At 44.8% G+C, this 61795-nt stretch overlaps 5 protein-coding genes across 6 annotated transcripts in view; 1 reads left to right on the top strand and 4 right to left on the bottom strand.

Moving 5' to 3' along the window:
* Window positions 1-3451: 3451 nt before the first annotated feature.
* dhrs13b.2 (dehydrogenase/reductase (SDR family) member 13b.2) lies at window positions 3452-11632 on the bottom strand. The gene is made up of 8 exons (XM_083636447.1): window positions 11465-11632; window positions 11009-11182; window positions 8353-8628; window positions 7068-7397; window positions 6149-6496; window positions 5238-5333; window positions 4619-4638; window positions 3452-4061 (listed from the first exon to the last, which is right to left on the bottom strand). The coding sequence occupies exons 1-8, from the start codon at window positions 11508-11510 to the stop codon at window positions 4047-4049; spliced, it is 1305 nt and encodes a 434-aa protein (XP_083492573.1). The 5' UTR covers window positions 11511-11632; the 3' UTR covers window positions 3452-4046.
* A 592-nt stretch (window positions 11633-12224) lies between these two features.
* On the top strand, window positions 12225-27427 carry gemin4 (gem (nuclear organelle) associated protein 4). The gene is made up of 7 exons (XM_083637471.1): window positions 12225-12310; window positions 13674-15737; window positions 18134-18290; window positions 19842-20112; window positions 23675-23881; window positions 24196-24729; window positions 25405-27427. Exons 1-7 carry the CDS (start codon window positions 12301-12303, stop codon window positions 25624-25626), a joined length of 3465 nt encoding a protein of 1154 aa, XP_083493597.1. The 5' UTR covers window positions 12225-12300; the 3' UTR covers window positions 25627-27427.
* Window positions 27428-34244: 6817 nt separating this feature from the next.
* Window positions 34245-45112, bottom strand: LOC310776897 (TLC domain-containing protein 3A-like). Its single transcript, XM_083637100.1, has 5 exons — window positions 44966-45112; window positions 40580-40663; window positions 39713-39932; window positions 35137-35232; window positions 34245-34959 (listed from the first exon to the last, which is right to left on the bottom strand). Exons 1-5 carry the CDS (start codon window positions 45088-45090, stop codon window positions 34690-34692), a joined length of 795 nt encoding a protein of 264 aa, XP_083493226.1. The 5' UTR covers window positions 45091-45112; the 3' UTR covers window positions 34245-34689.
* A 1328-nt stretch (window positions 45113-46440) lies between these two features.
* LOC310776709 (GTPase IMAP family member 8-like) lies at window positions 46441-53152 on the bottom strand (the record flags this gene model as incomplete). Its single annotated transcript, XM_083636865.1, has 5 exons — window positions 46441-47003; window positions 47802-48140; window positions 49344-49584; window positions 52814-52962; window positions 53137-53152. The coding sequence occupies 5 exons, from the start codon at window positions 53150-53152 to the stop codon at window positions 46441-46443; spliced, it is 1308 nt and encodes a 435-aa protein (XP_083492991.1).
* A 4213-nt stretch (window positions 53153-57365) lies between these two features.
* The window catches only part of usp2a (ubiquitin specific peptidase 2a), a gene marked incomplete at its 5' end in the record, with an annotated part of 73362 nt that continues 68932 nt past the window's right edge, over window positions 57366-61795 (bottom strand). For both annotated transcript variants that reach the window (XM_083637338.1, XM_083637339.1), the window contains 3 exons: window positions 57366-59539; window positions 60999-61119; window positions 61306-61410. In XM_083637338.1, coding sequence (XP_083493464.1) covers window positions 59458-59539; window positions 60999-61119; window positions 61306-61410 — 308 coding nt within the window. In that variant the 3' untranslated portion in view covers window positions 57366-59457. The remainder of the gene's footprint in view (window positions 59540-60998; window positions 61120-61305; window positions 61411-61795) is intronic.

Below are 61795 nucleotides of genomic sequence, written 5' to 3'. Positions count from 1 at the left end.
GAAAACTATTCGAGCAAGACATGTCTTCGTGTTGTGCAGTGCGATGCCAGAATCGGAAAGCTATTGTAGCAGAGTATTCGGGTCCGCCTATTCACACTTGGTTAATAAAATAATAAACGATAGAGCCAGGCTGTAACGTTATAACAAGCTTCTCCCCACATATCCTGTTCTACGGCAACTCGAGGGAACATACACAGCCTCGCACACACGCAATAGAACACAACACAACACTGAACAGTCTGTTACACTATCAACAAAGCCAGGACTAAAGTTTTACTGAATCCCGTCAACTCATAGCCTACTGCTTTTAATGCTAACCGAGGAAAGAGGAAATCGTTAAAAATGCCCGACTTTGCAGTGCTCGCTCATTTCATATCAGGTAAGCTGTAGCTGTAGGCTGCTAGTAACAGCCACATCGCTCGGTTAGTTAACAACCAAGTAACATTAAATAATGTCATTATTGAGTTGAACTGATTGGAACGAGGACATCATTAAAAATGCCCGACTTGCTGCCTGAAGCTGTAGGCTGCTCAGCCACATCGCTCGGTTAGTTAACGACCAAGTAACGTTACATAATGTCATTATTGAGTTGTGTGCATGATCAACATAACAATATATCTTTGCAAGTTACAGAATAATTATCTACGTTATCCCCAGTTATAAAGGAATGCACGATATGTATTGCTGGCCACTACAGTAGGCTTGGCCAATTGACAGCGCCAGTGCGTATGGGTCTGTAAGACATATCCCATTAACCAACGTTAATTTCGATGCATAACATTGCTTATCACTAGGCGATAAGCTGTGGTAGTAAGCCGAGAACTGCATTTTAAAACTAAAATCTAACTGTGTGTCACAGATGGGCACAGAGCAGTCCTGACAGCGGGGCTTTTACACAGCTCTCTGTGTCTGTCAATGCTGGGCTCACGGCTTTTTGCCTACACGATGCGCGCGCAGCTCCAATGTTGACAGCTGTATAAGGGGTCTATAGCTCAGCATAAGTTGCTGCTGTGGAGGCTGCTGCACACGCTGTAACGTTGGTATGCAGTGAATTCTGCAGTTCCAACCTCGTAAATGTAATTTGACTGTAATATCCTTAATCTTCTACTCTGTCTTTCCATGAAATGAGATATGATGTCACTTCAGTCATGGACTGGAGGAGAGTGGGTTAAACACAACTGAGATGTTCTGCAACCCAATATTGTCTAATTTTAAATCTCCCATAGAGAGACACAAAATGTTGATCATGATACTGATGTACTGATATGTATTTGATCCTGTGCTGATCCTCGTCTCAGGCTGTAGGGGAGAACAGGGTCAAATGAACCACCTTTGACATTTTGTCTCATCCAGCTGTGCTCACTCTCTCTTCACTCCCACAGGCCTTTAGTCCTGTTCACCTGTTTGTTTTCTTTGAACATGTGTGATCAAACCTGGGCCACACACCACACCACACACACACGCGCGCGCGCGCACGCACACACACACACACATCTGGTATTGGTCTAGGTAAAGCTGTGTTTATGCCTAAATGGACTCAGGCCTGACTGACCATAGAGCTCTATGGACTCCATGTTAAAGTTCCTCTCCATCAGTCCACTTCAAAGCCCACGGCTGACATCTACAACCATCAGTGTGTTTTACAAGCCAGCTTTAGATTCCTCATGTCCCTGCTTCTAATGAGAGAGAGAGAGGGAGAGAGAAAGATGAGAGAGAGAGAGAGAGAGAGAGAAAGGAGCAGAGATTGAAAGCAGGGACTCTCTAGGGGTCGACTGGATGGTTTATAGACGGTTTTATCTTGACAACAAAAACATTCCAAATTGAACCCCAGCTCACTTCCTGTTGCAGTGTTTGCTATGGACAGAAAAGGGGGAAAAACATGAACGTGGAGGACTGACCATTCTGTGAAAAGCGTCTATAAGAGGCATTGATTTTTCTTGTGTGTTTGGATGAGTGAAAAGTTAACGGATGTTTTCTATATTGATGTGTCCCTTTCCTCCCCAGATGACATGGAAATTACATTACATTACATTACGTCATTTGGCAGACGCTTTTATCCAAAGCGACTTACAATAACACATTTTTTGTCAGCAATAGAGCAATCAACTATGGAGCACAGTCTATGACAACTACAACTTCTGAAGGAACAGTGGTACAGGTTTAGGTTAGTGGTACAAGGTTAGGTTTTATTTTTTTTATTTTTGATATGATACGTTGCAGAATAGAAGAACCAGACAGATATTCATTGAAATACTTTTAATATTCACTCATAAGGCATTTAGCACTGATGATGGAATAACATCTCAAAATCTATTCAAATGTATTCTCCAATGGGGCGTCCCGGTGGTTCACCTGGTAGAGTGCGTACCAAAAAGGCTCAGTCCTTTGTGCGGCTGAACCGGGTTCGAATCCGACGCGTGGTCCTTTGCCGCATGTCATCCCCTCTCTCTCCCCACCCTTCCTGCCTGCCTACTGTCCTGTCAAATAAAGACAACCCCCCCCCCCCCCCCAAAATCTATATATACAGTATATATATTTTTTCCGATGAGTCAATGTCATAAAACCTGTTCATGCAATAAATAATAAGTTCATGTTAATATAATCATATCAATAAGTGATATTTGATTATTGTTTTCTTTATGTTGACAGGTTTTGTTTTTACATTTCAACTCATTTAGAGGGAGACTGCGTTACATTTTGGCCAATGATTAAGGAACATTAATCTGAAGATTGCAACATTGATACATTTCAGGTACATTTTATTTCACATTGACCAATCATCACAACCAGGTAGGTACCAACCTACCAACCAGGTAGGTACCAACCTACCAACCAGGTAGGTACCAACATACCAAGCAGGTAGGTACCAACCTACCAAGCAGGTAGGTACCAACCTACCAAGCAGGTAGGTCGTCATTATCAGCTGCAACAAGGCAGCACAGTTTAATCCATCAACGTTTAGTGCAAAAATAGTCTTCAATATTATCACTCACTTCCTCCATCATGGGAATTGTCAGCATCAGATCAGAAATCAAAATGAAGCAATAGTCAAATAATGAGGGTTGTACAGAATAGATTGGACATTAAAATATTTGCTCGCTGACATTCGGAAAAAAAACAATCAGCATTAAATGTTTGCACTTTGCAGTATCCTTCTGTCAGTGTGTTATTATTGTTATTATATTGATCTAGCCAGTGAATGGTAATGACTGAATGAACAAACTACTGAAACTACTATAGCGCTTAATAGGGCTGTGAATCTTCACTGGCCTCACGATTCGATTCGATTACGATTCATCTGTCAACGATTCGATTCGATTCGATTAAACGATGCATCACGATGCATCGCGATGCATCTTAAATCGATGCATCACTTTTTCCGCAATACATGATTTATTTTTTCTCACTTTCTTTTTTCTCACTGTGTGGCTACTTTTAAAATAACAGTGCATTTGGAATTGCATTGTATTATGATCCATAATTAAAATAAACAACTGCATGTACTTACATTCTATTTTATTTGATTATAATTTTTTTTTTTTTTTTTTTAATAATCGATTTTTGATATTTGTTAATCGATGCAGAATCGTGCACGTCCGCATCGCGATGCATCTTATAATCGATTATTTTTGACACCCCTAGCGCTTAATGTACATGAATGGTTGATTGAGAAAACCAGAGATCAACCTTGTACAAGATTTGTACTGTGCAACTTTCACTGCAGTTATATTCATTAAACAAAGTTGATTTAACAAAAAAGACCCAGATTTATTCTGACTTGATTCAAACTGAGGATTTTTTTATTTTTCTAATTATTTTACGTCATGATGAAAACCTCAATAGCATAGTCAAATGTGAAAAAGCTATATTTGGTACAGCCCCCTGAGCACCCTAACCCTACAAATACTACATTCATTTGGACAGAAATCCACCTAGAAAATCAACCATTTAAAATATTCTAAAATAAGGATGAGTGAGGGAGGAGAGAAGAAGACAGTCTGGCTCAGATGCTCTTTCACTTGATCTGCTCGCTCTGACAAGGCCACTCAGTAAGGCTTCCTCTGCTCAGGACACACACACACACAAACACACACAAACACACACACTTTGGTTTACACTGATCGGCACCGTTTAAAAAAAAAAAATTATCAAGTTTTCTCATTTTCTCCCCAATTGTACTTTGCTAATTCGCCCTGCTGTCCTGGGCATTGCTCCACCCCCTCTGCCGATCTGGAGAGAGCCATAGAGTAGCACATGCTTCCTCTGATACATGTGCAGTCACCAGGCACTTCTTTTCACCTGACAGTGAGGAGTTCCACCGGCAGCACCTAGCGTGTGGGGGGATCACACTATTCCCCCCAGTTCCCCTCCCCGCCAAGCAGGCGCCCCGACCGACCAGAGGAGGCGCTAGTGCAGCAACCAGGGCTCATACCCTACCGGCTTCCGACCCACAATCACGGCCAATTATGCCTTATGACACCCAACCAAGCTGGAGGTAACACGGGGGCTCGAACCTGCAACCCTCATGTTGGTAGGCAGGGAATCTACCGCTGCTGCACTACCCAGATGCCCAAATAGTGAAGACACAGGGAACAAAAAAGTGTTCATGTCATCTCACCTTCATCCTTTCTTGTCGTGCTGAGGAGGAAAGAAAGCACAATTACTCTCTAATGTTTCACCAATGTGTCAATCTAATGATTTAATTCACTTGTATAACTGTCTACTACAGGCTCGACGCTACAGTGTATGTGGAGAGAGAAAAGCAGTGAGAGTAAACCCACAACAGTCAGTCTTATATGTTCTCTAACTGAGATTATTTATAGTGAATTAAATTCTAGCTAATAATCCAAACAAGTTCATTTCGTCTATTATTAACCATAAACTACCGGCCAGCAGGGGGCATGGTCATCCTACCTATCCAGGTGGGATGGCCAACCCTTCATAAAACCAGCCATACAGCACGTCACAACAACATCACGTGACGTCTCTGAGGAAGACTGCAGGAAGTAGCAGTCGAAACTGTCAGGTATGACAAAATATACACAGTCTTTCAATAAGAAAACTCTAATAGTTAAATTCTAGCTAATTTTTACTATTCCTCATTTTGTTGCAGACCCTCAGGACTCCCCTCAAGGACCCCTGGGTGTGCCTGGACGGCCGGACCTCACTTTAAGAACCCATGGTTCAACATGTTCACATAACTCTATACTATGTCCTTCTGTGTGTGAGATACTCACCTGAGTGCAGGTAGCACAGTATCCAGATGAGAAGTATGCCCACGAGAAGTATGCCCACAGTGAAGATGATGGTAAGGAACAGCCAGCTGCTTCGCTCTGATCACGCACGCACGCACACAAGCACACACACACACACACACACACACACACACACACACACACACACACACACACACACACACACACACACACACACACACACACACACACACACACACACACACACACACACACACACACACACACACACACACACACACACACACACACACACACACACACACACACACACACACACACACACACACACACACACACACACACACACACACACACACACACACACACACACACACACACACACACACACACACACACACACACACACACACAGGGGTGTTAGTTGTCAGCTATGTACCTGTACTGCCACTCTGTGGTAGCAAAGGGGACTGCAGGTCAATTTGGTTTAATTTTATGCAGTCCTGAATTCAGTTAATTCTTCAGTGGTATGAGACAAAAAGTATTCAGTTCTTAACTGCTACTGTAAACAAAGGTGGAGAAGAACTTATGATAAGGTTAACAGCTAGTAATGCACATAACCTGCATGTTTGGTACATTTGTTATGGACACTACTGTACCATTCAAAAGTTTTAGAACAGACCTATTTTGCCGTTGTGTTGATTTGTTGTGTTTTCCTATTTGTCATTGTGATTTGCAATTCACGGTCATTGTAACTGACAGTTGATGCAAGAGGTGACACCCCTCATTCATCTATTCTTATTTATATTAAATGTTTCTGTTGCCATATCCTATGTGCTGCTTCCCTTTAATAAACCATGGTGGTATCTCATGTGCAGGTGGTATCTCATGTGCAGGTGGTATCTCATGTGCAGGTGGTGACCTCCTCTCACCGTGGACGCTCAGGTTGAAGCTCTTGCGGACGGGCATGCGGAGGGAGCGGTGGGAGACGGAGCAGGTGAACTGGCTCCCCGAGTGGGCGAGCGAGGCCTGGAGGTAGAAGAAGGCCGACAGGGAGTAGGTGCCATCCTGGCTGTGCTTGTGGCTGGACAGCAGCAGATTCTCTAGCTTCTTGGGCATGGGCCCGCCCACCCTCCGGCCCGACAGCTGCGGGTTCTCCTGGTACCAGACGATGTCCACGTCCAGAGGGTAGTATCCCTCCGCCTCGCACACCACCTTCTGCTCCTCGCCCTCCTCCAGCGAGAGGGCGGGGCCCACGTTGAGGGAGACGCGGGGAGGCTCTGAGGAGTGGGGGGATTTTAGTCAAATATAACGTTGATATGCACGTATCTAGAACGTATCTAGAACAATGATATGCAACGTACAATGCCGACATTTTATTCTGACTCATGCTGCATTCATGTGCTGTTGGAATAATCTGAAAAATTAGATCCCGACCGGGAGAATTCACGTGAACGGAGGCTCAAGTCGGCGAAAATGTTGGTATATGAGTTGCCGACTTGACATCATATATGCACAAACCATAGAGGCAGAAACATGGCGGACGGAAATAGATGCTTTGTTGATGGCAAGAAACGTTTTATTTTGCTCAAACGTAATTTGGAATATGGTATTACCTTTAGTAGCTGTCCATGTAGAGTGGCCTGGATTAGTTAGAAAAGTGACCTATTGGCATTAATCCTGATTTGGTTTACACATTCTGATCATTCCGACACCACAAGCACATGATGAACGCATCGACGTCGGAAGAACCACTTGCCAGCTCGGAAAATAGGACCATCCGAGGAGCACCTGAATGCAACATTACTACCATTGACCATAACCCCCGAGCTCTCTGTGACCCTCTCTCACCTTGGATATTCAGAGTGATGTCTAGACTGCCGAGCAGCGGAGGCACCGACACAGAGCAGGCGTACGTCCCCTCGTTTGAGATCTTGACGAGGGGCAGGGTGAAGGAGGCGTCCCCCCCGGCCAGGCCCTTCAGCCTGACCCCGGTGCCCTGCGTCTGCCCCGACCGGCTGCTGTAGCTGAACAGCTTGGTCCTCTCCCCGCGATGCTGCCGGTACCACTCCACGTTGACGTTCGGCCCCCGGTGGTCGATGGCAAACTGGCAGTGGAGCTTCTGTTGGGACTGTAGGGTCGCTCGCACCCATGGAGAAATGGTTTGTAGAACCATGGTGGCTGGAAAAGCACATGATGACACAGAAGCACACAGATACAGTTTTAAAAGAGGGTTATAACGCTTTGCCAATACATGCATTGGGAGATGCAACAGCGATTTCCAAAGTTGAAAAAGTGACTTGTCCAATGATCGCTGAGGGGGACTAACGATTAGCCAATCAGCATCAATAAACAGCGCAAAGGATGGGACTAACCCTGAAAACACACCGCAAGCGTCTCCTGCACGTAAGCTGTGCGGCGCAGCCAGTTTTCATTAGGACACCATGTTAACAGATCTGTCAGTCCACACCAAATTGCGCGCAGCGCGCAGCTCCGTGGACGCTCAGGGCGCACAGGATAGCCTAGATTTCTATTTTTGTGCGCGGACCCTCTGCGTCCGTGAGCGAATCTGTCAAGCTGAACAGATCAAATCAGGGCAGACAGGAACTCCAAAACCGGACATTCGTCAAATAAAACTAATTTCAAAGTAAAATAATGTTTATTTACGTTGTTGATTGCCCCTTTGGAAGTGTGAAAAGAGAGAGAGAGCAGTTGGAGAGGGGGAGAGGGGAGAGGGCTTCAGGGGCTCGTTGCCTGCGGAGCAACAAGTAGAGAGCGAGGACTCGCCTTCTCTCTACAACAGCACGCACTGGGAAAACGGGAGGAGAACAGACATAATGCAATTGCATTTTATAACGAAGGTAGCCATTAACAGTTATCCCAAACATATTACTTTATATACCCATGATAACGAAGACAATAGATCTGGGGCAAAGTATATAGCGGACGAGCAGAGCGTGCAGAGAAAGAGAAGTAGCTGCGCTCTCTGACACTTCTGCGCGGAGGTGCGCTGCGAGGCGCATGCGTACCGGGGGCTCGAACCTGCGACCCTTGTGTTGGTATCGTGGAATCTACCGCTGCCCTCAATCAAGAATGCCTGGCCTCCACAAACCTGTGTCAGTGTGATCAGCGTTACCTGAGGTGGCGATCACGTCTCTGTCCCCGATGACGGGCCGGCTGAGGTAGTCCTCCTGCACGGGGGGCGGGTGTGCCGGGGTGTGCCTGAGGAAGCTTGTGAGGGTGAACAGGCCCTGGCTGTGTCTGAGCGTGCAGGTGAACCACAGGTCGTAGTCCTGGGCCCCGTGGCCCGGCCAGCGCACCTGGATGCCCCTCGTGCTGAACCACCGCAGCTCACACTCCAGCTGCTCTTCATCCACCCCCTCCACATACCCCCGCAGGTCCACCTTAGACACTGCAGGAGAGTAGAATAGAATAGAATAGAGAGAAAGTTGAGTAAATACAGTTGTTTGAAGGAGAAATGTATCAATGTAAACTAAAAATGCAGTAGATAAATAAATCCAAAGCAAATATTTAAATAAAAATACAAAATTTTATTTCCTAATCATTTGAATTGTGTGTTTTTTATGCAAATAACCACTAGATGACAATAGACCCCTTATACAGCTGTCAACACTGGAGCTGCGCACGCATCGTGTAGGCAAAAAGCCGTGAGCCCAGCATTGACAGACACAGAGAACTGTGTAAAACCCCACTATCAGGACTGCTGTGCCCATCTGTGACACACAGTTAGATTTTAGTTTTAAAATGCAGTTCTCGGCTTACTACCACAGCTTATCGCCTAGTGTTAAGCAATGTTATGCATCGAAATTAACGTTGGTTAATGGGATATGTCTTACAGACCCATACGCACTGGCGCTGTCAATTGGCCAAGCCTAGTGGCCAGCAATACATATCGTGCATTCCTTTATAACTGGGGATAGCGTAGATAATTATTCTGTAACTTGCAAAGATATATTGTTATGTTGATAATGACTCAATAATGACATTATGTAACGTTACTTGGTCGTTAACTAACCGAGCGATGTGGCTGAGCAGCCTACAGCTTCAGGCAGCTTACCTGATTATGAAATGAGCACTACAAAGTCGGGCATTTTTAATGATGTCCTCGTTCCAATCAGTTCAACTCAATAATGACATTATTTAACGTTACTTGGTTGTTAACTAACCGAGCGATGTGGCTGTTATTAGCAGCCTACAGCTACAGCTTACCTGATATGAAATGAGCGAGCACTGCAAAGTCGGGCATTTTTAACGATTTCCTCTTTCAGCTTGCAACCAAAGACACCTACGGTTAGCATTAAAAGCAGTATGAGTTGACGGGATTCGGTAAAACTTTAGTCCTTGCTTTGTTGATAGTGTAACAGACTGTTCAGTGTTGTGTTGTGTTCTATTGCGTGTGTGCGAGGCTGTGTATGTTCCCTCGAGTTGCCGTAGAACAGGATATGTGGGGAGAAGCTTGTTATAACGTTACAGCCTGGCTCTATCGTTTATTATTTTATTAACCAAGTGTGAATAGGCGGACCCGAATACTCTGCTACAATAGCTTTCCGATTCTGGCATCGCACTGCACAACACGAAGACATGTCTTGCTCGAATAGTTTTCCAGCCACTGGAAAACTACTTGCCAGGGCTGCGCGGAGTCTGTCTTTCTGCCTCCGTCTTGCGCATCGACGCTGCGTGATGTCAGTGTGACGTAGTCGTATAAGGGGTCTATAACAAAGTAAAAGGATAACATTTTGAATTTTGTACAGTTTACACTGACTTCAGGATGGGTGAAATTCTTTTTTCGTACGGTTTCCGGGACAGTGGTGAAAAAAGTGAGTCTGGAACCTTGAATAAGGCTCTCACATTGTGTTACCCAAGCTTTTAACCAGCGCTGTTGTACTTTTGCATTTCTTTTGGTGAAAGTAATGCAAAAGTAGTGTAATAAGTAACAAGTTACTCTAACTCTAACTTGCCCAACAAATAATAGAATAGAATAGAATAGAATAGAATAGATCAGAGTTTTCAAAGTAGGATGCGGGCCTCCCAAAGCAGTTTCAGGGGAGGCTCAGCGATTGGAAGTGAAAAAATATTAAATTAGTTATTACATTAGTTATCAAAAGGAGATCACATAGAATAGCTTAAATGTATGTGATTTGGTTAAAGATAGTTCAGAGATACCGTCATTTTGGGGGGAATTTTACCATTTTCCCCTACATTTCCAGAGTCAGAAACAAATTACGGTAAATCTTTATGTATTTGGTGTAGTCTGACGTATGTCAAACACTAACAGCAATATCAGGCTGTATAGGACGAATCAGCGTGATGTCACAGCCACCCAGAAATGCGGAACCCCGCAGTTAATAGTATGAGTTGTGCCAAACAAACGTTAATATCTTAAAAACTATACATCACATCGCTTATATTTTGACATTCTGAGTGAGAGCAGAAGTAGCTCAAGAGTTTGATGTATAATATATACATGGCGTGTTAAAGTTGTGTGAACTGTCGCAGTTTTTAAAATGTAAACAGAGTTAACTGGCTAGAGTCAGACACTCACGCCTCGCGCCACTTGTGCTCCATAGGGTTCCATTGCCGTTGCCACCCAGTGAAGCGGTTTGTTTACCAAAATGCTGCTCGGCTGATCCCTCGTATATGGGACAAAATGACATCATTATGAACATCCCATAGGCATCATGGAGCGAGGTTTGTCTGGGGGGGATCACACAGTCACAGACTTTGAAAAGCCCTGGAATAGATAGTTGTCAGTGTCTAGCTCAAAGCCATACCCATGAGCAGGAAGGTGGTGATGCGGGGGTTAACAGGAGGGTCTCCTCTGTGGCCAAACTGCAGCACAGCGTCTCTGTGGATGAACTGGGTCTCCATGTGGCCTTCCTGGTTCAAAAACACCCGCTCATCAAAGAACACACAGGGCAGCCAGGACGTCTGAGACAGACACACACCTGAGGGGGGAGGAAGAGAACAAACTAAACAAGGATACTGCGACAACACATTTTATATATCCCACCACAACCCCTTCAAACTTTGAGGGAGAGAGAGATCTTTATGTTATGTTTGGTTGTTTATGTTATGCTGTTTACATTGTTGATACACTTTGGAAATGTATGCATTGTGTCATGAAGCACTGAATTGAGAGAGAGGGGGAGGGGTCGAGAGAGTTCATAATAGTTATAAGCTAAATAAACTGTACTACAACACCAGAAAACAAGGAAGGAAGCGCCTACCTGCACACAGACACGAGTAGACGAGGGTCTTTAAGATTAAACACATGCTTATTCATTGGTAGAAACCCGTTCCTGCTGCTTGACGGCCATACAGAACAGCTTTCATGACAGCCTGGACAACTTTCACTTTCATTTCCTGAGGAACCAGACCGCGCAACCCGACGAGAACTTGTTGCTACAGCCAAAGAACTTAACGCTACATACGAGGGATTAGATAACACATTGTTGTTCCATTGCAACATCAACACAGAAATCCGCCATTTTGTCCTGGAGGAGACACTTCTGATTGGCTGTCATGTTTCTCTGCTGTTGTCCCATTGGCCAAGTGGGTGTTTTTTTCAGACCAAAATGGCGGCAGAGTTGTAAAAAAAAAAAAAGTAGCATATCTACATATCTACTCTTGCCTTCAACACTCTTTGCTCCAGCTAAGTTGCGTTCAAGTGCTGCTGGGAATGTTCGAGATATGAACATCAAACCTGGAAACAAGACTGTAACTTAACATTCTAAATGAACGATTTACATCGACAAAAATAATAACTAATAATCAGGTTAACTTGTTTTATCCAATCTGCAAAGTAATTACAATGCCTATGCCTTATTGCAACTGCAAGATGAAACACATTGACAATTAACTGATTATTTCATACGCCATGTGAAACGCGCAGTACTCGGGTTGTCCTGTTGTGGTGCTGCATTATGTCTCTGAACACTTTAGAGCAGCTTGTTCCTCGTGTCCTTTGACACGTTGATGCGGAAAAGAGGAAGCGCTCCAAACAAACGCCGGTGCGAAAAAAATGTTTATGTGAAATGTGAAAGCGTACCTTACATTGAATAAGATGAACAAAGGTAACGTAACGCCAACTTGACCTGCTTTTATGTATTGCATGGAGGTAACATCACGCTGAACACCATTCCATAATCTGTCAATTTAATGCTGGCTTCTTTAGTTCTAACGTTTTCCTCATGGCTTTTAATGGGAGTTTGAGTATTTCATGACATGTTTTGCGTCCCAGGTGCGCTGGATTTGCGTTGATCACTGACTAAACGCCGCCGTCTCCGTGTGACTGCATGTGTTGTTTGCTCGCCGCGTGCAAGCGGTGCACCATGACAGCGAGATCAAACACACCCTGCTGTAAATTCAGCACAGGCTGTGGAAAGACTGCTTCTAAACGGTTGTTTCACGCAGCAGTATCATTTTTGAGAGCTTTTTGAACAGCGTCTCCCACTCATTGACGAATCGAACACTGTGACGCTGACTGCTGTACGAGAATATCGGAGTACAGTAGCAGGGTCACGTCGGCAGCAAACACACGTTTCTCTGCCATCACACTGGGCATCAACACTAGCGGGAGACTTCTCCCATGCACTCCCGCAAATAAGTAATGTTATGCGCAGCAAGGTTCACAAACATAACATCTTACCGAGAGAGGGAACATCCATGGGTGCCATGGCACTAGTCCGATACCTCACGAGTCCGAAAAAAGAGGCATTGGACAGGGGATCATGTCTATGTTCCCCGGGTTCTATATTCCCCGTTTTTCACTAACCCTAAACCTAACCTCCCCCAGACCCTAACCCAAAACCTAACCTCTCCCACCCCCACGCCTAAACCTAACCTCCCCCAGACCCTAACCCAAAACCTAACCTCTCCCACCCCCACGAACCCAAAACCTAACCTCTCCCACCCCCACGCCTAAACCTAACCTCCCCCAGACCCTAACCCAAAACCATGAGGTGTCGGACTAGGGGGCAGTCCCGACCCCATCCATGATCGCTAACAGCTAGCTATGCTAATAGCTAGCCGTTCAGAGAAAAGCATGTAAACAGCCGTGTGATTAGTGAGAAAGTCAGTAAAATAAGGAGAGAGCTGCAGGTGATTATGCAGAACTAGTGCACGTTTAAGTGCACAGTGGGTAATGACCCGCTGTGATGAAGAATATAGCGAGATTAACAAGGTTGATATATCAGAGAAAACACTGTTGCAGCTGCTTGCAGCAGCACCTCCAGGCTACGCCTTCGTCCCTCCTCACCTCTCTCTCTTAAAAAAAAAATGCTATGTGTAGAATACTCAAAACTGGGAGCGGGAGGAGTTGTTCAACTCAGATTCTCACAATTGGACATACCGGTAGTTGGAATTGCATTCTGTTACTGCTGTGAAATTAACGTGATGTTGTGACTTGTTTTGACGTCTGTTCTCCTGTGCTGACAGATTGGGCAGTTCTTCAGGGTGGCTTCCTTCTAGCCAACAAGCTGTGCCTCCCTGGATCCCTCTCCAGCCTTCAGAAGGGTGACTGGACCAGGGTGGGCCACCCGATCTTGGAGGCCGTGGAAGAACTCTGCAGGCAGGAGGAGCTCAGTGGTCATCCTGACACGAAGACCCTCCACTGGAGAAAGAAATTAGTGTGCGTGCTGTGGAGCAAGTTGCTGTGCCAAGAGGCCGGAGAGGACAAGGAGACGGGCTGGAAGGAGAACCCTTTCTTCCCCATCCACAACAGCCTTCCCGAGGTCAGCCATGTTGTCCTGCTGGAGCTGGTGAAGTCAATGGCAGCTGCTGAGATCTTTGGCCGACTCCTCCTCTGTCTTCCCCACGCTCAGATCTGCAGCGAGCTGGGCAGGCTGGCCCAACACGTCAGCTGTAGTCCCACTTCAGAGGATGACGTCCGACTCTTTCTGGCGGTGTGGTGGGAACTTTGGAAAGGCGGAGCCGAGCAGATAGCAGAGAGAGGAGAAGATAGCCTGGAGAAGATGTTCGCCGACCAGTTCGCTCGCCTCTCCGCCCAGTCTGCCGGACTGTCCCCAAAGGCTGCGAAGAGGCTGAAGCTCGATACATCGGATGATCCGTCGTTGCCATCTGTGTCCTCATTGACCACTGATGTCCTGTCTGTTCTCCTTCATGCACTGAGCGACATAAGAGATCATATATCCACAACAGACCTCTGTCTTCAAGCCCTCTCTGTTGCCCTCGATGCCCTCTACACATCCTTCCTAATAGGCAAAGTGGACGTACTTCCTACTGAACAGAAGATGCACACCCTGTCTAAGGTTGTGAGCATCAGAGAGAGGAACGATGAGAAACTGAGTCCCAAACTCCTTCAGGAGGCCCAGAGAGACCTGCGTGCGTCTCACAGCCCAGCTCCATTTGAGCCCAGCACGATGACGCTCGCCCAAGCCTCGGAGATTGTAACAGAACTCGCACAGTTTTGGCAAAATAGCGGGCTGCTGAAGAAGTGTGATGGCACTAATCCAAGTTACTTTGCGTTTAAACTGGAGCAAAGTGTCCAGAGAGTCCTCAAAGCTCTAGAGGACATGGACGTGCCCGACACTGTGAGAGACATGGACGTGCCCGACACTGTGAGAGACATGGACGTGCCTGACACTGTGAGAGACATGGATGATCCGCAGTCTCCGAGCGACATGAAGAAGACACTTATTGGAGTGCTGGAGAAGCTGGCGTTCCCTTCCTTAGAGAGCAACCCTGAGGTGAATGCTAGAGTCACCATGGCCATCATTAACCATGGCCTGGAGGACTACCAGGAGTTTGCTGTGTTATTTGCCAGCGAGAAGAGCTGGGCGACCAGCGAGGAGCATCTGTTGGACTGCCTGGAAAGGAACCAAGCAGCCTTCCAGCAGCACGGAACGCTGATCAAACTAGCCTCCATGCTCACGAGTCAATTCCACAGCGACACCGCAGACGTCAGCCAGTGCAGGAAACTCATGGTAGACATTTTCTCTTCGCTTTCCTTAGAAGACCAGAACAAAGTGTTGGCCGCCACGCTGAGATTGTCCACTAGGGGGTTCTGCGGGCGCTCCGGCCCCTCCGCCATGACAGACAGGTTTGGACAGGAGCTCAACATGGCTTTCAACTGCATTATCCAGGGAGGCTGCGGAACCTTGGCACCCAACCTGGGCACGGCCGTCTCCTTGGTGGCCAGAGTGGCGTTTCAGAACCCCGAGGCCACCGTGAGGCGCTGCTGCCACTCGGCTGTTTTCAACAAGGGGGCATTCTCTCTTATGGCTACGATCCTGCAGCAGCTGCCTGGGCTCAGAGGGAGGGGACGAGAAGACGGCGGAGAGGAGAAGAGTCTACTCTGCAGTTGCCTACAGGAGACGATCAGGACCAAATCATTGTCGGCCAATGAAAAAGAGCAGTTCCTCAGGTTCCTGGGTCTACTGATGAGGCCAGAAATGGAGGTTGAGGGAGAAGAAAGGAGGCAAAGCTTTCTGTCACCCCAGGAGGTCGTGGTCGTCTTTGTCCTGCCTAACCTCTCCATGGGTGAGCATACCATCTTGTTCCTGCTTTAAAACCAGAGCCCGACCGATACTGGATTTTTTTGGGCTGATACCGATATTGATATTGGAGAGTAAAAAAAAAATCAAATATAGATATATCGGCCGATATTCTTATATTATATATAATATATATTATATGCACACATTGTATTACACTTTTGTTTTTGCAATGATCCCCCAAATATCAAACACTTGACAACGAGATGACTTGACAAACGTGACTTGAGATATGTAATGTAGGCAGGATATTTTACACTTTAACAATAAAATGTATTGTCCAAAATTACATCATTGCACTGAAACAGTAAACTTCACTGGGAATTTAATAATGATAAATAACTAGAAATACAAAAACATGAATAGAACAAATAACTTAACAAAAAGGATCAAATATACACAACATGCTGTCTATAGCTTAAAAACAAACAAAAAATAAAAAGTATCGGCCAACATATCGGCCGGTACTGATATATTGGTGATAGGCCAATACCGGCCCACCGATATATCTGTCGGGCTCTATTTAACACTGCAATGGTTTCTGCACAAAGTATGCTTTTGTAAAAGATTTTGTAAAATTGTTAAATGTTCATTTAGGATGTTTCTCCTGTCTAAAAAGTACATTTAGGCCTCCGATATGATGGAGCTTCCTCCTTGACCACAGTTAGTGAATGTTAAAGATATTAAAGATATATGATATCTGCACAAAACATTGGCTATCAGCTTCAGTCCAGAAGTATCAGGATTCAAGTACCTGGGAGTCAATATCCACCAGGACCTGACATGGGCCAACCACACCGCCACTGTTGTCAAAAAGGCCCGACAGCGACTACACGGACTCAGGCGCCTGAAGAAATTCGGGCTAAGGCTGGGTTCACACCGACGACCCAAGCCTTGCCTATGCCTTGCCTTTACCCACGCTTTTTAATAGGCGTCCGTTTTAGTCAACGAGGCTGTGTACACCGGCCGCCTGAGCGTGAACCCTGCGTGTACCCACGCCTTGCCTGTGCCTTGCCGATTTTATCGAATAGGCGTGAGTTCTATTTTGAAGCCGACAAGGCGCGTGCAGGCAGGCTTTTCTGTCAAGCCATGAAAGAAAAACGCGACAATATCCGTGGGAAATGGCAAATTCAACTGAATTTCAAAATAAAATGGAGTTACAACAGTGTTGAGCAGAGAGAGAGAGAGATTGACGGGTGGCTATCACGTGGGGCTTTCTCCCCGTCGGCAAACAAATCTTCATGAGAGAGAATAGCGACCGAAGAAGCAAGATGGACAATGTTGTTGTGCCAGCACATATTCTTGCAAGATTACCTCTCTAAAATTTCCGACTATAGTCAGACCTGGTTATACATATCCAGCATCAATAGAACATTAAATATATCAGATTTATTTTACCTAGAGGCTACCCATGACAATTCTGGACAACACGTGAAAAAATACAGTCGGGAGAGAGGAGAGGCGCTTGTGACTCGGCTCCAGGTTCGGCGTGCAAAAGGCGTGCGGTGTGATCGCAAAAGCGTGTAACAGGTTCACGCCCAGCTCGGCGTAGGCGTGGGTTGAGGCAAGGCAAGGCATAGATTGTCTGTGTGAACGAAGCGTAAGGCCAAAAATCCTCAGGGACTTCTACAGAGGCACCATTGAAAGCCTGCTGACTGGCTGCTTCACCACCTGGTACGGGAACTGCACCACCATGGACCGCAGGGCGCTAAGAAGGGTGAGGCGCGCGGCCCAGCACGTAACAGGATGTGAGCTGCCAGAACTGCAAGATCTGTACAACCAGCAGTGCCTCAGGAGGTCCCTGAAGATCATCAAAGACACAAACCACCCCCACAACAGTCTGTTCTCCCTGCTACCCTCAGGGAGGAGATACAGGGTCCCAAGAGCACGCACAAATCGCTTGAGGGACAGTTTCTTCTCACAGGCCACGAGACCCCTTAACATACACAAATAGTGTAGTAGCTGTACTGTACCGCACTGTAGATGCCACCATTATGTATGACTAATGTTCAATAGTATGTTTAATTAGGTATACGCTATTTGCACCTAACAGAATGTTATTATGTTTAATTATGTTTAAAGTATGTTCATGCCATTTGCACTATGGGCAGTGAATACGCCACTGTCTGTGGCGTGGCTTACTGCTCTATGGCCCGTTGCCTCTTGTTTTTTATTTATATATCTTCTATTTTTATTTTTTGCACTATGTTGTAACGGAGCCTACAGCACAAGAATTTCACACGTGATACTTGTACTACAGAGTGACAATAAAAATCTTGAATCTTGAATCTTGGATTGGTATCAGCCTGGGCTTGAGCCTTCAAAAACCCATATTGGACGAAGCCTAATTGAAAATTAAATGTCTTTCTCTTTCCCCTCCAGATCATGCTGCCATTGATATAGAGCTGAGCCTGCAGCTTCTCCACAGTGCCTTGTGTCTGGATCTCCAGGAAGCAGCCTGTTCTCCTCACTGGGTGCTGGGCTGCTCTCCCTTCCCTCTGCTCTACATCCTGGCCCAACTCCTCAACCAGGCTTCCAGGTGTTCTCTTTTGGACCATAACCATAACCTCAACTGTTTTCATTTTAGCCCTCGCAGGACTTTCAACGTCACAAGCCTACAAACTACACCAAATATGTTTTTGTACTGCTTTAAACTAGTCACTTACAGTTATTCCATTCTGTTATTTCTACATTGTAAATTAAACTTTCCAGGATTTCCCATATATTGATTATTCAATTCAACTTTATTAGCAGACTCAGGTCCATAGGGATACATACACGGGGTTAACATACAAGAGATACAACAGGCAATAAACATCATAAAAAAAAGTACAAAAAAATACATAACTTAACGCACAGGCAGAACATACAGGCATTTTAGCCAGTGGACCCTTAAACTTGATGTATAACGTGAACAGCTCACTGAGGGGCTTGAAAGAGCTACAATGATACCGTTTGTTGACACATCCAGCCTTTTCATAAACTTAAACATTAGATTTCTTAGGAGTGCTTTAAAAGTCCTCACTCCAGCAGTGACAAACATCTGGCTAGCACTGCCCCCTCTGGGTTGTTTAAGGAGTATTCTCATGGCATCATTATATATGCAACTTGCAATCTGTGCATGCTAGACTTTTTATAACATGACCACAGGTGGGCAGTATAAAGCGGTGTGCAATATGCCTTGAACAAGGACACTTAGATTAGATTAGATTTTGCCAACCTGCTCAGGTAAATTTACAGTTGCCCAAGTAAATTTTAGTTTTAGATTTATTCCAGGTGCTGTGATGCCCTGTTGTTCAAACCTGTCACATTAAAATATGTTACGCACTGAAAGCGTTAAGGAACCAAACTACAACAACCATAATATATTGCCTATGATTCTGCACAATGGTATTTGACAGACTTTGATTTGCCTTTGGTTGTATGCTCATTGCTCAAGAGTTAACCTATATAAATATCTGTAAGTTATATTTGTTTCACAAAACTAGCAATAGAGTACCGCATGGATGACGCATTTTTGTAGGCTTAACCAGAAATGGTCGCCATGTTGGTTCTTAGGGGGAAAAGGCTATGGGATTTTAGAATTGGTATTTCAGTTAAATGCATGAAATAAGGTCTGTGGTTAACAAACGTTTATGGGAGAGGTCATTTGTGTTCAGCAGGATCATCTTCACAAACGAGGAGACTTTTACAACTTTTGAAACGTTTTCTGAAAATCATGTTAAAAAAATACATTTACGCTCAAAAGTCATAAAAGTGTTCCATGTTTGTGAAGATTATCCTGCTAAACACAAATGACCTCCCGTCAACTTTTGTTAACCGTGCACAGACCTGATTTCATGCATTTAACCAAAATTGCCATTCTAAAAGCTCCTTTACTTTTCCCCTTACCAACTGAAGTGCTAATTCAGACTCATTCCTGCAGCACTCTATAATCAGATGGGACTGAAGTAAGATAACATGAGGTAGCTTAGTAAAATGTCATAAAAAATGCTGCCAAAATATAGCCTACTACGTGATGTATGTGTATAGTATATTCACATGCACGCAAACAACCCATTTCAAATTACATCCATCTAATCTCTGGTAGGTGTTGGGAGCAGCCACCAGAGGGCGCCATCTACCACTTATCCATGGACACCACTGAGCTGCTGGTGTCGGTGCTGAGCACACTGGGGCGGCTGGTGGGTGAGGAGGTGGCGTCTGCCCCCAGCCGCTGGTCCAGGGCTCTGTTCTGGCTCTACAACAAGATGGAGGATCTGGACTGGACCGTGCGCTTCCATCTCAGGCCCGTCTGGGGGGAGCACTTCAAAAACGAGGTGCCCTCATCTCTGCTGGCTGTGTGCGATCTCCCCGAGCAGGTGGGCATTTCACTTTGTAACTGTGTTCAAAGCTTTATTGGTTCCTTCAAAGGGCAATGACATTCCAAAAAGAGACACAATTCTGCCAGGGATAAATACATAACAGCTGATGTGTACAGACCACACAAACAAGTCTACCTGCAAAAATGCAAACATACCCGAGTGTCTACTCAGCACTAATGTTAAAGGTCCCATTCCGTGCAAAAGCTGTTTTTACTTGTAAATGCATATATACTGCTGTCAGCCCTCCCTGTAATGAGTGGTCACAAGCTCAGAACTGCCACAGTTGGATTTGCCCCTATCCAGCTTCCCCCTGCAGTCTCCTCCAAGCCACACCCCCAAACGCTTCGTTTGCCCAGAGGGGAATTGGGACGTCACGAGCTTCCTCACGCATACTGCGCGGGTCTCTCTCACACAAGCTACCTGCACCATTTTGTCTATAGCCACAAAATTAACACTTCTAGCTGGAGCGACGCCAACTGTACGTGATCCAGCAACTGCAGAGGTGCATTCGGTAAGTCTAGGCATTTTGAGATGTCCTCTTTAGCGTAGTAACCGTTAAGTTAACGATAACTCGCAACCTAGCGTGCTGGTCCACAGACGCTAATCTGATTGGCCGCTGGGAGCCTGTGGCGGGCTCTCCCTTAGCGGCCAATGGGAACTGTTAGTTCTGAATATATTATAGAAACAGGCCATTCTTGGGAAGCGACGAGATGAGGAAGTGAGAACTCCGTCACAACAAACGGGGTTGCTATATTTTCGACAAATTAATCCAGAATCATGTTTTATGGACCAGAGACACACGTTTTTAAGAGGTTACAGCTGCACGAATTGGGACCTTTAACATGATGCTCATCTAAAATACCACAGCAGAGATCAAACTAATGTCTAAGCACTGACCTGCTGCTCCTACCTCCATAAACCTATTCTTTACATGCCCACTTCAAGTTAATGATTTGTAGGAACACCTAGAGTCCACATCATCTATTCTTCATCTAGAATTGTGGACTATCCTATATGGGTGTAAATCGTATCTGTCTTATCCTCTCTGGTTGGTTATTTAATCATGGAGTGACAATGAAGTGATCTCTGTCTATCCCAGTTTTTGACCAAATTTGGCAAAATTATGCGTCTCAGCACTGCCTTCCCACTAGGGCTGGGCGATATGGCCTCTAAAGAATATCGCGATACACGATATATATCGTGATATTTTTGAAATCTCTCATAAATGCTCGATTTAACCCTTCACGGTTCATACACATTTTGACCAATGGATTTCCATGACTTTTCCATGACCAAACATTTTGTAAAGTCTCGTGTATACAAGAAAAAGTCAGTGAGTAAAAATATTCTATGTAATGTAATGTAACTACTAACAGATTACAATAATTGAAAAACTAACATGGTCATTTAGTACTAAAACAAGTTACTAGCCCCAACACTGACGACAACAAAGATCTTAGTAGGGCTGGGCAATATGGAACAAAAATCATATCTCAGTAATTTTAGGCTGAATTGCGAAATATGATCTATCTTGGTATTTTCTACAAAGTGGGCTAGATTTTCAATTGTAAATTGGGCTGGGCGATATGGACTCTTACAAAATATATTTACACAATGTGATTTTTGATTAAAAAAAATCATCAGTGAATAATGATATAATGAATAACGTTAAGTGGGTAAAGGCAAATAATAGAACAGCTAGAACAGTCTGTCTGGTAAGCTCATAAAATGACTTCACTTTACTGCAGCCTTTAAAACCAGGAAAAGACGAGTATGCAGTACCACAATATTACCATAACAAAATCTAAAACGAGATCTAGGTCTCATCTAGTCACAATATTGGCTCGTCCTCCACGCTGCCTTGACAGGGGCGGGTCATGCCTTCGCCTAGCCTTCGCCATCATGGGGGGAAAAATATCGCTTGACGGCGAGGCGTGATTTCTAACCCCACATAGGATAAGCAATAACCACGCCCTGTGGTGCCGGGATTGGCCAGCAGCAACACTGGAGGGCACGCAGCCCAGCGATTTCATGAACCAACTGAATAGCTCTTGAGAACGGACAGCGATTTCGAGAGCGGACATTGAAATGAATTATGGTCACCTACCTTCCTTAGCATAGCAATAATAATAATAAGCATAATAATTGTAATCTACACAATGTACACAATCTACAAAAACATGCAATAATATAAACGGTGTTGTGTTCACGTTCATAGCTCATATAATATAATGTATCATATCGTTAATTTCAAGCTCAATTCTTACCCAGAGAAAAGGTACAGCACTGAAAATGTAACAAGCAATAGTTTTTTAAACATCTTTATTTTTAAAAGATGAAAAACCCCAGGTGCTTTAGTCCCAAGCTTCAATGCTCCTGGCCAATCCCGGCGCCACAGGGCGTGGTTATTGCTTATCCTATGTGGGGTTAGAAATCACGTGACGGCGAGTGTCAAGGCAGCGGGCGAGTGTCTGTGACGTCGCGTAGCGCGGGCGAGTGTGTCTGACGCAGTTTGACGCGGTTTGACGTATGCATGTGATTCCCCCTCCCTTCCTGTTTGTCTGAGTGTGAGAGGGAGAGCTGACAAGAGGAAACGTGAAGCGAGTCATGCCGGCGGCTTAAGTTATAAACAATGCGTGACAATTATACTCGAATGTTCACAATATAGTCATTTACTACATCTCACGTGGCACAAGCTGTGATACATTGAGTATATTCGATATATCGCCCAGCCCTACTTACCACATTTTCAAAATGACACTGACTGATACACTGATTTACGTTTAAGCTGGAGATATACTTGCTTTTAACTAGATTCCTGTGTGTCTCCTCCGTCTGTTTGGAGCATCGGTCGTGCAGGTCCTACTGAAATTAACCCTACGTGTACGCTTCAAACGCACGCAGGATACGCGAGGCAGCCATCTGTCGTGTACCCGCTACTTCCTGGGTTTGAAGGGAGCCTCGGACCTTTTTCACATTATCTCCCCTCTCTTTCCTCCATCTGTTCTGTCTCTCTTCACTGTGACTGTCCAGTGAGACAGAAATGCCCTCAAAATATTGAGGTTCCAGTGCTTCCAATCCACCAACTCCACAGAGTTGAGTTGAGTTGTGGCTGCTCTGGTCTGGCATTGACATGCAACAGCGATTTCCTCGGTCAAAAGAATGTCCAATGAGCGCCAAGGCGGACTAATGATTAGCATCAACAGCGCAATGGGCACGACTAGATTAACTAACGTTAGATTGAAGTGGATATACTTGGTCTCTTGTGATTGGTTAGGGAAAATGGAATCCCCCTCGGGGGATTCCCCTCATTGAAATTGGTTAGACAGGGATCGAATCAGACTAGAAGATGGAGATGGAGTGTAACGAGTTGACATTCAGTCTGATATCAGGTTACTAAAAATAATCTTTCAAAAAGAAACAAGGTGACCTTCTGATTGGCCCAGAGGAGGGCTGCATCATTCATATGGGGGGGGGGGGGGGTGTTTGTCTTGACTTCTGTGCCAAGTAATGAACCTGTCGTTTTTGATCCTCTCTGCCCGCCTCCTGTCCTCTGTAGGAGTGGTCAGCTTTGGACCTGCCACAGTACGGCCAGGGAACGGGCCTTCTGGCCTGGATGGAGTGCTGTTCTATATCGGACTCACTCCAGTCCACCATGCTGTCCCGCCTCTCGCTGGACCGCCGCCGCCCAGAACACGTCAACATGTTCAGCAAAGGGCTGCTGGTGGCCCTCACCCAGACCCTGCCCTGGTGCTCCGTGTCCAAGGTTTTTATACTTTCACATTTTTCATTTGTTTTTATTTTGTTTTGACTTTTGCCATTTCACCAAAAAATATACAATACCTTTTATTAACTTATTTCAAGGACTTCACTACATATATTTCATAAGTCTGGAAAGACATGAACTGCAACCTGACTTGTTTGGCGGAGGCATACAACTGTGAGCCGGTTATTTCTAGTTTGTAAAGCCTCGTTTTTGTTTTTATTTCAGTTAACAGAAATGTTGTTGTTTTTTCCACACGTAGTCTTTGTTATTTCGTTCCTTTTCATAATGATATTATAACCTTGTCTGTGTCTCAGTGGTCCAGGCTGCTGAGAGTGCTGAGAGAGCTGCTGCTCTCAGGTCAGCTGCACGTGCCCTACTCCCTGGAGTATGTGGACTACCTACCCCTGCTGGACCTGAGGGCCTTCTCCTGCCAGCTCCGCCTGTCCGTCCTCCTGCTCCGCTCCCTCCAGCTGCTCTGCGGGGCCAGCTGCTCTCACTGGCTGCCCCCGGGCGGCTGGGCCCACATGGCCCGGCTGTACGCCCACGCCATGAGGGAGACGCTGGACTCGCTCAGAGCCAAGCTGCCTCTCCCTTCCTCCGCCATCGTCTCTACCAAAACACCCGCGTCCAGAGACTCCGACCTCCCCTCCACCTCGCCCAAACCTTCTGCAGTGTCCAAGGAGCCTCTGAAACACCCGAAACATGTGGAAGAAGTCTCTCCTCAGATTCCCAGCACCGCCACCGTCACATCTGTGGAGCCACAAAAAGACGAGGAGGTCCCGACAGTTCCCAGCAAGGAGGTTCTTTTTGTGCTCAGCCAGCTCTTCTGCCATGTTCAACATGTCCAGGTTTGAATGATTAATATCAGACAGCAGCAGTAACGAGCACACTTCAAAGTTGAAGTCAATCAAGGTGCAGGACCAAGGTAGAAACGTACAAAAGAGAAAAAAGGCCAGCACTCAAAAAGGTCCTTTAGGCGTTTTTAATACTTAGCTTGTACAGCAGCACAACGTACGCGTTTCAGCAGGTAGCCTTCATCAGCATTGTGCCGAGTCAGGCGGAAATGGTGTATAAATACAGTCAATCCGGAACTACATTCAATAATACAATCAATTACCAGGTAAGCGTACACAGATAAGGACATCAACAAAGTTTGACTGTATTTATACGATATTTCCGCCTGACTCGGCACAATGCTGATGAAGGCTACCTGCTGAAACGCGTACGTTACGTTGTGCTGCTGTACAAGCTAAGTATTAAAAACGCCTAAAGGACCTTTTTGAGTGCTCGCCTTTTTTCTCTTTTGAATGATTAATATGCAGAATGATCAACATGCAGTACTAAGTAGAATTAAAAAAGATCTGGTTTATAGTAATAAAATAGAATCTTGGTTTGCCAAACCCTAGTGTTCATTTAAATCATGAATGTGATGAACAACAATGGAATAGGCTCTCTTGGTTGACACATATTCCTCAGAATGGATTTGAGTCTCAGCAGGTTTCTTTGCCTTGTTCTCCATGCAGGTGATGATGCCGGGGGGTCAGCGTGAGCCTCTGTTCCTGTCCTGTCTGGAGATCCTCAGCCTGTACCAGGCGGTCACAGCTGCCTTCCCGGACAGCAGCACCCAGCTGGAGATGGACAACAGCCGCCACTTCTTCTCCACCATCACAGACAACCTGGACAACCCAGAGATGAAGGCTGTGCTGCAGCAGAAGATCGCCCAGCTCGTCTCCTCAGCGGCTTGACTGACCTCAGATTCCTCGTCTGTGTCATTCAGTGGAGATTTGAGGTTCAGGGATTCTACTTTTCTTAGTTTGGGATGTGCTAAAAAAACATCTTAATCATGTGACCCCACATTCTGTTTAAAAACGTCTTAATCATGTGACCCCACATTCTGTTTAAAAACATCTTAATCATGTGACCCCACATTCTGTTTAAAAACATCTTAATCATGTGACCCCACATTCTGTTTAAAAACATCTTAATCATGTGATCCCACATTCTGTTTAAAAACATCTTAATCATGTGACCCCACATTCTGTTTAAAAACATCTTAATCACGTGACCCCACATTCTGTTTAAAAACATCTTAATCATGTGACCCCACATTCTGTTTAAAAACATCTTAATCATGTGACCCCACATTCTGTTTAAAAACATCTTAATCACGTGACCCCACATTCTGTTTAAAAACATCTTAATCATGTGACCCCACATTCTGTTTAAAAACATCTTAATCATGTGACCCCACATTCTGTTTAAAAACATCTTAATCATGTGACCCCTCAGTCTGGACATCTGGACATCATTTCCTGAAATTACAATGTAAACGGGCCAATCAGGGACTGCGTCGTGGTTGATGACGTGATCGGGTCAATCAGGCTGGCAAAACGGTAATGGCGTCTCCCAAAGCAACGAGCAGAAACATTAACATTAGTAGAGTAAACAGCCGTAAGTGCAGTTTTTGCAGAAATAGACTCAATAACAACAATTAAACAAGAACAAGAGTCTGCACCAGTGCAGTTTTTCACCGTTATTCCGAGTGGATTTGGTGACGCTGATTGGCTGAAAGAGTTGTCTGTCAAGGCAAGTACTCCCGCCCACTGAAATCACTCTGAGCGGCTGGAAGTCCAGCCTGATGCATAGAGCGAAACAGGATGTGAGGTCATGTTATCATGATGGTTTTAACCAGGCTAGTGTGGCCCAGGTCATCTACTGCTTCAAATGTCCATTGTGACAATGTGCATCGAGTTGTACATTCTATTAATTGTCATTAATTGATTTATGTGTTTATGATGCATCTTTGTACCGCTGTTTAAAATCAGCTGATGGTGATATACGTGTTGCATGACTTGTCTACGCTTTGTCCAGACTCCAAAATCAATGTCATTGACATTTTTGTCAATAGTGTTTCTCATCCTACTTTCTGTCTGTAGACTTTGAGTACGTTTCCATCCTACCGTAGCAAGAACTCTAAATCAACCAATTAAATATGCTGCAGTCACTGTTCATTTCAAACAGTAAAATATGACTTGATTTTTTCAATTGTTGGCCTGACTGCCGGTTAGGTTAGGATTAGTCTCTTAGAACAGACGAGTTGGCTTCCGCAATTTTCAAATGCTTCCGCCATACCGTCTGTACTTCGTGGGGGAGAATCATGCACCAACCGGAATGGGAAGCAGAAAGGCGGGTCTTCCGCTCATTAGTCCAATCAGAATCCAATATGCCGCATTCGCGTGTCGTGATTGGTCTGATTCCGTAGAACTTCCTTCCAGTCTGAAGGTTTTTTTCAAAAACTTCCTTGTGCATGTTCTGGGGGTGGAACGTACAGACTGTATATAGCGGCATTCGCCGGATGTAGATGATACAGTCTGTTTTAAGAGACTAGGTTAGGATAGGCTGTAGCTTAGCTATTTGGTTCAGCTTCAGGTTAGAATAGTTGGTGTCCGGGCAGTGTAGCGGTAGATTCCCTGCCTACCAACACGAGGGTCGTAGGTTCGCATCCACATGTTACCTCTGGCTTGGTCGGGCATCCATACTTGGCTGTGCCTGAGGGTGGGAAGCCGGATTGCTTATTTGGCTTTTTTTTTACACATTCTTGTATACAGAAAATAATGAAAGAGTAAAAATACACATTTTATTAAAAAAAAAGTATTGTTTATAAAAAGTATTGTTTGCCATTTTGTAACCACATTTAGAGGTTAATTCATATGAATGTTTGCAACAATTTGGTGCAACACCCCCCCCCCCCTTCCCATCAACTGGCTTAGGGTATGGTTGTGGTTAAGAAAACCCTCATCTTAACCACATCTTTTTTTACTTGCTGCATATGCTGTGTGTTTGAGCTGGGCTGTAGTCCAGTGGTGAAAGACAATGCCTTCCAAGCCAAAGGTTTGTGGTTTGAATCCCGGTAAGGACAAATAGACTTTTCCAGTCTTTCATTGGGAAAGCTGTGACAAAATTGCCAAGAGATCCATTGTAAGCTAGCTAGGCTCTATAGTCTAGAGGTTAAGGTGTCCGCTTTGTATGCAGAGCAGTGCAGGTTTGATTCCGGGAGAGGTAGACTGGTGAGGCGAGGTGTAGGGAGGTAGGCTAGAGAGAGGTAGGGAGGAGATGGGGTAGGAAGGACAGACAGGAAGGAGGCAGGCCGGCTAGAGAGAGGAGGTAGGAAGGCTGGGAGGTAGATCAGAGAGGGAGGCCAGACAGGGAAACAGAAGGAGGGAGGTCAGACAGAGGGTAGGGAGGACAGAAGGGGGGAGGCAGGAGAGGGAGGTCAGACAGGGGGGAGACAGAGGGTAGGGAGGACAGAAGGGGGGAGGGAGGAAACAGAGAGGGGGGAGGTCAGATGAGGAGGCAGGAGAGGGGGGAGGTCAGACAGGGACGAGACAGAGGTTAGGGAGGACAGAAGGGGGAGGCAGGAGAGAAGTAGGGAGGAGATGGGGTAGGAAGGACAGACAGGAAGGAGGCAGGCCGGCTAGAGAGAGGAGGTAGGAAGGCTGGGAGGTAGATCAGAGAGGGAGGCCAGACAGGGAAACAGAAGGGGGGAGGACAGGGAGGAGGCAGGAGAGGGAGGGCAGACAAGGTGAGGAGGTCAGATAGGGAGGACGGAAGGGGGGAGGTCAGACAGGGAGGAGACAGAGGGTAGGGAGGACGGAAGGGGGGGAGGCAGGAGACAGAGAGGGAGGAGGACAGAAGGGGGGAGGTCAGATGAGGAGGCAGGAGAGGGAGGTCAGACAGGGGGGAGACAGAGGGTAGAGGGGGGAGGACAGATGAGGACAGAGGTTAAAGGGGAGGGAGGTCAGACAGGGAGGAGACAGAGGGTGGGAGGACAGGCAAGAGCCAGAAGGGGGAGACAAAGGGAATGTCAGGAGGGAGGACAGACATGAACGACTCCACTAGCCTACCTCTCTGAGAGGTATGTCTAACCTCTGTCTCTCCTTCTACTGCCTCATCAGCCTCCATCTCCCCCCGCCTATGTCTCACCCCATCTGACCACCCTTCTCTCACCTCCCCACCTGTCTGACCTCCCTCCCCCCCTTGTGTCCTCCCTACCCTCTGTCTCCTCCCTTCTGTCTGACCTCCCCCCTTCTGTCCTCCCTGTCTGACCTCCCTTCTGTCCTCCCCCCCCTCTGTCTCCTCCCTGTCTGACCTCCCTACCCTCTGTCTCCACCCTGTCTGACCTGCCTCCTCATCTGACCTCCCCCCTCTCTGTCTCCTGCCTCCCCCCCTTCCATCCTCCCTACCCTCTGTCTCCTCCCTGTCTGACCTCCCTCTCTGACCTCCCCCCTTCCGTCCTCCCTACCCTCTGTCTCCTCCCTGTCTGACCTCCTCACCCTGTCTGCCCTCCCTCCTGCCTCCTGCCTCCTCCCTGTCCTCCCCCCTTCTGTTTCCCTGTCTGGCCTCCCTCTCTGATCTACCTCCCAGCCTTCCTACCTCCTCTCTCTAGCCGGCCTGCCTCCTTCCTGTCTGTCTGTCCTTCCTACCCCATCTCCTCCCTGTCCTCCCTACTTCTCTCTAGCCTACCTCTACCCAGAATCAAACCTGCACTGCTCTGCATACAAAGCGGACACCTTAACCTCTAGACTATAGAGCCTAGCTAGCTTACAATGGATCTCTTGGCAATTTTGTCACAGCTTTCCCAATGAAAGACTGGAAAAGTCTATTTGTCCTTACCGGGATTCAAACCACAAACCTTTGGCTTGGAAGGCATTGTCTTTCACCACTGGACTACAGCCCAGCTCAAACACACAGCACATGCAGCAAGTAAAAAAGGATGTGGTTAAGATGAGGGTTTTCTTAACCACAACCATACCCTAACCCTGGTGTCTCTTATTTCACCTTACATGAGTTTGCATCCCTGGCTGATTGTGGTGCTTGGGCTCATGGCTTAATGGATAAGGTGCTCGCCTACCAATCTGACGACTGGGGTTTGATTCTCTGGTTTTTTTTACTCAATATTTTATTTTCAATTTTTATAGAACAATAATACACAAACAAGACAAATAAACAGGCTGAGACACAGGAAAGAAGAAAGGAAAACGGTAACACTTTATAATAAGGTACACAAATAATGTAGTTACTAGTAAACTAATCATTAACTAATAGTTGAGTAGTTAATGAATAATTGGTTATTAGTCAATCACTAGTTAATCATAGTTAATGAGTAGGCAGTCATTAGTTAATGATTAGTATCTAAGTTTCTGAGTAGAGTAGTTAATACTTAAAGGAACACTCCGCCCATTTTCAACCAGCTTTGTATCATTAGAACATCAGTAGTATATCAGAAAACTGTAAACTGTTTTGAAGTCTGTCATTTAATTTGACAGTTATTGAGTGTTAAAGTGTGGACCAGTGACATCACTGGTCCACACTAACTCAAATTCATAACTCATTACCTCAAATCAATTCTCAATAACTGTCAAACTAGATGAATGATGAATAGTTTGACAGTTATTGAGAGTTGATTTGAGTTAATTAGTTATTAATTTGAGTTAGTGTGGACCAGTGATGTCACTGGTCCACACTTTAACACTCAATAACTGTCAAATTAAATGACAAACTTCAAAACCGTTTACAGTTTTCTGATATACTGCTGATGTTCTAATAATACAAAGCTGGTTGAAAATGGGCGGAGTGTTCCTTTAATGATTACTAAATGTCAGCTCGTGAATATAGCAGTTAATCATTAGTTAGCTACTGATTAGTCGGTCAGTTCCATGAGTAGAGTAGCTAATCGTTCATTAATGATTGATACATGTCAGTTCATTAATATATTAGTTAATCATTAGTTCATGATTAGTTGTTAGTTCCTTAGTAGAGTAATTACTCATTAGTTAATGTAGTCAATGCTCAGTTTGTGAGTATACAGTAGTTCATTGTTAGTTAATCATTATTAAACAGCAGGGGGACATTATGGTCTGTATGTGCTCGCTTAGCACGTCATCAACGCCCACATTATATTATATTTGTGGTGTTCAGCTGCACACAGCAGCTGTGAAGTCACTGGGACAGACCGGCTGGGCGGAGCGGCAGGTGGAGAGATGGGCAGATGAGGGAGGGATGCCTGATGGATCTATAAGGGGAGAAATTCAATATAAACAGTTTGTTTGAACCCACAGCATATTACTAAACAGAAGGGAGTCACTACCTATTGAATATTGGTCATGCAACTAATTCCTAACATTTGATTAAAAAACTGCTGTGTAAATGATCCAAAATGCCCCCTAAACATATTTCACAAGGGCACACAAAAAAAGCCCTTAAAAGTTTATTTTTCCTACCCTGCTCCACAACATAACATTATGTGTGTATCAGTCAGACATGAACTACAACATTTTCTATACTTTGCCAGACATTTTTTTTTATTCCCAAAATATTCAAGACCTGTAAATTATTAAATTAATTTTTAATACATTTCCAGACTTTCCACACCTGTGTAGGTGCCCTGTGAACACAGGCCAAGAACAAATAATGTAGCTGAAGAATAATTTGCTGGTAGATTATCATGATATAATTTTACGATTCATTAATGCTGTCAAGTAAAAAAGAAATTGTTTCATATCAATATTAATTTCAGCTGAATTATTCTTTCCCAAGGACAGGAAAAATGTGTAAGAAAACAAGAGCTTCAACATAATATTGCCTGTGTACTTGCACACAGTGTATTGCCTTCTTACCGACTCTGGTAGACTGGACATGTCTATCACAGCGATGTCCACCAGGTTCTTGGCTGCAGGGTGAACCACATCCAACAGTTTCAGGATGGTCGCTCCATCGTTGGAGATAGTGGCCTTACCTGGAAAACACACACACACACACACACACACACACACACACACACACACACACACACACACACACACACACACACACACAGAGAGAGTTCCTCCCTGTGTCACTCGTCCTCTGGGTCTGATCTTTGCAAAATAAGGGAGAGCAGGAATCTGCTTTGCTGATCAGATAGCAGATCAGAGAGCAGACAGCAGAGGTGCCCAAATTCTTCCCTATGAAGGACCAACATTAATCTGGGTGGATGGCCATGGGGCTAAAATAAATGTTGATGTTATGTGAAATTACATTAAATTACCGTATATGATTTTATAGACACTTTACATTCAAAATCTAAAATAGGTCTTAGATTAAGCAGTAAACGCACATCTGAACAGACGTCTGTCTACCTTATCCTGAATCCCCAACCCTGTAGTGCAGAGCCACAGCACCGTCCTTTGGTGAGTCAGCCCATTGAGATATATGGAAGGTTTTCCCCCACCGTCTAGTCCAGTGGTTCCCAACCTTTTTTGTCTTATGTACCCCTTGAGCTGTTTTGCCAGGCCAATAGTACCCCCTCACTCATGCATGTTGATGATGCTCCTAAATGTGTTCGATAACTTTTAGTGTAATATGCAGATGTACAAGTAAATCCATACAAAATAGATTTTTCACTGAACTGCCAGTGTGTGGGCATGGCCTCCTTTTTCCTTTTGTCACCAGACTCCCCTAAACCTGAATCTGGAGCAACAGCAACTGGATGTTTTTTAGCCATTTATCAGTAAAGTAACAGTTGACACCTGTCGGGGGGAACTAGTTGTGGCGTGCACGTGCCATTTTCACAATGGGCTTATGTTTTCCATCATTTTGGAAATAATTTGTAATCCCAAATCTTTCCAAGTACCCCCTGCAAGCTGCTCAAGTACCCCTGGTTGGGAATCACTCGTATCTCGTATCTATACTAGACTGTATCTATACTATCGACCCCACCTCATACATGATATTCATCCAAAAGCAGGGCTGTGCTTTACAAGGAGGAAAAATAACAATATGAGGAAATGTATGTATGAGGGAATACAAAGAAACACAAACCATAAAAAAGAAGAATAGAATAGAAATCAGATGAGAAACAAAAAAAATTCAAATATTGTAGGCCTACTCACCAAGCTGGCCTCCCCTCATTGTACCCAGGCCAGGCCAGTGTACGGTACACACCATTAGCCACTGACATCTTGATGGAGGACAGACCAGCTGCAAATAAGGCGAGTCACAACACTCACCTTTAAGAACAGGGTTTCCACGCTTCTGTGTGTTTTGTAGAGTCGTGCCACGCCCTCTTCATTGGCCACTGAAAGGACATTCTGAAGGCCCTTTGCTACAGACAGAGGAGAGGGAGTAAGTCAGACAGAACAACCCCCTGGCCTGATACTATATGACCATTTGATGTATAGTTTGTATATGTATAGTTTGATGTATAGTTACCAGAGGAGAAAGCTCATCCGAATGGAGGCACTGTGTCACCCAGGTTCCAGGAGATGTGCTCGTCCTGCCGGGCACAGTGGTACCCCCTCCAGCAGAGAGGTCAGAGAGTATCTGGAGCAGCAGAGAGGTCAGAGAGTATCTGGAGCAGCAGAGAGGTCAGAGAGTATCTGGAGCAGCAGAGAGGTCAGAGAGTATCTGGAGCAGCAGAGAGGTCAGAGAGTATCTGGAGCAGCAGCGAGGTCAGAGAGTATCTGGAGCAGCAGAGAGGTCAGAGAGTATCTGGGGCAGCAGAGAGGTCAGAGAGTATCTGGAGCAGGGATCTGAGGTCAAAGGGAGCAGAAGATGAATTCATGCTCATCTAATGTTGGATAAGCAGCAGCTGTGGGGGATTCATCACCGCACAGCATAGCTATAAGCATGCATTCATCCCCATGTTTCTGAGATGACAGGTGGCTCTCTAGGTTAGATAATGGTTAGATAGCAAGCTACAATCTGCAATGCTGTACACATGCATTTGGGTTTGCAGAGCTGAGCTGCTGTATCCTAATTACCTCACTAAAAGTTATGAGCAAAATACAGCGAGTGTTTCATTCACTGACACACACACACGTCGCTTACACTGGTATTGTCGAATACTGTCATCTGTTCGGGAGATGTTCTGGAGTCGGCCGCTAGGCGGCGCTGTGGAGATAGTTGGAGAGTGGTGTGAGGAGAGAACGAGGTTGTGGTGAAAAAGATAGCCGGAAGGGAACTGTGGGAATAGCGTGATCCTCCCATGTGCTACGTCCTGCCAGTGAAGCTCCCCGCTGTCAGGTGAAAAGAAGCGGCTGGCTACTGAGCATGTGTCGGAGGAAGCATGGTGCTAGTCTCGGCTCTCCCCAGATCAGTAGAGGGTGGAGCAGCAACCGGGGAAGCCATTAGGGCAGCATGGGGATAAATTGGCCAAGTATAATTGGGTAGAAAATGGGGGGAATGAAAGAAGAAAAATGGTGTCTGTGTGCTGTTCTGTCAAGATCTGATCAGGACTAAATGAAGATAGTTGATTGTATGCAAATCTGTATAAGGTAAATTCACCGTTTTATTTTACTAAGTTTATCCACACACAAAGCCGGGCCACCCGCTTGCCCTGCACACCTCCAGTAATCAATAATCCAAACATGGTTTGATGGTTTCAGGAGCATAGAATATCAGAGCATAGTGATTATATAATTGAATATTATTTGGATTATCAGAAGTAGCAATGTTTAGTTTATTCATTAAAAAAAAAACTAGTAGCCTATAGCAGCAGCATTATGCTGTAGCAAACACACGTTTCACATTTTGGCTTCATTGTAACAGCCGACAAACACTGACTGATCCCTGAGAAGAAACATTCACTTTACAATATAACTATAACTACACAACCGACTCGGATAAAAGGCCACACTTCAAAATCCACATGATTATTCAAACGTGTTGAACATGCTTTGCACCACAAAGCTAAACAGACTTCCACAGTTGTAGATGAGGTGCTCTCCAGAAAATCCATACAGACTGTTCATTCTGCATTTGGCCCATGCTTACAGACCCTTCCCTGTCTTGTGTCTCAGGTAGAGTCTGTGAGCTTTCCTCAGCAGCAGCGTAAACCAGTAGATCTGAGGAGCCATGATGGCCAGGTTGCCCACATTGCAGCAGAGGGGCAGATGGAGAGGCACTGTGTGCAGGGGGAGGCCATACTGGCGTCCGTACATCCAGTACATGAAGGGGAAGATCAGGACGCGACAAGTGAAGAAAGTCACAAGAACAAGCAGGCCGTTGATCCTGTGCAGCCTGCTGCGGTCGTGGCCCAGCTGGGCAGCAGATAGCAGGGAGAGAGAAGAGAAGGAGAGAGGAACATAGCAAGCAACACACCAGATTATAACACAACCAACAGTTGAAACACTTAAGTAGTTATTCCATGCTGCAAAAACCGCTATCAATACCAATGTAGAGCCGTCCTGGCTGCATCTGTGCCAGTGCTGCTTTACCTGGATGAGAATCTTTCCTAAGGAGATGAAGGGAGTGCTGCACTCTGCGAGGAACAGGCAGCCGATGAAGAAGTCACCTAGTCCTCTCCTGAGGAACTGGAAGTCAGACACACTGCAGTCAGTCAGGGTCAAACAAAATCTGTAGTGAAGACTTTGAAGGAATTTAGTAAAAGGTGTGTGTGTGTGTGTGTGTGTGTGTGTGTGTGTGTGTGTGTGTATGTATACACACGCACACACACATATATATACACATACTTATATATAACGTATTTTCATTGTACTTATATGACCCATATATATATATATATATATATATATATATATATATATATATATATGTATGTATGTATATATATAATATATATACACATATACATATATATATATATATATATATATATATATACACACAAGCCAGACAGTTGTTGCATTGCATTACGCGTGCCAACACCTGTTTAGAGCGGGCGGCCGCGGTACGTGCGGAGACTGAAATCTCTGCAAACACTGGGATATATGCAACGTCTTGGCTGCACGCGGTTACAGATGGCATGGATGTGCAAGTAAGTCAATTAAGGTCAAGTTATCCGGGTCTTCTAGTAAATTCAGCGTGCAAATGGTCCACCAAGCAGCGCTATTTTTTCATATTAATGTTTCATGCTGTATAGCCTGCGATTTTTCCTAATAAAAAACGCCAACCTTAAACTCCCACATATTTTAACTGAATTTGGCCCATACATCCACGGATGACAGCGAGCTCATTTTTAAAGCTAGAGTGATGATCTTTATTCCATGTGAAAGTAAAAGAAATAAGGAATCGATTGGGACCAAGCATGTCAACCTAGCATAAATAACGCTTCAAAGTTGATGAATTTGGCATAACTTTCCCCTCCATGCAATGGAATGTACTGTAACTAAATGAGTATGTTGGTAGTTGAGTTGATGACAGTAGCTGATAGTCACTCCCCCTGTCTTTACCACAGCTAATGTCAGCAGTACAGTAGTCGAGTGGTTTTGATTGATTTATTCATCAAACCTTTTACTGACAAACTAACTGTAGCTTACTTTATTTTGAGATGCATTGCTCAGAAATTATTCCCACTTCAACTCTGTTTCTCCTGGGCCTAATGGCACAAATAACTGACAAGAATCTTGCAATAAATATACAGTGACTACACTACACCCACACACTATTTACTCTAATGAGAAAAGGAACAATTATTGATGGTTCAAACTGAATAATGGCATCACAACAGTCTAATCCTAATGCTAAATTAAAATGAGATATTTCTCTAAATCGGTCTTCAAACTGCAAAAGGGTGAAAAAAATGCCCAAATTCGAGATTTCAACCGCGAGTCACATTTAACTTTTTTGTTATTCAAACTGAACCCAAACCATAATCCTAACCAAGATGTTTTACTTGCATAAACATGACCACGTGTATATATATATATATAGATATACTGGTATATATATATCCCATGTCAATGATACCAGCGAATAATTTGGGCTTAAAATTCACTTTGCAAACTAGGGGGGAATTCCCCCCTTTTCAGATAGGGGTGCGATAATACTGTAATTTCACATTTTTGTATTTAAAGAAGGAAGTAGTTTGCACACCTCTGAGTCTAAATTACTATGGCTTTTGTCATGTTTTTTCTGCAGGCTTTTGGTTCTATGAAAGCCTTTATTTTTTGTATTGAGCGATACACTCTACTAAAACACTCATATCATATGTGACCTGCTCTGACCAAATCAGTCACATGTACAGTAGCACTGACCCGTTTGTGTAGAAATGTGATTTTATGATTTTTTTATTGATTTTGGCTGTTTTGGGGTTTCACCTGATTTTAGCAGAATAAAGCCTTGGCTTTCATTCTCTGTAAAGATTATTGTGAAATTCAAACGTTAAATATAGTTTAGAAGCTCATAAATGTAGAGTTACTAGCAGAACTAGCCTACTTTGTCAATATTTGAGGTAGTTTTTCTCAAAAACATAGTTTGGAAACAGTCACAACATAAAGCGGTGTATCTCACTCAATCTTTGGAGGACAAAGATCATTTTGATATCAGCAGAAAGCCTACATTTCAATACCACTTTCCAACAGTGTATACAACTCAAAATGTGTTTTCGGTCAATGTGACTCATTTTGATAGAGCAGGTCACATATTATATCAGAAGTGTTTTGTTTTGTGTTCACAATAGTGATGTCAGTTAGATTTGGTTAGGTCAGAGCTATGGAATATTAAATCATTCATCTTTGCTCACTACATCTGCCTTTCTTACTGTCATTACTGGCAACTAAACCTGTTTGAATTTTGCATTGGGGAGAGTTCTATTGAAGTGACTATAAACCATCTCTGTGTCGTTTCACTTTTTATTGAAAATGCTTCCACCAGATTTTCATGGCTACTTTATGAGAAACGCCATTTGAAATTTTGAGTGGCAACAACGTGACATCACTGGCACTCGGCATAAGGAGGATTAACGTTATTATTAACGTCATTATCGATATCAGATTCTTCATCGTCAATAACGTAACGCTAAACATCACTGACACCGACATTACTCTGTGTTACGTTGACGTTACAGCTAGAAGTGCCTTGTTGTTTAGTCTCTTAAAACAGACTGTTTCATCTACATCCGGCAAATGCAGCTATACAGTCTGTACGTTACACCCCCAGAACATGCACAAGGAAGTTGGGAAAAAAAACCTTCAGACTGGAAGGAAGTTCTACGGAATCCGACCAATCACGACACGCGAATGCGGCATATTGGATTCTGATTGGACTAATGAGCGGAAGACCCGCCTTTCTGCCGGCATATTGGACTCTGATTGGACTAATGAGCGGAAGACCCGCCTTTCTGCTTCCCATTCCGGTTGGTGCATGATTCTCCCCCACGAAGTACAGACGGTATGGCGGAAGCATTTGAAAATTGCTGAAGCCAACTCGTCTGTTCTAAGAGACTACTTGTTGTTCGACTTGTCCCGCTTGTTTTTTCTGAGCGGGTCCCCCTTCTGACGACGTAGTTTTCCTTTTTAGCCAGCGATCTATCATGTTTGCAAGCAGCTGTCTGTATCCACCGAGAAATCAGCAGAGGAGCGTTGATGTCGAGAGAGGACTGAGGGACAGAGCGAGCATGCTAATGTTTGTTGTTAACTGGCCACGGAAGTGAAATTTGGTCCGCCCGCGTAACCCGTCCGGCCAGTGATTTGAATGCATTAAGCACCGTTCCGCACAAACATTAACCTCGCATCACCAGGCTCTTCTCGGCGAGAAAGAGCCTGGCCTCCGTTCACAAGTGATTTTGTCACCCTGCCTGTTTCCGGCCTAGACACCGCCCTAGACAGGAAGCAACAGCGGAAATAGCTCGTTCACTTGACAATCAGACACAAGGAATAAGAAAATAAAACGGCAAACAACAAAACAAAATATGGACGTACCGAACAAAGCTTTTGAATAAGTTCTTGTAGAAACATTGCGGATTCACAATATCACATATTTTAAGCCAATACAGAAGCTTTAGTTTTCAAACAAATGGCCAGTTGATGGAATAGTTATAACGCTAGTTGTCTGTCCGCTGTTATCGATAATGGAGGATCGAGTACAACAGTTGAAGCATCTCTGCTGCCTGTGCTGGGAAAGACATGGACATTGATCATAAGATTTCACATGGCGAGTACTCCATTGTCTTTGGCTCTCCAGAAACCTTCCTTGGCAGTGACTAGAAATGTGCTAACGCTACTATACAACTTGTGTTGTTGTTCTTTTCAGGCTCTAGCTAACGTAACCTCGCCGCGTCAAGCTAACGGCAACAAAGACGTTTTTTGGTGCACTTATTTCCGGTGTTGTTTCCTGTTTCCTTGGTTTACGCCCCCATGACAAAAAGTGGGGTGGAAGGTGCCCAGACTACACAAACATAGATCGGTCTGCGCAAACCATTGCGGGATTACTCCCTTTATAAATTGAGAATATGCGGGAATTCGGGAAAATTTTAAGCCCTGATAGAGAGCTTCATCACATCATGCAACAACAATCAGCTGAAGCTCAATATCAGCTCAACCAGGAGGCCACGCCCCCTGTCCTGGCTGTCATCCCAGGGAGAGGAAGAGAGTGGACTCATACAAGTATCTTGGGGTCCAAATCAATATAATGAATGTGGTTATTAGTTCAAATTAAAGGATTTTGGTGTCTGCAAAAGTAACTGACAGCACTGACACCATTTTTGTAGAATGACCCAATATGGTTTTCTCAGCTACAGTGATAAGCAAAACATAATGTCACAGTGAAGCTTTTTGATAAAAATGTCATCACTTCATGATTTTATCCTATTAGACATTTGTGTGACATTTTGGCATAATTAGCATATGAGTTATTGTGTTATGGCCAAAAATGTCTTGTGAGGTCACACGTCACAGTGACCACCAAATTGTAATCAGTTCAGCATTGAGTCCGAGTGGACATTTGTGCCAAATTTGAAGAAACTCCCCCAAGCGGTTCCTGAGATATTGTGTTAAAGAGAATGAGACGGACAGACGACAACCTGAAAGTTAAACAGAGGTTCCTCCTACTTACCAGGACAATGGGCATGAAAATGAGCAGCAGTCCCAGGTGATGGAGGACCAACAGCCAGTCTTTGAGGAGGAAGGCCTTCACCGTCCGCAGGGAGTGCTCTGCATCTTCACCGCTGTGACCTTTGACCCTCTGAGTGTGGTAGTGGGTCAGGTACATCGCGTAGATGTCATAAAGCATGTACGAGCCCCCGAAGAAAATACACTCATTCACCAGCCAGTGGCTGTGTTTGTGATTGACAGACAAATCATAGAATAAGTACATTTATTTATCATATTTGACATAAAGCAAGACTAGGCAAGCCTAGTTAAGCCAGAACGGGCCAGCCAAGAAACACCTCAGGGGCTCAACAGTCACGTATGCGTGTTTCAACAATCAGTCAGTCAGTATTTTACCCTGAGACGTTTCTTGGCCGGCCAGTTCCGACACTTCTGGGTCAGGCAAAAATTGAATATAAAAGCTTTTGTACTGCGTGTTCTTCACTGATTCATACCAGAGGTGTCAAATCATTGAACCTACGATAAAGTCCTTGTAATTATATATAATTTGCCACAAAACCTGCTGCCGATTTGAAACATTTCATGCAGTCTTAAATTAGCTCTTCACAGCAGCATAGAGGGTCTATAACTAAGCATTTGAACATGGTGCCATGTGTTCCGAGTGTAGGTTATCCTGCAATTTGAGTGCATCTGTACAACATGGCACAGCACACATTACAGGGAACACTGAGATTCTTAAAATAAAATAAAAAAGCTTTGTGACAATCTGTTGGTCTTTGCTCTTCATAATGCTAAAAAGCAGAGTGTTCGAGGTGCCAAAGCTTCTACATCTGGTTGACACAGGTGTTATGTGACCCATGCTTCTCTTTACCTGTCAGTCATCACATCCTTGCAGGAGGTCACAATCACTACTCCTGCTGTAGCTGCCAAGGACGCGTGGATCGAGGAAACCAACCTGAGGAAGCAAAGGTTTAGCAAGAAACGCCAAACTCAATTTAAAAAATCATAACAATTTAATGCTAACGTTGCTTTGCTTATTAGCAACCGTTATAACTCATGAAATATTACTTCGTAGGGTTAGTACCCTAACCCTAACCCTGTTATCCAGTGAGCAGCAGAAATGTCTCTACAATTTAAACGTGAATAAAATGTCAAGTAAACTTTTAGAACTGCTCACTAACATTAGCGCACCCCTCTGTGTAACGGCGTTAGACTATATGGGGAGTTGACTGTGTGGAAGTACTGGTTTGCCCTGCTGGTCTCAGTCACTGTGCTGCACAGTGTTCACCTCCATCTTTAACACATCCCTGTGCCAAAGTAAAGTCCCACAGTGCTTCAAAGCATCCACCGTCATCCCTGTGCCAAAGTCCTCCTGTCTGAATGACTTTAGAGGTCGACCGATATTGCTTTTTCAATGGCCGATGCCGATGCCGATCTTTAGAGAGCAGGGCGGCCGATGGCCGATATATAATGCCGATTATTATTATTTTTTTCATTCGATAAAATACGATTAAAATAAACTCCTCAAAAAATGTTTGGAAACGTTATTTTGCTCGATTATTTCTCCCCTTTAATAATACCAATTGGTATTGTGTTTTATATAGTTGGAAAGCCTGATTAGTCACCTTTACAACGGGGTACAACTTGTAAGGATTGTGCATTCGTGGAATGAGAAACACACAGCTAAACGTGTGGGTAGCGCCCCCAAAAAATGTGCAATATTCTTCTGTTGGTATTTTTTTTTTAAGAAATCTAGTAGCCTAGATTTCCATTATCCATTCATGCACATTGAAAATCGAATATAACATTATACTGTAGGCCTACATCTAATATAAGATGTTATCTTAGCCAGTACAGTAACATGTTTTTGATTATTCTTTTTATTAAATAGAAAAATACATTGGGTTATGCGGTATAGATTTCAGTAGTGACTGGTAGGCTATAGCGAGAGAGCAGTATGTCAGAGAACTCATTCATGCACTGTTCTATACATTAACAATAATAATAATAATAATAATGTAAATAATAATGGGGGCGGCTTTAGCTCAGGAGGTAGAGCGGGTCGGCCAATGACGCAAGGGTTGGCGGTTCGATCCCCGCTCCCTCCCAGCTGCTGTCGCTGTGTCCTTGGGCAAGACACTTAACCCTCCTTGCTCCTGATGGTGTGTAGGCACCCTGCGTGGCAGCCTGCCGCCATCGGTGTATGAATGGGTGAATGTAGACTATCTACTCATTGTAAAGCGCTTTGGATAAAAGCGCTATATAAATGCAGACCATTTTACCATTTTTTTAACTGTTTAGATTTGCTGTCATTTGATGGGAGAAGTGTGTTTGCAGAAGATGGTGGTGACTGAGGAAACGTAACGTTACAGTAGGCTCATGGGTGCATGAGAAGACTCACATTCAGTGGCGGACTGCATAATCGGGCACGTCGGGCAAATGCCCGGTGGCCTGGCCTGCCAATTTTTTTTTTTTTTTTTTTTTTTGCAGGCCGATGCCGATTAATTAAAAATGCCAATAATCGGCCCCAATTAATCGGCCGGCCGATTAATCGGTCGACCTCTACTTTACACCTGTAGTTGCACTCACTTCAGTAGCCATGAAGGCCTTTGAGCATCTGGTTCTGACATACTGCATCTCAACTGCATCTCAAATCCCACACTGCACCCATCAAGGACCCTTTCCAGTTTGCATACAGTACAAACCAGTCTGTTGAAGACGCCATCGACCTAGCACTTCACTATACTCTACTACACCATCTGGATTCATCTAATACATATGTATGTATTCTGTTTATTGACTTTAGTTCAGCCTTCAACACCATTCACCACTCAAACTCTACAATAAACTATTAGGAATGAACATACACCCACTTTCTGTTAAACAGAGAACAAAAAGTTAAAGTCGGTCAAAATATATCCAGCCCTGTTTCTTAACACAGGGGCCCCTCTGTTTCTTAACACAGGGGCCCCTCAAGGGTGCCTGTACACCAACGAGCTCTCATCCCACTGCAGCTCAGTCAAGGTGTTCAAATATGCAGACGACGCCATAATAATTGGCCTCATCTCAAACAATAAGGAATCTCATTACCGTCAAACAGTGGACAACGCAGTCACATGGTGTGCAGACAACAACCTTCAACTGAATACAGCAAAAAACCATGGAAATAATCATTGACTTCAGACGCAAACAAAATCTCAAATCCCCGGTCTATATCAACTCCCAGCCAATAACTTCAACGGACTCCTTCAAGTTCCTAGGCACCCATATCTGCAATAACCTAAAATGGCACACCAATACAGACCAGATCATCAAAAAAGGACATCAGAGATTGTACTTCCATTAAATGAATTGTACTACAATTAAAAAAGTTCAGAGTAAACAAACGCCTTCTGGTCCGTTTTTACACAGCCATCATCGAAAGCATCATCACCTCTACAATCACAGTCTGGTATGGAAACACGGACAGTCGCTCACAGAGGAAATTACAACGCATCGTGTCTAAGGCCTCCAAGATCACCAGTTCTGCCCTCCCCTCAATCGAATCCATTTACCACCAGCGTGTTTCAAAACGGGCAAAAAAGATAATCTCTGACCTCTCCCATCCTGCTAACCAGCTCTTCCAGACCCTCCCCTCTGGGAGGCGTCTCAGGTCACTTCCGACCCTCCCCTCTGGGAGGCGTCTCAGGTCACTTGCCACAAAATCCACCTGTTTTAAAAACAGCTTCTTTCCCACAGCAATAAAGAACACTCAACTCCCTTCGTTAACCACAAGAACTTACTGCACTGTGTGTGGCTCTGTGTGTGTCTCGTCAGCAGTGTTGGTTAAGTTACTTTCAAAATGTAATATAATACATATTACTAGTTACTTTGAAAGTATTACGTTACTTTACAATATTACTTTCTGTGTAGAGTAACTCGTTACTTATTACACTACTTTTGCATTACTTTGACCAAAACAACAGCAGCAGCAGAATGACATCGCCAAAAAACTATTTCAACCGTCCTGAAAAGTCAGTGTAAACAATCCAAAATTCTAAATGTTATTATTTTCCTTTGTTATTGTCGCCTATACGAGGGATCAGCCGAGCAGCATTTTGGTAAACAAACCGCGTCACTAGGCGGCAACGGCAATGGAACCCTATGGAACCCAAGTGGCGCGAGGCGTGAGTGTCTGACTCTAGCCAGTTAACTCTGTTTACATTTTAAAAACTGCACCAGTTCACACAACTTTAACACGACATGCATATATTATACATCAAACTCTTGAGCTACTTCTGCTCTCACTCAGAATGTCAAAATATAAGCGATGTGATGTTAACGTTTGTTTGGCACAACTCATACTATTAACTTGCGGGGGTTCCGCATTTTTGGGTGGCAAGTGACATCATGCTGATTCATCCTATTGATAGTATACGACTAATCAGCGTGATGTCACTTGCCACCCAGTGACACACGGTTTGTTTACCAAAATGCTGCTCGGCTGATCCTCGTATTCTGTTACATCACCACATGGCCATCTTGGTAGGAAAATAGCAGGTGATTGTAATCAATTAACAGGTGATTACAATCAAGTGACACAACCAGCCAATGAGCTGTGTGTATTGTAGCGCCATATTGGTAGGAAAATGCTTGTGACGCCATGGGAATACTATGAATAGTGGTTATTTGCATAAAAACACAGTTTGATTAGGAAATGATTGCATCTTTTTTAAATATGTGCTTTGATTTAATCAAATGTAACTCAATTTGTAACTTGAGTTACTTGACAAAGTAACTGGTATATTAGTACTGAAATCCTATAAGTAATAAGTTATATTACTGAGTTACTGTTAAAAGTAATATATTACATGTTACTTTTGTAATGAGTTAGGCTACCCCCAACACTGCTCGTCAATGGTTTTGTTAAATGGTTGTCGTTTGCTGTAGCCTAATTGCACTCTTATTGGTTTTGTCTGGTTGCACTTTATTATGACGCACATGTGTTGTAACTATGATGCAGTGTCTATTTTTACATCCTGTATGTACCCAAAACAAATACCGCAGGTCCTGGTCGTGTGGCAATTAAAGTTCTATTCTAGGTGGATGATGATGCACCATGAATATCATCCACCAAACAGGTACTTCATGCCGAATTTACGAGCGTCTCCTTTAGAGAAACGTCTTAAGTCGTGTTGTTGGAGGTGAGAAGCAAAGCGACATTAAACTACCACATTCTTTCAATGGAGTTCAGCGTATCGTGTTGGGGGGCTGTTACCTCTCACTAACAGCAACCACGTCCGCATCAGTCCAGTGTGTCAGCGTGGATTTCAGCACTTTCCTGAAGCTGTAGAAAAGTCCAGGAAAAAACACAGCTCCACAAAACAAGGAAGTAAACATCATCAGCAGGCGATGTCTTCCTCCTCCTACTGAAGCCGATGTCACGGCCGAGGGGATTTAAATATACCACAAATAAATAAATAGCCCAAGTCATAAAAGACCCGGTGGACCTAAATAAAATGCAACACCGCGCACGTCAACATACTTATTGGAGCGTCACTGGACTTCCCTGTTATAGTGTCAAACGTCATTTAGAGGGCTGTCATTGGTTGGGAAGGCATGCGCTTTGAACCCACGCGCATTCAATAGCCTTTTATCAGCTTAATATTAGAGGTTATAAAAGATAACGATAACAGAGAAAGATAGAAATAGATAGATATAAAGACAGCATACACTGTATAATAAAAATGCAACATGGATAGGAAGGCCTACTAACAGAAAAATGCACAGAATAAAATCATTTCTATGATATAAATAATTAATGAGCCTCTGTAGAACATCTTTCACATACTACTTTATACTCCCCCGAGTCCCCCCCACTTATCCCATTCTGCATAGCCTACCTTTTTGCACATATATTCCCCCCCCCCCCCCCCCCCCCCCATTTTTTCACAAACCTCATTATGTTCTACCACTGCTGTTTTGCACACATTAATAATTATTTGTTTCCCCCATACACATTCATCCATTTGTAATTGCTGGTTGCATTTATTTTCTTGAAATATAGACCACCATATTTATTACACAATAAACTAAAATTTTAGTAAACAGTGATGTCTCCACACATCCTACTAGCCTACTACTAATTGGAGAGGTGTTTGTCTGTCCGTAGTTGCAAGTCACACCATTGCTTCGATCGCCTCCAAAATTTGCCTTAACACTTTTTTTGGGGTCTGGCATGAAACTGCAGTGCCCAATTTCGGACACGCATGTAGTCATAGCGCCACCTACTCGCAACACAAGAGAACTGTTCATCCGATCGATTTCAAACTTGGGGAGTGCGCTGCCAAGAACCCAATGGAGTGCAGTGCCAAATTCTGTGCAATTCAAACACGTGCATAGTCATAGGACCACCGACTGGCAACACACATAAAAAAGTATCTCAAGAACCGTTTATCCGATGGACTTCAAACTTGGTGGATGCACTGCTGGGGACGAAAGAAAGTGCAGTGTTGAATTTTGTGCAATTCAACCAATCAGAACATGGCTTTCACTATCTTCTGAGCCATTTGTCCGATCTACTTCAAACTTGGGGGGTGCGCTGCTAGGGACCCAACAGAGTGGAATGCCGAATTTCGGCATGAGTTTGGTCACACCCAAAAAAAAGTGTGCCCATGGTGCATCATGTCTAGAGTCTCCGACCTAGAAATGTCACAGGCGCGTGCTGAGACGCGTGCTGATTTCTAATCATTCTTATAGTCGCTCCACCATCTCCAGCAGTCGAGACACTTGAGTCTGGCCTGTGTTTGTGTCACGAGTGTCAAACACATGATGCCGGTGGCCACATCTCTGCATCACCCACTGCAGAGGCTCCCCCTTCTCCTCAACGTGCTTCTCAACCGTGGCTGCTCCCAGCTCCTGGATGTAGGTGAACAGCAGCACAGTGCTGCTCCACACTCTGGGCCCCAACACGCCCAGGTACTCCTCCACTGCTCTCCTGTCCTTCTCCCTGAAGGAGCCCACTGGCACAGCCAGCAGGAACGTGACTTTGCTTCCCGGGGAACAGAAGGACAGGCTTCGGCCCATCTCCAGCCTGACTCTCTCAGGGTCGGCCAGCCCGAACAGACTCCACCCCGGGGTGTCCACCACGGTGAGAGAGCGCCCTGCCGCTGTCCCGTGGCCCGCAGTGCACCTCACCGTCTTTTCGCCGCTCCGAAACTCCCCTCTGCCCAGGATGACGTTACCCGCCCAGCTCTTCCCAGACTTCCTCCTTCCCAGCAGAATAAGGGCAAGGCCGGGCTTCTGAGCAGCTGGGCCTGCATGGTGAGAAGCCTACAATTACACACATTTTACACACAATTACACACATTTTACACACAATTACACACATTTTAGAGACTTTACAAATCATTTTTCCAGTTGTGGGCTTGTTGATTATGGGCCATTACTAGGAAACTGTAACAATATATCTAACGTACGGTTTTAGAACACTAATAGGTTGGGCTTGATCACTTCAGTAGCAAGGACCACACCATCAATTGCGTGCAAATAAGTGTGTTTATTTAACAAATATGAATGACGAAGAGGGAACAGCGATGAATGTAGGATGGAGAGATGTAGGCGAATCATCTGCGGTGTGGGGAAGGTTTTGGTGACGGATCTGCTCTTGCTCCCGGGCATGGCTGCAGACCCCCAGGGGGCGCTGTAGACAGGTGAGAAGGAGAGAGATTTAAAGAAAGGGGAGGGAGGGTGGGGCATGTAAACAAGAGAGAGCAAACGGGTATGCTGGGCAGGTGGGCATTTAAAGGGAACAATGTGACGGGTGATTGAGGTGTGGTCCTGCTCCTGAAACTTGCTACATAAGCTTCAAATTGCAATATTCCATGACTCACTATATTTTCTGCAGTATCAAATATAATAGCATTGTGATATTCTACATTTCGGATATCACCCAAGCCTAATCACTCACCCACCACACTCTTAAAACAATTCTATATAGCACCAGAAAATGGTTCTTCAAGCTTGTACCATACAAGAACCCTACAAGAACCCTCATCCTTTCAACATCTGATGTCGCTTCAATCATCTTTACAGCTCCATGTGTAAGAACCTACCTGTGGGCAGGTACAATGGTCCTGAAGCCGTCTGTTGCCTCTGCCTCCGCATCCCATCATGCATCACTGCCATTTCTACTTCCTGTTGTCGTTGGCACCGCCTCTTCTCCTCCTCCATCTTCACGTCCTGTCTCAGCAGGGTGTAGATCCTCTGGATGTCCTCTGGTTGCGTCATGCTGTCATCCTCCATCTTCTGGATCTTCTTGAACAGCTCCATCACCTGGGTGTCTGAGGCTCCGTTCCGGCTGCTCACCACCTGGTACCTGTTGCCACATCGCTCCAGCAGCCACTGCAGAGTCCTCCCCTGCCGTCTTATATGCTCCTGGATGGGCAGGCCGCCTGCAGCAGGTTGGAGGTTTGGTTATAGCCTACAAGGCAGAATAATGACCTGCAGCTTTTCTGGCTGTGTAAAGCCCATGGCACACCAATCAAACATGCCAACAACAATGTTGGCATGTTTGATTGGTGTGCCATGGGCTTTACACAGAAAAACAAGGACTGAACATGTTGAATCTGACCAAACATCTCCAAACAAGGACAGACAGGAAGCCATGGCCCAACAAACAAACATCTGTGTTTGTTCATGTTTGTTGTAGAATGTTTGATTGGTGTACCCTGGGCTTTACATTAGACTGAAGCCCAGAGACAAAGGCAAAGGGTTGAGCGAGTAAGCTAATATTATGAAGCCTATGGGCTCTGCTACTAACTAGCTTATGGTATACAATCCAGCTATACTACAATCCAGCTATGCTACAATCCAGCTATGCTACAATCCAGCTATGCTACATTCCAGCTATGCTACATTCCAGCTATACTACAATCCAGCTATGCTACAATCCAGCTATGCTACAATCCAGCTATACTACAATCCAGCTATGCTACAATCCAGCTATACTGTTATCTACTCTCTCATTTATATTTTTCCTTCATATTTTGTTGTCCCGCACACAAATGCTGTACACTAGTCTCCTTTTGTCAACAGATACTGTATGTCACATTGTTTAACCTGTAATTGTAATTGGCCCTTGAGCTAAATATTGTAATTATGTAAGTGTGGCACATGTGGTGCAGCCCGTACCGCAAAGGCTCAGTCCTTCGCGCAGCCTCCCCGGGTTCGAATCCGACCCGTAGTCCTTTGCCGCATGTCATCCCATTTCTCTCTCATCACATCTCCTGTCTGCCTACTACTGTCCTATCAAATAAAGGCAAAATGCCCCCCCAATTTTTTTTTTTTTGTATCATTCCTCCCAAGTTTTCTGAAAATACAGTCTGAGATAATGCACATAATGACAGATAACCCTAACCCATGTGCAATATGCAAACCATAAAAAGGACAAAGAAATGAATGAACAACAAACAAGCAAATTAATGATGTAGCGCCAATCGGGGTAATTTTGAAAATACTGGAACGCATGAAGCATCATTCCTCCATGTTTCATTTAACCCCAAGTTCATCATGAGGGGCAACTAAGTTTGTGTTTTCAAATGTGTCATGTCAGAGGAAACACATCACTCAGACAGAAGCAAAGGAACATCAGTCACCTAACATATCTCCATGGGTGAAGATGACCATGGCTCGCTGCCAGATGGGGATGTTGAGCAGCCGGAGTTGGGCCTCCATGGCCCGCCACTCCGCCTGGCGGAAGGTGGCGATGGTGGGCAGCACCAGTAGGATGACATGGGGCTCTGGGTGGCAGAGAGCCAGCGCTCTGGAGAGCTCCTGGGACACTTCGTCTGGACTGGTGGATTGGGACGACCACCCTGGGGTGTCCACTACTGTCACCTGGTGGATAAAATGTAGCCACTGGTCACAAGACGCAAATGCGGATCAGATCAGGAACCGTCTCACACAATTTCTCCAACATTTGCCTTGAGAGGGAAACAGAGATTTTCCTGACAGGCATGTAGAGGTGTCACATCTTACACATCGTACACATAAATGAGCAAACCTAGGTATGTATGTATCTCTGTTTCAGTTTCCTCTGACACCGTCGGCCTGATACCTAGGTATGTATCTCTTTCAGTTTCCTCTGACACCGTCAGCCTGATACCTAGGTATGTATGTATCTCTTTCAGTTTCCTCTGACACCGTCGGCCTGACACCTAGGTACAGCGTTCGTATCTGGCACGGGTACCAGCAGGGGTCCCGAGCAGATGGTGTCAAGGCTGGATTTTCGAATGAGGTAATTAGGGCAGACTAAATGGCTAAATGGACAAAAATAGTTAATTAGTGACCATAATGAGTGAACACAAGTTCGGAACCATGAGAGCTCCATTCGTTAGCTACTGATGGAGCACACCTGAGCGGAGTTGGAATCAGCCAGGGAAGTGGACTACTGTATGAAAGCCCTCTGGGGAGAGAGAGGAGAGGCTGCCTGCCAAGTCTGTGAGTGGGGCCTGACTAAATGACCAGTGATTGTGCGCTCCAACGGGTATCAGAAGAACTAGTGAATTATATCCTTGATTTGATTGTAACACTTGAGATGAGATGAGATGAGATAAACTTTATTGTCCCAGGAGGGAAATTTGTCTTGGGCAAAAGTGCTTGTACCAACATCGGTGTAACAGACACAGTAACACAAAACAGACACGGTCACAGTCACAGCATTGCACTAAAACACAGGAAGAGTGCCAGCTAGGCACAAGATTGCACTATTACAAAGATTGCACATGCCCTATTGCATAGTGTGTTTAAATCATCCAAACCCATTAGTAAGGGAAGAATAAAATAAGCAATAAAACCATAATACCATAAAAATCATAAAAGTAAAAATCTAATAAAAATCAAAGAAATAAAAATCGGCAGCGGATTAGATAAAAGAATAAAAGAGTAAAAGAATAAACCAATAAAAAATAGGATTAAGAGATAAGAGAATAAGACCAAAGTAAGAGCAGTAAAAACAAAAACAAACAAACAAGACTTTAAATACCGCTCCTACTTGGAAACCTACCTAACCTCACTGGAGTGCTACACCTGGGGGAAGAGCAGGCTGTTTGTTCAGCAGTGCAATAGAGGTGGGGAGAAAGGAGAGCTTATAGCGGTTGCTCCTGTGTTTGCTAGCTCTGAATCTTCTCCCGGATGGTAGCAACTCATATTCCGAAAATAAAATGTGGGAAGGGTCAGTCAAGACTTTATGAGCCAGGCTGATCACCTTTTTCTCGAAGATGGACTGGAGCGTCGCCGATTCATTCTTTCCAATTACTTTCAAGTCACACCTTCAATCACTTAAATGTTTTGGAGGGGGGATGACAGCACCGCCTGCCTTGTCTAAAGTAACTTGTGAATTTCTAGGTTGATAAGATCATATAATTGTGTACAGGATTAAAAAGCTCATATTGAGTTGGTACTGACTATTCTTTAGAGAGAACACTAGTGAAGATTGTGAAGATGGCCAGTAAGACCAAGGTTCAGCCTGAATGACATATGCAAAAGAAGAAAATACACTTATATTCTGTGTTTAAGTTACAGCCATCTGTCCAATGTTTCAGTTTCTCTACTGCAAAAAAAAAACAGGTAGAAGAAGCCACTTATCCCTGCTACCTCCAGCCTGGTACCTCCAGCCTGCTACCTCCAGCCTGGTACCTCCAGCCTGGTACCTCCAGCCTGCTATCTCCAGCCTGGTACCTCCAGCCTGGTACCTCCAGCCTGCTACCTCCAGCCTGGTACCTCCAGCCTGGTACCTCCAGCCTGCTACCTCCAGCCTGGTACCTCCAGCCTGGTACCTCCAACCTGCTACCTCCAGCCTGCTACCTCCAGCCTGGTACCTCCAGCCTACTACCTCCAGCCTGCTACCTCCAGCCTGCTACCTCCAGCCTGCTACCTCCAGCCTGGTACCTCCAACCTGCTACCTCCAGCCTGCTACCTCCAGCCTGGTACCTCCAGCCTGGTACCTCCAGCCTGCTACCTCCAGCCTGCTACCTCCAGCCTGTTACCTCCAGCCTGGTACCTCCAGCCTGGTACCTCCAGCCTGCTACCTCAAGCCTCAAGGAAGGTTCATCAATCAGAAGCAATCAAGATGTCTTGTCAATGATTGCTTGTGATAGTGGTCAGGGTTGTGATGATAACGTTGGTAGCATGCGCGTAGCCACGGGTGCGCTAGGGTGTGCAAATGCCACCCAGACAGGCCGCTGGCGCACCCAAAAAAATGGGGTAAAAAAAGTGTTTTGTTTTGTCTGCAAAACACATGTCAACGCTGCCATGCACTGTGTCCAACTGTCCGCTGCCCTATGTGCCCCGGAGTATCATGGGAAACTAGTTAAGCTGTCGTCCACGTAAAGTAAACAAATGCACGCACAGCAGGAGCAGCAGCAGCAGCAGCGCCAAATCAAGAAGACATGAAACAAAGCTCGCTTTTAAGCGGATTGTAGTGCACCCGTTCCCGCACCTGTATTGGTGGTGTACAGTGGAGAAGAGACAGACGATGATGAAGAAGATGATGCAGCCGAAACAATGACGTTAACAGCAGCGGGGAACGCAGCCAACAACACACCGGAGGTTTGTGCAGAGCCAGAGGACAGTGACTCTACAGATCTCTCTGCAGTAGACGAACCTGCATGCCAACCAAATTTGCGTTCTTTCCCAACTAGAACACTCATTGGAAAAAGTAGGTGAGACTTTTTTGAGATACTAAACAAAGTGGTTTTACATGTTGCCAAAAAATACAATTTAATTGACTGCTTCTACCTGCTAATAATGAGTGCGAAAAGGAGCAAACAACACACAAATATTCCTCTAAATCTGGTTTGAAAAGACCCCAAAAAAATTTGGTGGCGGCCTTGCGGCCACCACCAAATGGTCTGCCCCCTGGCACACCCTGGCTTTCTGTGGCACACCCAATGAGCCGAGTCTGGCTACGCTACTGGTTGGTAGCAATCTGCTTGCCTGAAAACTGCATCACACCTTGCATTGCTGTGCCTGTCAGTCTTATTATTGGTATTATGTACTGTTGTCTTTAATACTTGCTGCAAAACAAGTTGCTCATTGAGAGGAACAATGCTGAGAACTTGGATACCTGTTTTCCAAAGATGCTGCCGTTCTCGTTGGAGCTGCGAGCTGTGGCTGCCTGAAAAGCTCTCCTGCCAAGGATGGTGTTTCCTACAGAGCTCTTCCCACTGTGCTGCTCACCCAGTAACAGCAGCACCACATTGGACTGGCTTGGCTCTGGCAGGGTTGGACACAAATGTTAATGATACACACCATAGTACACACACACACACACACACACACACACACACACACACACACACACACACACACACACACACACACACACACACACACACAGAAATACACAAGTGTCCCACACACTTTCTTACTTACATTTCAGTAACTTACCACAAGAGGTTGCCATTCAAAGTTTCCTGATCCTGCATTACACATACAATACTGTATCCTGCATTACAGATACAATACTGTATCTTTAGGAAATAAATCCACAATCAGTAAGTGGGTCAAAGCCTTGTTGGGTCTGAAATCTGCCGTCTAGCTTGGCGGAAACACAAGAGCCTACTGACATGACACATGACACTTTGAATATCAATGTTTAGCCAGGCAACACGTTCATCATTAGTTCCAAAGTCTGCAAAGGGGCATTTCTTGAGAACTGTCATGGTGTCAATAAAGCACATCAGACCATAAACAATGGTTGATAAATGACCTAATGAACACATACAGAACCCAATTCCTTCTCATATCTCTAGCGCCATCTGGCTTAATGATGATAGTACTGCCTGGTCTGGTGTGGAATTGTCTCAATGGAAATAGGAACATGAGATTGTGTGTTTCCATGCATGTACACCTCACTTTAAAAAGGCAGGCATGGCATTGACTTCGTTAAGGAGGTAGCAGGGCCTTGGTGGTCCCAGGTTCAATTATCCCCAGCAAAACCAATGTATCCATTCCTGTAGAAGTGTCCTTGACCAAGACATTGAACCCCTACCTGCTTCTGCTGCAGGGTTCTGCAGTCTTTCAAAGCTAAATTACTCACATTTTACGATTAAACACTGCAGATTTTGTTGGTTTTTGCAGATAAGCACCTTAGGCCACATTTGATATGATGGAGCTTCCTCTCTCAGCAGATGGGATCAGATTCCACACAAGTAGAGCTGCAACGATTAGATCGACAGATACATTAATTAATTGCCAACTATTTTTTTTTAAATAGTTGATTAATTGTTTAGGCAAATGTTTAAGAAAAAAAATCTCTCATTCCAGCTTCTTAAATGTGAATATTTTCTGGTTTCTTTCTTCTTCCATGACAGTAAACAAAACAAGACATTTGAGGATATCATCTTGGGCGTGGGGGAAAAGTGATCGACCTTTTTCACCATTTTGTGACATTTTATAGACCTAACCACTAATCGATTAGTCGAGAAAATAATCAACTGATTCATTAATCGATAATGGAAATAATCGTTAGAATAGGTCCAGCCCTACACACATATACATGAATGTCTTTTTATTATTTTCATATCAGATGTGTGAGCAGAGAGTGAGCTGTAGGAGGTTGTTCCTCGGCAGCTTGCAGGGTCAGTGAGTCTGTGGAGCTATTCGTGGCTGCTGGACCTCACATGGTGTCAGATCACACGCACCGAGACACCCCAACGCACCGAGACGGACACCAACGCACACAGACGGACCCCAACGCACCAAGACAGACCCCAACGCACACAGACGGACCCCAACGCACCAAGACAGACCCCAACGCACCGAGACGGACCCCAACGCACCGAGACAGACCCCAACGCATCGAGACAGACCTCAACGCACCGACAGACCCCAACGCATGACAGACCCCAACACACGACAGACCCCAACGCACCGAGACAGACCCCAACCCGAGACAGACCCCAACGCACCGAGTAGGACCCCAACGCACACAGACGGACCCCAACGCACACAGACGGACCCCAACGCACTGACAGGCCCCAATGCACAGAGACAGACCCCAACGCACACAGACGGACCCCAACGCACAGAGACGGACCCCAACGCACCGACAGACCCCAATGCACCAAGACAGACACCAATGCACCAACAGACCCCAACGCACACAGACAGACCCCAACGCACCAAGACAGACACCAATGCACCGACAGACCCCAACGCACCAAGACAGACACCAACGCACCGAGTAGGACCCCAATGCACACAGACGGACCCCAACGCACACAGACGGACCCCAACGCACTGACAGGCCCCAACGCACAGAGACAGACCCCAACGCACACAGACGGACCCCAACGCACAGAGACGGACCCCAACGCACCAACAGACCCCAACGCACCGACAGACCCCAATGCACCAAGACAGACACCAATGCACCAACAGACCCCAACGCACACAGACAGACCCCAACCCACCAAGACAGACACCAATGCACCGACAGACCCCAACGCACACAGACGGACAATGCACCAACAGACCCCAACGCACCGAGACAGACCCCAACGCACAGACCACACAAATAGGCCGGGGATAAAGGAGTGGCTGGAGGTATAGGCCAGACCACAACACTTCCATAATGTTTACTTTAGATCCATTGTAAGGAAATAGTGATGTTTATGTGGTCTTAGGCTATGTTCACACTGCAAACGTTAGTGCTCAATTCTCTTTTTTGTGTGTGCTCACTGCTCAGATCTGATCTTTGTGTGTGGATGTTCACATTATCTTTTAAAAAGTGGCCAATATCAGATTCCAGTGTGAACAGGTCACGGTCCTTGTTACGGACAGCAGTCTAGGGCAGAGGTTCTCAAATGTTTTTCAGCCAAGGACCCCTTACAAGATAGAAAATATACCGGGGACCCCCTCATTCTGATTTTGGGCTAAGCTTGACTTTTAATTTGATAGGTTCGTTATTAGAATGTAATCCATGAACCATTTTAGATTTAAAGCATAAACTATTTTCGTTGAACTATGAAGATTTTGCAAAAAAAAAATATATATATATTTTTTATTACATTACATTTACATTACGTCATTTAGCAGACGCTTTTGTTTTGTCCAAAGCGACTTACAATATCACAATTTGTCAACAGTACAGAAAACCACTATGCAACACAATCAATGACAGCCAAGATATTTTGATAGACTAGCACCATGTAGGAAGTAGTTTGAGAAGGAATAAGTAACATGTAGCATTTTATTTTTTAATAAAAAAATTAAAAAAAATTACCTGAAAACTTTTCGCGGACCCCCTGGCAAAGTGCCGTGGACCCCCATTTGAGAACCACTGGTCTAGGGGACAAGAAGTGTATTTAGCATTTAGCTAAAGCTCTCAAGAGCGGCAAGCTCCGTCTGTGTCGTTTCAGTTCAGTTACGTAAAACAAAAGCTGGTTCTCAATAACTGTATCGGTCCAAAGAAGAGTGAGTGTGTCGCTCCTCTGGCGTGGCCTCTTGAGATTCAAATCTACCGCGTGCCCACACCTGGGCAGTGCTCATTCATAAAACTGCTCCAGTGGCTGCGTGCGCACCTCAGTGACGTCATCTAGACACACAGCTTAACCACACCTCATTTCTCAATGGAAACCAGTCAAAAGTGGTTAGGAAAGGAAACAAGGAAGAAAGGAGAAGAGGGACTATAACCCTCCCTATCATTCCTAACAGTCCTGAAGTCATGCGGCTGACAGCTGGGTTTATCACCCGGTCAAAACACAGTCAAGCTCTTTGTAAAACGAACTTAGCTTTAAGGCTCTTCACTTTTCTTGGACACTGCTGCCATGTTCTTCTGTGGCCCCGTTGTCCACCAGGGCAACCTTTTTTGCCAAAGGGCCATACTGACTTACATAAAGTAAGCGAAGGGCCACACATTGGAGAGCATACCTGCCAACACTCCTCTCTCCTGCTGTTATTGGTAATTTCTTGTTAATCTCCTGATATAATAGTGATACAAATCCAATGGCTGTAGCAGATGAGATTTACTAACATAATTCTGCATTTTACTGAGTTTTTTGGGGGGGTTGTTTTGTTTTCCTCTGAGGAAGTTGGGGGCCGGATTGAGATGATCCGGGGGCTGGGTCAGCATTTTGTCCATGTGTGATCTAGACTCTAGAGTCTAGAGTGACATAAAAGTCTCATGAAGTCTGATAGGAGTCACATGTCTGTTCAGACTGAGGTCAAATTCCAAAAAATCAGATGGGAATCTACATTTGAAGGTGGCCCAGGTCAGATTTGAAAATTCTGTGCGATTTGTGCTGTTCATACAGTGATGGGGGAAAACCCCGGAGTCACTTAGAGGGGGTGGGAATCACTTAGGGGGGGTGGGAATCAGATTTGGACCACTTTTGCCTGCAGTGTGAACGTAGCCACAAGAAGCCAGATGAGAAAACCTGTTGAGTTCAATGTCATAATAAAATTTTGGCTTTTAAGGCCAACGTGGATTTTTGGATTAGAGCTTGGAAAAGCTAGAAAACAGCAAAGATGAGACAATAAAACTCCGTCAGCCAATCAGAAAGGAGTATCTACCCAGAAGATGGTATAAACCTGCATATTCCAGTGTGTCGATTCTCTATCATAAAAAAAACTTCTGCTTCAGATGAATAAAAAAAAGACAACATAGATTAAAAGTAAAACCACTGTTTTATAGAATTTATTTATTCATATATATATCTATATATACACTCATTTGTTTGACTGCCACTGTTAAAAAGTGTGACTCTCATCACATTATCACCAGGTAAGCATAAATAATAACTTTTTTCTCTCTCTTGAAACCAGTTAAATTAACCAACTGAAAACAGTTATGGGTCATTTTCAGCACCATTGAATAGTACATTCTCTATATTGCATCGAGATATAAAAATATACAGATATAGTGTATCTATATAGTAAACACTATATAGATATCGTGTTTGTTTTGTCATCTTGAAAACATTCTTTCTGTGTTGTTCAATGGCATGAAACAAGAGAGGAAGAAAATACCTCATATCGTGGATGAGGATTGTTACCGTTATTATCAATCATCTATATTATTAATCCTTAGCAGATCCGTACTGGATTTATTCATTCATTCATTCATTCACAGCACTTTTAAAACATCAGTAGCAGCCACACGGGAGGAGGAGGGGGGGATGAAATAAAACACGAATTAGAGGTTGTCCTCCGAAACATGTGACGCTCACAGTGCCACAGGCCTCCCCACCAGAGAGAGAGAGAGAGAGAGAGAGAGAGAGAGAGAGAGAGAGAGAGAGAGAGAGAGAGAGAGAGGAGGCAGTGTTGGGGAAGCTACCCAATGAAAAGTAGTTAAACTACTCTCAAACAATTTTAGCTTGTCAAATTAAAACTACTTGCAACAAGTAGTTCAACTACATCACAGGAAAGTATGAGTCTCGTGACACGGAGGTACAACTGACCTGACACTGTAAAGTGTAGGTGTGTTTAGGGCAGGCCAATCTTCACTTAGGCAGGATAGTGAAAGGGAACAACTGCTGAGGTGGATTCAGGAAAACGCGACATTTCGAGGGAAATTCGTAGTATTCGATGGCAGACATCTTGGTCACAAACCACAGCTGATTTGAATCAAATAGGAGGTGATTGTCATTAAATGACAACCGTGGCCAATGAGCTGTGGCATTGTGCCATATTGTATGGGGAGAGAAAACATCTCATGAGAATACTATGAATATGTAGTTTGTAATTGCTTACCTAAACTACATCACCCAAAGTAGTTCACTACTGTAAGAACTACTGAGATTCGAATATAATTAAACTACCACTCAACTACTGCAAACTGTAGTTAAACTAGTAATGTATTTACTCCCCAACACTGGAGGGAGGAAGATGAGTCGAGGTGACATGGGAGTGTTGTAAGAAAGAAGAAGAGAAAGGCGGTGGGTTGTGAGCGCTGCCTTTGTACTCAGTTTATCCATAGTCCAGAGTGGTGATGATGAGGATGATGATGATATCGATGATGCTGATGATACAAAAAACAAAAAAGTCCAAAGCGAAAACAATTTCTTTCAAAAAAAAAAATGCAACAAGTCTCTTATTCATTTAATGTTTTGAGGCGAACAAGATCAAGAAAAAACAAAGGCGCAGTCGGGATGAGAGTTGGGTTCGCAGTGCATAGAGAGCATAGAGAGCATAGAGAGGGACTTCTGAGATGGAGACGGATTCACCGGTCACATGGGATTATTGCCCTGTGTCAGCCTCACACACACACACACACACACACACACACACACACACACACACACACACGCACGCGTACACAGACTGTAAACGCACACCTGCAGCCAGAATGAGCGAGACAACAAGAATAGAGAGAGACAGAGAGAGAGAGAGAGACGGGCTGGGTTGATCAGATCAGGTTCCGTGGTTTCCAGAAGGATTCACCTCTCTCCTCTCTGTGTGTGTTTGTGTGTGTCTCTGTGTGTGTTTATGTGTGTCTCTCCTCTCTGTGTGTCTTTGAGTGTGTGTTTATGTGTGTCTCTCCTCTCTGTGTGTGTTGATGTGTGTCTTTGAGTGTGATGTACGTCCAACTAAACGTCCAAATGAGGCCTGGCTCCACCAACGCTCTCCTTCTCTGTCCGTCCGTGCATCCATGGTATGGTGGCCGTGGCCCGGGTGTCCTCCAGGAGGCTTCACATCCGCGAGGAGGCTTCACATCCGCGATGAGGCTTCACATCCGCGATGAGGCTTCACATCCGCGATGAGGCTTCACATCCGCGATGAGGCCAGCTCGTAGAACAAGACGTAGGCATCGCTGCTGCGCACTTGGCTGGAGGACATTGGCGTTACTCTGGAGAGAGAGAGAGAGAGAGAGAGACAGATGAGGTGGCAGGTTTTGGACAAGGGACAACCTCCGGTTCTGAAAAATGAATGCCTTAGTCTAATGTCTTAGTCTTATGTCTAATGCCTTAGACCTGCATTCATGCAAAAGGTGAGGCTTCCAAACGGCCGGGCCCCCCACTGGTTATAAATGAGTAGTGTAGTAGGGAACTGAGGGGAATAGCGTGATCCTCCCACGCGCTACATCCTGCTGGTGAACCTCCTCGCTGTCAGGTGAAAAGACATGGCTGGCGACTGCACATGGAAGTATGTGCTAGTCTATGGCTCTCCCCAGTTCGGCTGAGGGGGTGGAGCAATGACCGGGACAGCAGGGAGAATAGAGAGCCGCAGGGATGACGTATTTTTGTAGTCAGAACGCGGAAGTCCCGGACTTCCTGGTTCTTCACTGTTTCTGTCTATGGGATTTTTGAATGGGTTTTTGCCGCGATGCTTCTAATAATCTCTCTGGGGAACGCTGGCTTAATCAAACGCGAACCAGAGTTCAGTCGGATAATCTTCACACATGAGGACCACTTTCATGAGTTTTGTAGCGTAAATGCGAGCCCTAGAAGTAAAAAGCTCGAGCTAAGCTAATCCAGATCTACACACTGTCGCATAGGCTTCCACGTCACGTCAGCACTCAACCTGGACTGTTGTTGGATGTGTGTACTGATTACCCCGGGCTGAACGGGCTGAACCAGGTGAGGGAAAGAGAATTTCCGTGTTCGTCCTTTGAAGTGGTGACGTTATTGACGTATATATCCCCATCGACTCAACAGTGTAGTCTCATCTAGCCGTTTGCTAGCTAGCCGCCCTTTTAACGGCACGTAAAAGCTTCAAAACTCATAAAAGTGGTCCTTGTGTGTGAAGATGATATTACTAAACACTGGTTCGCGTTTGATTAAGCCAGTTTTGCCCAGAGAGATTATTAGAAGCATCGTGCCAAAAACCCATTCAAAACTCCCATAGGCGAAAACAGTGAAGAACCAGGACTGTTAGCATCGATGATTTCTGGACTCATTCCTGCGGCTCTCTATTGGCCAATTACAATTGGGGAGAAAATGGGATAAAAAAAAAATTGACTAATTGTGAAAATGTAACTACGGTATTGGTCAAAGAAAGAAAATGGTCCGCATACTGTAGCTCCCGTTATCTTTTTTATTGAGCCATCCACAAGCGTTCCTTGTATACAGGGTTAGGGTTAGTATACAGGTAAGGTTTGTATAAAGGTATGGTTTATATACAGGGTTAGGGTTAGCGTTTGTATACAGGTACGGTTTTTTGGTTCCTACAACATCTTTATTTTGTTGGATGTGTGCGACTGCTTCAATTACTACGGTATTGATCCAAATATAACACGTTCTTTTCTTTTTCCCTGGAAATAATGAGCTCCATTACTTGACAGTGATTGACTCGGTGTTGAAACCTACCTGGAGTCATTGAAGGTATACCATTCTCCCGAGCTGGGGTTGCGACAGTAGGCTGTGTAGTGACCGCCCATAGTGGTGCCTGAGTGGTTGGACACTGCATATAGGTTGTACACTGCATTTACTGGGGAAAGAAAGAAAGAAAGAAGGAAAGAAAGGTCAAATCCTGTAGCTCCCATTTCTTAGGTAATATGGAATTTTCCATACATTTTTGTGTGCCAGTTCCCAAATCTTGAAAGACCTCGAACATATCAGATTAATTTTCCATATGTTTACAATGTTTACTAGGAACCCTGAAGTCAGTACTTACTGCTGTTTTCGGAGGCAAACTCCCGCAGGTCAAGGTCTTTCATGGGGAAGTTGACAAATGTGGACAGTTTGCTGGTTCTACGGGCCTCCGAGAAGCGTTTCAGATCTGGACAAGAAGCGAAGTCAAGGAAGCACCAGTCTAGAGGCATTTCTAAACATGCAGTGAACTCCTGATCAGAAGCAGACCTTCCTCCAATGGGCTGCATGTTTAGCACTAATTATCGGATGTGCGGATCGTTACCACCCGAGCCCCTAGTGGCCGAGTACAAGGTCCACATCGCTGGCAGAGCGGCTGTAGTTGAGCAGCTCCCAGCTCATGGTCCGGAACATGCCGTGAGTGGGCGGGTGGTTAAATGGCACTTTTACAAACCATTAATGTCACCGTGCTATTAAATAACTTCATGAATGGACGTAGCGTTAGTGACGTGGCTGGATTATTTGGAAGAGAGCCAAATTGGTGAGTAAACAAGTAAAAGTTTAATCGTTTCTTT

The sequence above is a fragment of the Poromitra crassiceps genome, assembly GCF_964638095.1.
Source record: "Poromitra crassiceps genome assembly, chromosome: 5".
NCBI classification, from domain to species: Eukaryota; Metazoa; Chordata; class Actinopteri; order Beryciformes; family Melamphaidae; genus Poromitra; species Poromitra crassiceps.
The sequence above is the reverse complement of the archived record's forward strand: the minus strand, read 5'-3'. Positions and strand labels throughout refer to the sequence as shown.

Coding starts and splice junctions, on each gene's coding strand:
- dhrs13b.2 (XM_083636447.1), bottom strand. CDS start 11,510: ATGTGTTTAATCTTAAAGACCCTCGTCTACTCGTGTCTGTGTGCAG. Junction 11,183..11,464: donor CTACTCGTGTCTGTGTGCAG/GTAGGCGCTTCC, acceptor CTCCCCCCTCAG/GTGTGTGTCTGTCTCAGACG. Junction 8,629..11,008: donor CACCACCTTCCTGCTCATGG/GTATGGCTTTGA, acceptor ACTCTCCTGCAG/TGTCTAAGGTGGACCTGCGG.
- LOC310776897 (XM_083637100.1), bottom strand. CDS start 45,090: ATGATGTTTACTTCCTTGTTTTGTGGAGCTGTGTTTTTTCCTGGACTT. Junction 39,933..40,579: donor AAGGATGTGATGACTGACAG/GTAAAGAGAAGC, acceptor TCACAAACACAG/CCACTGGCTGGTGAATGAGT. Junction 34,960..35,136: donor TAGGAAAGATTCTCATCCAG/GTAAAGCAGCAC, acceptor TCTGCTGCCCAG/CTGGGCCACGACCGCAGCAG.
- gemin4 (XM_083637471.1), top strand. Junction 23,882..24,195: donor CCTGGTGCTCCGTGTCCAAG/GTTTTTATACTT, acceptor TCTGTGTCTCAG/TGGTCCAGGCTGCTGAGAGT. Junction 24,730..25,404: donor GCCATGTTCAACATGTCCAG/GTTTGAATGATT, acceptor TTCTCCATGCAG/GTGATGATGCCGGGGGGTCA.